The following is a 55,506-nucleotide window of genomic DNA, read 5'->3' as shown; positions in this document are numbered from 1 at the left end:
GAAGTGGATAAAACTGACAAGACACAAATACTGTCAGACACACACATTTGTTCTACCTCACCTTCTGGGTTTCAGTCTATTTCTATGTATGTATTTCTAACCACACAAGCACCCTCTCCCAGACAAGGACACACTTGAGGTGTTCCACTTTCCTTGTCCGTTCCCCTTGGCAGTAAGCTATCATAACGGCTTTGGAGGAGGGCAGCAGAGCGTTTAATTGGGTTACAGATTGGCATTTATGCTCCCAGGTCTACAAGATAGCTCTGCAGCTCTTAACTAGAAAATTTTTACATTTCTGAACAAATCACACTGTGCTCACACTGACCGATGCTGCCACCTTCCTTTCTGGTACCTGGCCCCGCGCTATCATCATGGAGCAGTCGGTTGGTCTTGCAAAGCACAGCAATACAGGAGTTGTTCACACATGGTGACATAAGACCCAGTGATGGCATGTTGAAATGACATGTGGGGTTTGCCTGAATCAGGACTTAATATGATATGGTAGATAAAACACCAAGAGCTGAGCAAGTGACAGAAAAAAGACAAAGAGATAATAAGACAGAGACAAACAGGCAAAAACAGGCAGAGAGAGGGGGACCACACATATGGAGAGAAGTGTAAAACTGAAGCTTGAATGTCCACTGACAGACTTATTTTTGAGGTCAAGTAATCAAGCCAATTTAAATCAGTTATTCAGTTAGTAGTGATGTCTTTACCATGATGTCACACCCTGTCTGTACTGCCTTCCAATTGCATTGAAGGTGACAGAGCAATTGTACTTGCATTGTAGAGTTAAATGTGTCATGTCTTCTTTTTAAACTGAGGTGAGGGTGTGTGTGTCTGTGCGTGACAGATACAGAGAGATGAGAAAGAGCAGTGCGCAGGTGTCACATATAGTCTGTTTGCTCCACAAGTACAAGATGCGATTCTTACTTGGACTTGTAGAGCGTAGTGCTACAGAATGCTACACTGCTGTACCCATCAGCTTCTGGGGTTGAAATTTTAAATTCACTAATTCACTACTCTTGTTCGGTAAAGGCCATATTTTACAGGCCACGGTGGTATATATGACAGCTTCCTATGTGATTTGTTTAGGTTGGCAACAATTTGTCATATTGTTATGGTGAGATTATGTCATGACCTACAAAGTGTGCAACGTCACAATTGATCTTGTCACTTCACAATTGATGTGTTCTGGTTGTTTTCAAACTATGTTAACCTGAGAAACTTGCTTTTGTGTTTGGATCCAAAAAAGTCCTTTCTTACATGTGAAATTTATGAATTAATCATCAGTCACACCACCAACCTACTTACCTCTCTGCTCTGCTGTTTATCTCTTGCAGAGTCCATACCATGCAGTGTTGACCTAAGTCAAGCCAAGCTGAAGTGATCTGTTTTGAAGACTGTCTTCCCCTTCACTCTGCCCTGCCTGACCCCAGATGGAGCTCAAAGTGTGGGTGGACGGAGTGGTGCGGGTGGTTTGCGGCCTGTCTGAAGAGACATCCTGCCAGGATGTGGTCATCGCTCTGGCACAAGCCATTGGTGAGTATCTCTAGCTCTGAAATCTTTGTGCTGTTATTTGCCACCTCCTTTGTCTCCTTGACAGATTACTGTATCTAAAGGCCTTAAGTGATAAAATACCAGCCCTGAAACATGAATTTGATGTGGAAAAACAAGAGCACTTGCACTCTCTGCTCATCCATATCAACCGCTCTGCTGGACGGTCAGAGGGTCAGTTTGGATTTGAAGTGGCTCTCTGTCCCTGTGTCCCCTGGCCTTATTCAAGCCATATGCTGCAAACAACATTGAAAAAAATAACTCCAGATTTAGAAATCTTCTTCCATGAGTGAGCTGCCTGCCAAGCCATTAGGGAGGGATTGCCCTAATTTCAAGGTCCTTATGGAAACTTTACTTTATTTGAACATTTTTACATGCTGTGCAAGTCGTACGCAGCAGCTTTTTATGCCAGTCATCAGAGGCAAAGATTTAAAGGTATCAGCATCATCATAATGCATATGATGTCATTTGTTCACTTAGCATTCCTTGTGGAAAACCAGTGGGAGGAATCAAACCCACTGCTTTGATTACACTCATATAAGGTTTCACAAGTAACTCATCAAGTAATCATGTAATATAATTATTGAGAACAACCAGGAGTGTCATGCAGCTTTGTCAGCTTAATAATAGGGTTGTGATCTTGTGTGGTACATACTGTTTGTTCACTTGTACTCACTCTGTGTTACTGTGTCTGTCCCCAGGTCAGACAGGTCGTTATGTTCTGATCCAGCGTCTGAGGGACACGGAGAGGCAGCTACTGGCCACAGAGAGGCCCCTGGAGTCTTTGGCTAAGTTGGGTCAACACAGCAGTGAAGTTCAGTTCTTTCTGCGGCGCACTGGCCCTAGCAGCAGTGACAGCCCTGGCTCAAAACAAGACAGACCAACTCCCTTGCCCAAGCATCCTGAGCCAGAGCCTTCAAAACATGGCCAGCCTAAGAAAGCCCTGACCTTTAATTTGGGGCCATCCACCTCTCCTAGAACCAAAGTTAAACAGTTAAAGAGGTCTCCTCAGGACTCACCAGAGCAGAGAGCCTCCCCCTCCCCTTCTCCCATCCCCATTCCCCCTCATGTGCCATCCCCCTCTCCCTCACCATCTATAGGCATGTCAAAAGATGAGGTCTTTAGGAAGGTTCTTCAACAACAGGAGAGACTGAGGGCCATTGAAGCCCAGCTAGAAGCTCTAGAGAGAGAGTCACATAATTGGGAGCATTCCTACCCATCTCCCTCTTCCTCACCGGTTTCTGACACCCATTTGCAAGAGGAGATAAACGCTCTGGAGCAAGCAGTACGTAGGAACCAAGCTGAGCTTGCCCACGAGCAGTACTGGGAGGTGGAGCTTCGAGCAGAGGTGGAGAAGGAGCGAGGAATGAAGAGGAAGCTAGGGGAGCTCCATGTGAACTTAGACGACTGTGGACGGCAGCTCCACGAGTTCTCAGTTCACTCTGCTCAGCTGGAGCAAGAGATCCAGCGGGAAAGCCAGGGGGAAGGGAAAGCCAACAGGCCTGAGGAGTCCCTCAGTGCTGTCAAGGGAGAGCTCCAGAGCCAGGAGAAGCAGGGGGTAGAGCTGGAGGAGCAGCTTTCTGAGACTGACAAGGCCCTGGGGAAGGCGGAGTTTCTGCTGCAGGTAAGGAGAGAGGTCATAGTTCTGGAGAAAGGGCTATAAATCCACATCAGCCCATTGTCATTTTAGGGGTGTAGCACTGACCCTCTTCTGCCTGCACTGTAAAACCGTATCCGTCTCCTACCTGCACACTGCAGAGACACTCAAAAAATGGAAAGTAATAATACTGAGTCAAACTGAAACATGATTTATTGTAGCAGTTTGTTATATAATATAAAAATTACAATGACATGAATGCTGTACGCTCATATCCTACCGTTTTTCAACCAATGGAGTTTTTATTGTCTAGCTGAGCTGGTTTGGCTGGTATCGTTTTCTATGATTGTTCTGATCACGTGGATACTAATGATTTTTATATAACATTGGTAGATAATTTTATATTTTGTAGTGTGGAAAAAATAGATTAGACAATTGATTTGTAGAACTAAAGCCCATTTTATTGGATCTACTCAGCCTCAGCTTATCGCCCTTTGCGGTGTCATAGTTTGTCATAAACGTGGCTGTATCAATAAAGATTTAACCCAGCTGGAAGTGAAACTTGGGTTTCCTCATAATCCACATGAAACCTGAGCCTTCCCACTTCATGGAGCTGATGCAGACTATTTCCAGCCAAAGGACTGAACAAAATTAAATTCTTTATTCATATTCTTCATTTGGTACATGGCATTTTAAAAGTTTCTGTCATGGAGCACACTGTAAAAACCCTTGTAGTGCAGTGCTTCAGTGTCTTTATAAGCAAAGATTATCCAAACTAAAAGTGTCCCTTTCTCAGTCCACTCAGATCCAAATGATGGCAAACTGGCTGTACAGCTGATTAAAACATAATGATATGCTCATTTGCTTTTCAGTCAGTCGTCCTCACGGGAACGTGTCTGACTTTGAGGGTGAACCCAGCAGATTTGGCATTTGATTCATGGGACAGAGAGGGACTGTGTGTTGTGATCAATTTGCCAGTTATACAGAAAGTAGCCTGCAGAACAGAGGTATTAGGCTTGTGTTTTTTTGACAGATACCGGCAACAATACTGCGAGTGCTTATAATCCAAAGGTGACCACATAGGCAGGTTGCCACCCACGCAGTCATTATCTGAAGGAAATAAGATGCTTGTATAGCCTGTGAATTACATGTTAATACTAGAAACCTGACTGGTAACAGTACAATAAAGCTCAGAACTGGAAACGGGAGTACGTCTGGCAGCATCAGTCATCAGTTAGCTGAGCCTGCCAGCCATGTGTTTAAGTGCTGGTGGGGCGAGCACAGCGTTCCTGTCATTAGGCTAATAGAGGCAGACCTGCAGGTGTGAACTGCCTCAGCAGGCTGCTTCAGTCCAGCATCAATACACATACAGTATATGCACACAGAGAGAGATGCAGGGGAAGGGGGCTGCTGTTTCCTGTGTAGTGTGCAGAACACATTGATTCGGACTGATTGACTGACTTGTTTGTGGGCATCAGAGTTTAATCTTGTGGCTGCAAAGCTGATGACCCTGTCTTAATGGAGGATCGCTGAACTCCATGTTTTCTGAGTAGATGAGTATCTTTACCCCTGGTATGTGGTCATTTAAGACAACTTTGAAATGGAGCAGGAAAATGATCATTGTTATATACCCATCTATACAGTACATATGACTCAGGCTGCAGGAATTTGATGGCACCTGAAAACTGCTGGTAGTTGTGCAACTTAGCTGAATGGTCTGATGAGACTGTCCACAAGTACCTTGAGACTAGACTTGTAGACTCTGCTGCCCCCTTGTGGTGAAAGGATATGGCAATTGCATGAACAGCAATGTGACCTAAAAGTAAGATAAAGTAGTCTTTCTTTATAAATACATTAACAGATTGTCAATGAAATCACACAGAATTGAATTCTGTGGGAATCACACAGTTTTCCTCACTGATCCATGCTTTCCCCATTTCAGGCCAAACAGGAAGAGCTGGAGGAGCTGAATAAGGAGCTGAGGCAGTGTAACCTGCAGCAGTTTATTCAACAGACAGGTGTCCTGCCAGCACACACCCATTCACGCACAGAGCTTCAGGAGCAACTAGAGCAGTTGGAACTCACACATCTTTTGCAAAATGGACACAGGAACGGAAGTATGAAAATAAAAATAGATGTTAAAGCTTTTCCCCAGCGTTGCATACTAGTCTTTTAAACAGTGATGACTTACCCTTTAAACGTATCTCTTTCTTCCCCTCAGGCCACAATGGAACTCCAGTGGAGTCACCGCCCCGACCCACTGCCAAACAGTTCCTGGGACATCCACGCAACCTGCAAAACCCTCTAGTGTCGAGACTCAACCCTGAGGGTGTGTATGTGTGAGATCCTGCTGCTTCCCAAGCCCATCCTGCTCTACTCCTCTCCTGCCCTGCCCACCCTCTGGCCCCAGAGCTCCCTTGCCTCAGTACTTTCTCCCCCAGCTTGATTGGGTTTAAGGCTACAGCTGCCATTTTTTGCTGTTGGGTACCAGAAGCATGTTTATGGTGGAGGTCCCTTCTACTTCCCAGCCCCGTCCCTATCTCTAACTTTTACAGGCTGACAGACTTCTCTTCTGTGCCTATTTCACAGTATTCTGCTGATTCCTAACTTTTTACAGTTGATTTCATTTTCCATTTTCCCTTGTGCTCACACATCCTTGTATGCTTTAATCCTGTGGGCCTATGTATCCTGTCATGGTGCCTCTACTCCCTGTCCTCCTCCTCTCACTGTTTGCATCTGGACTAACAGTAGCTGCTTTCATTATATTTTAATGAGAACTTCCTCCTAACTCTCCCCCTCTGTAATAGAGAGTGACCTTCCCACCCTCAATTCAACAATTGTCTGCCGACAACTGCTTTTCATGTAATGCATTGATCGCGCTGGGAATGATTGGAGCAGACATTCTGATTGTAGTGCTGTTTTTATATGGTGTCGTGGAAAGATATGAAACCAGTGTCATTTCAGTTTGCCTTTTATTTACTGTACAGTAGCTTCAGAAAGTATTCAGACCCCTTCACTTTTTGCACTCAGTAACCCAGAATGACAAAGCAAAAATGTTTTTAGAAATGCTTCCAAATGTATTAAAAACCAGAATCTCATTTAGAAAAGTATAGTTCCGTACTTTTTAGAAGCCACTTTGGCAGCAATTACAGCTTTGAGTTTTCTTTGGTAAGTCTCTACAAGCTTTGCACACCTGGATTCTTCCTGACAGATCCTCTCAAACTCTGTCAGATTAAATGGGAAGACATCTGTGAACTTTCTGAATGCTTTCTGACGCCACTGTATATGTGAGCGGGAGAATCTCTACAATGCCTTGTACTTTGGTGACGCCCGACTTCCAAAGACCATGAGCCTTTTCAAAGAGGGCTCTGCAAAATGTATTGCACTGTCCCGTTCTTTTCCTGTGTGAAGACTTGGCCCTTGTTTTCCTACACAGAAATGTATCTGTTCTCATTCTGCTCTGCTGGAATACAGTGCAACTTATTTTAGGAGCTTATATCTTTTTACCAGTCTATTTTTGTCAAGCGCCAGGCTAAAAGAAGGGGTACATTTCAAAAGTAGTGCCACAGGGCCATGGTCTGTTAGATATTTTTCTTTTATTTTTTCTTTGGGATGGATGCACTTGGTTTATTCGCTGTCATCACACATTAACATTTGACCTGTCACAACTTGTATTGTGCTTCAGTGAGCAGCATATTTAGGATGAGCTTACTTGTCTAAGTCATAATAATAAGGAAAAAAAAAAAAGGGCACAGTTGTTGTCAGTCTTTTGCCCTATTTAATTATGGTTATCCATAATTGACCACCTAATCCACCTAAACTAATTAGTGTATCACAGAGCTTAACATTATATTAGTCTGTATATTTCTGTATTATGCTGACAGGTCAAAGTGTGTTTGAGTGTGCACTCTCTCCTTGCTTTCTGCTGTGTGGTGTTTTCTTTATGGGATTATGCAGCCGTTCCCTGCTTTAAAGATTACAGATGTCTCAGTGCTTGTTATAGGTACATGCTTGAAACAAGTTCTGTCTCACAATAGCACTCTGACTACTAGACTTCAGTCATAGCCCACAACCTGTACGGGTAAAGAAATTAACTTGTGTCAGACTGTGTTTCTCTTAGCCATGTGTGGATATGTTGACTGAGTGTGATCTTTCCTGCTGTGTCTTAGCTGAGAAGTGTTTTGCAAACAAAGGGATCATCATCCCCACTTATTTTTGTGTGTCTTGCAGTCCTGACATCCCGAGAGTCATCATGGAGATAAAACATGGACCGCAGGGCCAAGGGACACTTGTTCTGTCACTGTCTCCTCTTATTTAATCCCTCTGTTTGTAACTCTAGGCATTATTCATTCTACCATGATATACATAATGTATATACATAAGACAAATATATTTACAGAGTTTTGCTACTGTAAATACTGCAAGTATCTGTATGTAATGTGAAATAACTTAGGAACATCTTATCTAGAGAGCTATGTATTTAAATATAATAAAAAATGTAAGTTGTGTTTTAGATAATCTGTGGTTGTTTTTTTTTATTTAATGACACAGCACATCTGGAAGACTCTGGAGTTAGAGTTAATTCACTTTAATTTAGTTAACAAAAATGTGACAAAATATATCAGTCTGGAACAACACTATCATTTACATCTGCAATATTACAGAATAAAACCAGCACCTGTCTGGCACAGTCCTGCAAAACGCAACATTATATCTGTAGGATTTATTGCAGGGCTGTTGAATTTGTAGGGTGTTCTCTGTTCTGGATACTTGGTGTTTGTGTTATCAAATAGAAGGTTTTAGCAATGACTGAGTCATTGAAAGAGTTTTATTGCATTGGGTTTGCTAATGTCATTGCATCATTCCAGACCTCATTGTTTTATCCTCGTTCATGTCTCTGTGTATTGCTTAAATTAGTAACATTAGATGAGATACCCGCTCTGCAAAGCTGCATTCTTCATCATACAGCTTGTCATTTTGTGGTTTATTTTCACATTTTTAGTTTCTTTTAGCCTAAAGTCAGTTTTATGACGTCTTATCTGAAAGTAATGTACTGATGTTTGACAGAAATGCTCATTTTTGGTCTTGATAAAATGTTCATGGCATTTTTGTCAAATAATCTTGATAACAAACTAAACTAAAACTAAAATTTCAAATATTTTTGTCAACTAAAACTAGACCTAAACGTTTTTTTTCACTAAATTTGGAATAAAATGTCCAGAGTTTCAGTTGACAGAAATACTTAAAAATAAAAAGGATGACTAAATAACAAGGACTTTTGTTTTCAGGACTAAGATCAATTCTAAAAATAGCAATAAATTAATACTACCTGATTGATGTAAATAATTAGCGCACATCAGTGTATATAGTATAAATATTACACAAAGGTCCTATGTGAAATGCATTATGAATATATTATAGGTACTGAAATATTCATGCTTTCTTTGTTGCTTGTTGTATGACAGGTCTTGTGATGCTGCAAGATCATTTCTGGCCATTTTTAAGCTATTTTTCACAGGTGGCCAAGTGAAAACTCACAAAGTGTATCCTTGAATGCAAACAGGGATGTGGCAGCATCTTGGCTTCACAGCTGCTGCTGTTATGAGTACTGTAACTCAGCACAGGACGTGTTACCATAAAGGCACAAGGGCACTGCAGACTTGTGAACATTTGAGAAACCTGTTCACAATCCATTCAGCTGCAAATATGCCTCATCCAAAGTCTAAGTTCCTTGAGTCCATGTATATTCTGGCTCTCTTTAAATTATTGACAACGAAACCACTAATCGTTTTATTACCTTCTGTCTGCAGTGATAAAAGTCACCATGATGTACAGTAGGATAACACACGCGATTGCACAACTACGGCTTTGTGCACAACACTTTTGATCTCCACCCCTTTCCTGTTTGTTCCCCCTGGAGAGTAAACATGCTGGCTGTCACACACAGAGCTTCCCTAGTGTTCCGGTTAACCCCAGACTAAAACCATATGGATTTCTATAAGTAAATAAATAAAGAAACAGCCCCTCATAAATACTCTTATTTGCTGACACTTGCCAGGTAGAATCCCAAGCAAAACACATTTTCTTTGTACATAAATCAATATTTAAAGCTTTTTCAAAACACCTGGAATATGAATTATTTAAGTAACCACTTTAAATAAATATTATAATTAATTTTATAGACCTGGATTATACTGGGAAGATTTAGAACTGCCTGGCTTGGCGAGGGTTAGGCCAGCTTCAAAGCCTTGTTTAGTTCTCACTGTCTGGACACAGCTCAGGCCCCGGTGCAACACTGGACATGGGGCGTACTACACACATGCACGCTCAAAATTAAACTACAGTCTTTCGCCACATTTCTCACTAATTGCTACATTCACCGTTGGCGTTAAAGGTATATTCTGAGCTTCAGACCTCAGGCATGCATGTTGTACGTGTATCTTCTCCAGTCATATGATATGCATCCAGCCCCACCCACTTCATAACTAAACCAGAAGACTCCAATCTCATAAACAGGACATTAACAGATTATAATGATGTTTCTGGACACCACGCTGAGGGACTTTTTTTTTTTTGCTTATACAAATGACACTGCAAATCTATTTTTGATTGTTTCGGATGAACATAAAAGCTTTCGCAAAGCTGAATAGTTAACCACTTAGAGCTGAAGACTGAGTGATACACATGTAAAACAGGCAGTGAGTGCTTGGGAAAGAACCTCCTGGATGTGTACCAGAGCATCTGCACGTCCACATCTCTGTATGATGATGAATGGGGCCACAAGTTAATGAGTCTGACATACTGCACTTATCTATTCCTCTGTGTCACCATGAGTCATTATAACCCGAAAGAAATAAAACATCCTTAGTGATACCAGGAAATGCATTACATAGTAAAACAAAGTAAGATACATGATGCCACAATTGATTCAAGTAGAAACTTTACTTCACACTTAAGGAATAGAGTTGACAAACAAATCACAGTATACAACATATGCATACAACTGATTGGGATTTTCTTACTTTGAGCTCAAATTAGTGCTACTACATGGTTTGGAAAATAAATAGAAAACTGCCTCTAAAGGGTTGTGAGACATTATCTCTAAACATTTTGTTCCAAAACCAAGTTCAGTGTCTTTATAGTAATATTCATGTTTTGTTGCTGGAACACTCCTGGAAAGCCCCTGACTACAGACTAGAACGTGATTATGAGGTTGATTCAATACGTAAATGAAACAAAAACTTAAAACACTCACCAAGAGGTCGGCTCCATAGGAGGCAATGCAAAAGCTACTGGCCCTACATAGGATACATGGACTTTTCTGTCCCAGAAATGTGCACAGGACATAATCAAGCATTGCTTGAAGACAGGTGTCTCCCAGGTCCGGCAGGGGCTGTTCTTGGACGAGCCAGAAAATGAGAGGCTTTCCCAAAACCAGGTTAGCCGCTGTCACACGCACAGTGGAACTGGCAGCAGGCACAATGTGCGTTAGTCAGTGGCTTACCTGCTTTTAGAGCTCAGACATTATAACGACAGCCTTAAATTGCGCACAGTCTGCAAATCAAACAAAAATAAAGGCTGTGTAATAAAAGAGGAATAACTAAATCAGATATGGTCAACATGGCTAGCGGAGGTTAGTGTATAGCTTCTATTCACATAACTTAGATAACAGCGTTATTTAAAATAATATACACAACACCATATTACAATTAAAATAAACCCACAAGTATAACACATCATCTATTACTCCATCGCTGTTACCTCAGAATTAGAAATCACATCTGGCTTCCAGCCCATGATGCATTAGCTACCAATATCACATTGCTTTCCATTTTAATTGTCATAACAAAGTTCCAAAATAATAAACGCTTATATGTGACAACTGAAAATAAAGTTACGCTATAGAAAGTGACATAATGTGGCACTGAATGTGCGCTGTTCATCCACAAAATATAGACAGAATAAAGAATAGTGGGAGAGAAAGAGAGCTACTTACAAGTTTTCTTTTAGGATAATTTCTAAGGGGAAATCTTTCGTTTTCGCTGATACCACCCACGCTGCCATCCATCCAAACATCCAAGCTGTTTTTTTTCTCTAAAAGAAATCACAGTGCATGATTAAAGTTTGCTGCATTTAAGAATATAGTATATCCTAAACCAAGGTATAAGTTGTGTGCACTTGCACTACCCCTACCCTGCCCACTCCCCTGCATCTGCAACCCGACATGGTTATGCAAATTAAAATAAAACTGGCATCCTGCGCAGTCAATGGTCTGCCGTGTTAGACTTAAACGACACGCCCATTATAAATTATTGACAAATAGAAGGCTCGGGGAGGCGGGCTTTATAAGGCCAGCAGGTTCAGTTGGTTGTTAGAGTTATAGTTGGTGTGCGGCGCGTTCAGTTTTGCACGTCGTACATTAGGAACGAACCATTCTCTTGTTAACTGTTTCCTTTCCTGACAGAGTGTTTATTGCAAAAATCATGCGTGATAAGTTTCTTTACCGTTAAATAGACGCCATGTGAGGCGACATCGGCCACTAGAGGTGGGATAAACGTGCTTTAAACCGCTTTAACAAAGAACACCCCTACACCTACAGTGCGAAGTGGTTGAACTCAGCTTGCTTGTGTACAGTGTTGCCATGAGCAGAGTGTGGTTGTGCACGTACCAGAGAAGAAGCATGACAGTGTGATTTGATGATGATGATGATGATGATGATGATGATGATGATGATGATGATGATGATGATGATGACGAGGAGGTGGAGGAGCAGGAGTTTGATGATAATGATAAACACTCTTATTTAAAGACCGGAAGTTTAGGAGTCTGTGATATCATTAACAAACTGTGTAAGCTCATAACAATTTGTTAAAGTGATTTAGATCTGGACCTATTTACCCTTTAAAGTTCAATAGGCTAACACATTACAAAACGTGCCTGCATTTAAAACATCTGTTCAAAACACCCATTGTACCCCATTACTTAATTAAACATAGGCGTCATCTTACAGCAGATAGGGATGGCCACAAGTTGTATAGGTTGTAATTATATTATCAACATGATATCAGGGTTAATTTGTTAAAGTGATTTAGATCTGGACCTGTTTACCCTTTACTTATAAGAAAACATTTCGTTTTCAACTTGCCATAGACCATGGTATGTCCTCTTTTTGGTTCAGATAAACCTATATTCTAGAGTTTTTTTTTTCTGACCTGTTTTGAAAGTCTCGGATTGTTGACAGTCTGGATACCCATAACCTCATGATATACGGTAGAGTACGGAATCCGGGTTACATTGTATTATGTAACAGCTGATTGTGTACAATTAGAATTACCACTGGGGGGCGACAATGGCTGATTGCTATATTGACAGCTTGCTGTCGTGGGAAAAGTAGCCTTTACAGAGCCTTTACATACTGTATGTAAACCCAATAACAACAAAGTAAAGCTGCTTCATTACAAGTGAAAGAGAACTAAGCTTAAGTATCAGCAAAATGTACTTAAAGTATTTAGAGAATTTACTATAGAATGACCACTTACTTTAATCCTGTTTCTTATTCTATTTTATTCTATTTTTTCTACAAATATTCTATTTAAGTTCCTAAATGGCATGGTACTCATTACTAGGAGAGAGAGAGAAACGGTATTTCAATCTTCTGTATGTCCTGCACAAATAGTAACTTTGCAATAACAATCTTTGAACCTTGAACTTTCATAGTGTTATATACAGTTTTGGTTGTTTTGTGGTCAAGTTGGAGATAACTTACTTTATGTGCTGAGCAGTTCAGTCTCTAATGGTGCACAACATTTCCACCCAAACAAACAAACAAATAAATACATGATACTGCATTTTGAGTATTTCAAAAGACACGGATATTGTAGGCTACTACAATTTGTAGCAGTATTCACCTGTTTATGGTCTCAATTAAATGGATACTTCCTCTTCAAGAGTCGCATTTGTCTGAGTGCACTCTGCCTGTATGAAAATTAGAATGGTAGGTTTGGGTAAGGAATTGAATATTAAGGGCCTGGTGGAGATAGGGGATAACCAACCATTGGTACAGAGATAAGTATTTAAATATCTAAAGGAGACGGATTATGTATAGAATACAATCCCCTCGTAGAGGAATGGTGTTATACGCTCCGGTGCAGCAGATGGCGGCAAATGTAGCCCGCTATTGAACTTAAGAAGAAGAAAAAGCGCACTCGGCCATTTCCGCGTCTGGCCAGCCGGTGGTGTCACTCAATAACCCCGAAGACTTCCAATTAATCTCAGCGTTCCTCAGACTGTTTAATAGGGTAGGTTTGGAATTTATGTTACATGCGCAAATGTGACGTTGCAGTTATGCTGACTGAATGGAAAATTTGTGTAAATGCGCAGACAATGAATATTTTAGTACTTAGTCCAAATGAGGTTGAAGTTTGCATTCACTAAATTTAGCTATTCTGAGGCTAGCTACTAGTTAGCGTCATTTGTTCAGCAAAAACTGTGTTACCTTTTAGCCCTGTATCCTTGTAAGGGTGCGTATGTATAATGCGGATATCAACTTTTACACTGCATCTGTATCTTATTTGAGAGATATAGCAAGCATCCTGTGTGGAGCCTAGTTCTGTTCTTTGTTTACAAATGTAGCCCTAGCACATTCTGCAGGTTGCTGCTGGCTAGCTAACTTTAACGTTAGCTAATGTTAGGTAACCGTTGTTTGCAAGCAGATCTAACGTTAGCTAAATTATAAACTTGGTCCATTCAGACTGCTGGTTTACAGTTTCTTAACTACCCACGTTCTCTCAAAATGTCACTCGTGGTTAGCTTGAAAATCTCTTGGAATTAATTGTCAGCTCACTGTTGTTATTAGCCTACTACAGCTTATAGCTCTAGAGCACATGCGTAGACGTACTTTTCCCCTTTCTGCTCAGGGAGACGGGCAAAAACAGAAACACCTTGTCATATATTTCCTTAGTTACCTGTCCTTTGAACAGTGAGTAGATTTCCTTACAGATTCCCAATGCACGTTTTTGTAATATTCAATTAAACTTCATTTTGTCATAATCCCCATCATTATCTGAAGTTGTACTATATATCTTCCAAATATCATTTTAGAGAAAAGCTGTCAGAGAAATTATTATGCTGTTCCAATGATCAGCCATGGATGAAGAGGACAGCCAAGATGATAAGTTCAACCGCAGTATGTCCCGCAGCAAAGGAAAAGGGGCTGTGTGGGCCATCTCAGGTAATATGTTTGACATGTTGGTCATGTATAAGATTATGAGCTGATCATGTAATCAAACTACATTTGCTATCACAAGAGTACACAACCAAAAGCATACAAAAAAACATGTTTTGTTGTTTTTCTTTTTAGATGACTCAGACAATATTGAAGAGGAATCTGAAGAGGGAGAATCTGACAGTGGTGAGGAAGAAGATGAGGATCACCTAGATGGAGAGGAGGAGGAGGAAGAAGGGAATGAAGAGGATGATGGTTGGAGTGGTAACTGTGCTGTTGATTATTGCTGTCAGATGTGGTGGTGGTGGTGGTGGTCTGCTTTTTTTAGTTGATTATCATATCAGTATTCTATAGTTTTTTTTATATGTAGCCATACACTAGTCTCTCAATTTATCTGCTTTGTAACTTAAAAAATAGGCTATGGTCCTCTGTGATAAACTACACACTTTAAGTATGAAATAAGTGCATGGTTATTTGCAACACTGTGTGTTATGCTGCTGTATGCTCTAGAATATAAATGCAGTTTGTATACTATATGCACAATACATTTTATCCATTTTTATTAGAAGAGAACAAGGAAGAAGGTACTAAGCCTGAGGATGGAGCTTATGGGGGGACCTCTGCTGACCATGCAGGGATGAGCTCAGATGAGGACTCAGAAAAGTGTCCCATCTGCCTTAACTCATTCAGCAGCCAACCTGTTGCAACACCAGAGAGCTGTGAGCACTACTTCTGTCTCGACTGCATCCTTGAATGGACCAAGGTGGGTCGGACTTAATTTTGCATGAGCCCAAGGAAAAAGTACTTTGTTACAGACCTTATTTTTGACCTTATTTAAGTTCTGTTTTTAAAAAGCATCATTGGTAGAGGTGGAATGGCTCAGTATTAGTTTTTTTTTGTTCTCAACTATTTAGAATGCAAACTCGTGTCCTGTAGACCGTATTGCCTTCAAGAGTATATACCTAAGGAAATGTTATGGAGGCAAAGTGAAGAAAATGGTGAGTGTTTTCATACTTTAATAGCATAACTTAGGGAAATTTTATTTCCTCGGTCAGTTTACTCTAAAAACAGTTGCTTCAGAAAGTATACAGATCCATTCAGTTTTTGCACAGTTTACATTTTACACTTTTGAGAGGCCGAAAGAAATAATATTCTTGATTACCTCAGTCAATTCAGTTTGCCACAGGTGGACTCTAGTCTAGACACATCTAAAATAAAATGAAAGCACATGACCTTAATTTGGAGTGCCACATCAAAGGGCCTGAAAATGAGATTTCAGTTTTTGTTTTTTAATAAAATTGCAAAACTTTCTAAGGCTGTGTTTTCACTTTGTCATTTGTGGTTATTGAGTCTAGAGTGATGGGACAAAATGAGATTTATTCATTTCAGATTAAATGTACAATGTAATAAAGTGTGTAAGGTCTGGGTAATTTCTGAAGCAACTGTACATTTATATTGTCTGGACTAAATCGCTTATATAGTCTTGTGATTTTTGTGATGACTGCTTCATTCAGATCACAGTACAAAAGCCTGAGAAAAAAGGTCAAGAGGAAACAATAGATTTGGAGCTGGAGCAGACCAGCTGTGAGGTGTGTGGGAGCAGTGACCGTGAAGACTGCCTTTTGCTCTGCGACAGCTGTGATGCTGGGTGAGATGGATGTTATCACACAAAATAATTATTTAGTAATTTCCTAGTGTGTTATAATCTACTTTGTGCCTGTTTTACACTCTTAAAACCTTTTGTCAGCTGTCTTATTGTCAGAAGACATTTTTGTTTCATAGGTATCACATGGAATGCCTCACACCACCTCTCGACTCTGTTCCTGTAGAGGAATGGTTCTGCCCCGAGTGTGAAGCCAACAACCATCGTTCAAGTAATCTTTTAAGTTATTTGACTTCTTAAATTTATACTTGATCAAAGTATGTTTTGGACATGGGCAACGATTTTACAGAACCAAAACCTTTATATAAAGCAAACATGCAGTTTTGTAATAAACAAGATTTTACATGCTTAATTTCTTTAAATTCATTGTTCTTATGCATTTAACTCTTAATAAAAATCTGTTGCCCAAAAACACAACACAAATGAATTAATATAATACTCGCTTTGTCTGCACTCTTAAACATCCTTTCACAAGTGAGACATGTAAATCTTCTGACTCAGGGGGTTCAGTGGAAGAACTTAGGGATCCAGAAAGCCTACCGTCTACTGCCCGTCCTACCACCAGTCGTACCCAGCCCCGTGCTGCAGGTCCCACCAGAGCCATTGCCCGGACTCAGCAGAGTGAGAGAGTGCGAGCTAATGTCAACCGACATCGCATCACACAGGCACGCACCTCACAGGTTTGGCATGATGCTTCTGTCTTGGCTTATTTTGTATTTCACTTCAACAACTTATGCGCAAAGTTGGATCTAACAGAAATGTATTGATGTTGAACAAAGCCTGTTGTTGTGCAGATTAGATTTACTGATAACACTTACAAATTATTGAGTAGGGATGCACCGATGCTGATCTGGTACCACCCTCTCGTACTCTACTCATACTCATAAAAGTTGTCCTGCCAATACCAATTAACGGAAGCATTACATTAACCTCGCTCTGGCTGAGCCGGTTGTTAGGCGGCAGAAAATAAATTTCAGCAGTTCAGAGATATTTTAAGATAAGTGACAGCAACAAAAGTAAGGTCGACTGCAAGCTCAATTTCTCTGTTTGTGTGTGTGTGTGTGTGTGTGTGTGTGTGTGTGTGTGTGAGCGCCCCTCCCTCCTCCCCTGTAGCAAGCTACAGACATTCAGTCAGTTACATGTTATTCAGTAGGAATGGTGGCAGTGCTGTGTGGGTTATCACAAAAGGTTTTCAGGTAATTTACCCTGTTACATAGGATATTCCTTTTAATCACCATCAGAAAGTAAATCTCATGAAATTAAACTGTCTTTAAAGTCATTGCACTTTTATGGTAAGTGTAGAGTGTGTTTTTTTTTTTTTTTTTTTTTTTAGTAGAAACAGTGCATCATTAAGTACTTGTACGTGGTCTGAAAAAGTGGTATTGGTGCATCCCTATTATTAAGTTTTTGTATTAGAGTGAAGCACTTCATTGTCAGCAGAAATGGCAGGCATGTGTTTTGGGAATTTGTTGTGTTTGACTGAAGATTGAAATGCTGGTGCTAAAGAGCAGTGCATGTGTTTGGCATTTTAAACAACAGTTGTTTGTGAAATTGAACTAGTGGAGTGATACAATTTGTTTTTCTTACTAGTTGGCTCCAACATATCTTATGCGGTCCACTTGGCTAGATGAGACTATCAATGCTGTTGTGGCTGGGCTCAACATGCATGTACGGAACTTCACATCTCGTGTCCCATCTAAGCGCAGGCGCAGGACTAGTAAGTAGGCACATATACAAATGCATAAGAAATTCCAAAATATAATTAGCATAAAGGTAGGAAAACATTTGAATGGATATTGTGGCCTAAGAAGTGGAATGTTTGACATGTAGGATGACTTTATGATTGATTGAATAGGAAAGCGCAGAAAGGTCAAAAGCAAGAAGACCTCTGCTGCTAAGGGTAAAACAGGTACAGCTGCAAGTACAGGAGTTAAAAAGAGAAAACGGAAAGCGAGGAAGAGTAAATCCAGAAAAAAGCTGGTGAGTGCATCATCGTCAGTCTTGAGATTTAAATGAACTTGTTTTAGACATTTCAGTAGACGTATCTGACATGGATTGTGAACAATGAATCATTCATTTTTCTTGTAGCAATAAGATTCTTTTCTCTCAAGATAAATGTTTTGGCCTTGTTTTCCCATTAGATGGAGAAAAAGGCAGCCACTCCTCGAAGCCGTATTGCTAATAATCTTGGAATTGTAAAGGACAAGAAGAGCTCTTCACTTCCTACTGTATACCGGCCTGCAGAGCACACAATAAGTAGCATGCGAGCGGACATAGGCGCGGCATCCCTCTCTATCTATGGAGATGCATTTGACCTGGATCCATTTGTGGATCAGTAAGAGGACTTGCTCATATTGTAGGGCTGACCTGAATACATCAGATAATGTTAAATGCTCTGCTGTTTGGTATTTTGACATATCTATCCAATAAACTCCTTTCATCCCAGTGTGTACTTTGCTACAAAACAGAGATGTGTGATGCAGATAGTTTTTTTGTGATCAAATAAACAAGTAAAATAGTTTGGGTCAGTCTTATCATAATCATTATCATGTGGTTGTCAGTATCATTCATATAGTACATATGTGGATAGTGTTAATTTGTGTCTCACTGTGTTTGTATTGTTGAGCAAATGTGAATTGTTTTTTTTGATTTGGTCAGTGATGAGGATGAGCAGCAGGCCCACATTACATCACTGTTGGAGGCCAAGAGACGAGGGATCTCTCGCTCTGCCCTTCGCTCTCACCAACCTGTAGCTCGACCAGTCACCGCAACCCTTTCCAGGTAACATCCCTGTTTGCCATGAGGTGTAGGGTTAGGTATTGAGAAAACTATGTGAGATGAAAATGGTTTCATACTGAATTTATAGCTAAGTGAATAGCAAGCTTTGCTTATCAATATGTATGAGCTGTCTTACCACATCTGCTGCTGCATGACTGCTTTTACATGAGTCAATGTGTGCAAGGAATATAAGCTATATAACATTACTAAGTATTTACTGCATCATGGTTTAAGAATGCTGGGTTTTGTCATAATATCATGGTGTTCCTGCTCTTTATATAATTGCTCTTTATAACAAATTGCTGTTCATGGCAGCTTAAATCTTCTGGAAATATTGTCTTTTGGTTTACACATTTCTTACTTTTCAAATAAATGGTAAAAATCTGTTTCTTAGACTTAAAACTGATGGTCAAATTCAGAATCATAGCCTACAGATGTGCATGAATGTTTCTGTATTTAATATTTTATTGCAATGCCGTTGCTGTCTCAGTTTTTCTGATCAGGTTATGGTATATAGCTTGATAATGAAAGGTACATTTAAAACATGTCCTATCCTCTACCAGAAGCGGTATGGATGTCTCCCAGTCTGGGGGTGTTGTAGACGCTGCTCCTGTGCCTGACTTGTTGGGTAGTATCCTATCGGGACAAAGCATCCTCTTGATGGACAGCTCTGATGTCATCATTAATCAGGATGGTTCCCTTAAAGCTCCAAAGCCAAGTAAGTGTGTGTCTCAAATTAAAAAAAAAAACATTCTAAACATTGAGATTTAAGTGCTGTCACTGCATCATTGGAAATTGATTGTCTTCTATTTCATGAAAATAATTGATGGAATCAGTATATGGCATTTATGCTGACCACTTCATGTAAAATCTACATCTAGTTGCAGAGAATCAAATTTTAATCTTTTCTTTGGTGACATAAAAGGCCAGCAATGCTGCTTGTTTTCTACCACATGGGCAGTGAGTTATTCCTCACTCATTCTCAGCTGACTGTGTCTGACTGCAGCATTTACTGTCACTAATTTCTGTTTTCTTTCCCCAGCACTGTGTGTTTCTCTGAATAAGTAGTGTAAACAGTGTACTAGTGTAATCATCTGGGTCAGGCAAAAGAACCTAATTATTCCATTCCTTATATGTACATATAATTTATTTCCTTATTTTACAGTGATGCCATCTGCATTAAAGCCAAGTACCCATGAAAACAGTAGCTCAGAAGATGCCAGTATCGAGGTCAACCAAGGGATGTTGTCCAACCTAGGAGACAGTTCTCTGTCTCTCCAGTACAATGGAGATCTACCAGGTTCCTCTCATAGCTCCACAAACAGAACTTTGCCTCAGAGCCCTTCTCATTTACCCCCCTTCATGCCCACCTCAGCTAGTCACACCCAACCACCTCCCCATCCCAGTTCACTACCCAGAGGTCATCCAGGTTTGCAGCCATCTTGCCCAAACCCAGACTCCAGCTGCAAGGGCAAGGGAATGGATTCATCACAGTCCCAACCTAAAAATCTACCTACAAAGCCCATGTGGGAAAATGTATCCATGCTTCCTAGGATACCAAAAATTAAAAGGGAGAATAGTTCTAGCACAAATGATGACACCATTCAAGGGGGCAGCAATATAATTAGTAGTAGTAGGAGAAGTAACAGTAATCCTACCACTAGTAGTAATGGTTATACCATGCCTGAAATGGGCATGAACAGCCTTGCTGGGGACAAGAGTAGGCAACAAAGTATAGACCAGCATAAGGGCGGGGCTGAAGGTCAGGCCCAGAGGCATAGGTCCGACGGAGCAAGCTCATCATCAGCCTTCTCCAACTCATTCTCCTCATCTTCCTCGTCCACTGACTCCCCTGCTAGCCAGCCATGTTATTCCTCATCTTCATCAGCGGTGAGCTTCCGCATTAATTCCAGTGGGAACTCCTGGCATTCAAGGCGGCTAAACATCCATTCATCTTCTTGTAGTGGAGGCAGCATGCAAGAGCACTGGAAAGAAAAGGAAGATGAAGCAAGAAAGAGACAGTTGCACAGGGATAAACAGAAGCTGCTGGCATCACGTACACTGCCCAAAAAGGAACAAGACAGTAATATCTATGATCCCTTTAATCCCACTCTGTCAGAATCAAGTAGCTCAGATGGTGAAGATGAGACCTCGAGTCTGGAAAGCAGCTCCCAGCATGTTACACTTGAGGAGAAGCCTCCTAGTTTAGGAAACAAGGATGGGTTAGTGCAAGGCAAGCAGGACCTGGTTTGTGTGAAAACTGAAGCACTGGAGATTGCGGTTTCGCAGGAGGAATCAAAGAGATCTAATGCTCAGGAAACTACATCACAAAATGTCAGGTGCTCAGAGGAACATATAAAGGTTGAAAAAGAATCAAGATTAACAGATACTAAGGTTGAGAAACAAACAGAATTACTTGTCACTAAAATTAAGAAAGAACCAGGATTAGATGATGCTGGGGAAGTTGTAGATGATGCTGGGGAAGTTGAAAGGGGTGTTCACAGCATAAAAAAATATCTGATTTCCAAGACGGCAGACACCACCCCACCTGCTCATCACAGCCTGGATCTTTTAAAGACTGATGAAGAGACACTAGATAGGGAGAGTTTACAGAGTGTTGGAGCTCCCAGCATTGCTCTGTCTGTTTGCAAGAATGACTCATCAGCGTCCAGCACTGCTCCCAGCAAAAAGAAACTAAAGACAGAAATTAACTTGGATCCGACATCCAAGTCCCCATCAGGAGATGTGGCCCTTAAGAAGAAAACCTCCAAAGCCTCAACGGAGCAACGTTCTAGCAGTTCAGAGACAGACAGAGGCTGGAGAGGAGACCGTCATGGGGGCCAGGGAAGGAGGCAGACAGAAAAGAAGGACAGAGGAAGGAATTCCAGACAGTCAAGGTCCAGAGAGAGGAGGAGGGCACATTCAACCTCAGAATGCTCTCAGTCCAATTCCCCTGACAGGACTGGGAGGAAGAGACAGCGGTCTCATTCACGATCCAAAGACAGAAGGCGATCCAGGTAAATATCTAATGACCATGTGACTTTTAGACCTTTAATTAAGGACCTAGTTGTTTTCTTTATTTAAAGGTTTTCTCTGTCACTGATAATGTTTTTTAAAGGTCTGGTTCCAGCTCCAGCAGCAGAGAGCATTCAAGGAAGAAGAAGCATAAACGGAGGAGCAAAGAGAGAAATGATGGCAGAGAGAGAGACCGTGAGAGAGGCAGAGTGCCCAAGGATAAGAGACGTGGTCGGTCTCGATCGAGATCCAGATCCAGATCTAGATCAAAGGACCATAAACGTGGTCGATCTTCTTCCAGGTCACGGTCCAGATCCAGGGAAAGGAGGAAAGAACACGTGCCTCCACAACAACCCTCTGTCCCCTCCAGAGACAAGGTTGATTCACAATCAAAAGATAAGAGGAAACACAGGTCGCGGTCGAGCTCAGGAGAAAGGAGAAAAAACAAAGGATTATCCAAAAATTCACAGAAAACTTCAAGGTCCTGTGCTTTATCATCTAAAGACACAAAACTGCTACAGGACAGGAAAAAAGAGAAGGATATCGTTCAAAGCTCTGTCAAAGAGGAAAAGATGGCCAAAGTGACTAAACAGTTGCCCTTGTGTTCCTCCTTCTCTAACATTGAAAAGGAAGACAAAGACAGCCAGTTCACAATAGCAGAAATGCCAAAAGAGGTGAAGGTTGTAAAAGATGTTAGGAAAGAAAAACAATCTTTTGATATGTTTGAAGATTCTCCTATTACTAAACCAATTAAGAAGGAAGTGGACACCCCTTCTTTGGCAGTAACCCAGGGCATGGATGTGGAGGGAATGGAAGAAGATTGTATCAAGACTGAGATGTATGAACTCAAGAATGAGAGTTCTGAAATCACCACAATTAAATCAGAACCTGGTTCCTTAGAATTGTGCCACTTATCCCCTGTGACCTCATTGTCTTCAGTAACCACACCTGACAGTCACCAGAACGCAGTCTCTCAGTCTCACCCTGTGTTACTGGCCTCAGCAGATCAACCTAATGCTGCAGGGCTGTCTATAAAGGAGGAAGTTCAGCAACCCTCAGACCCTGATGAAGACTTTAGTGTTGATGTGATGCTTGACAACCTGGACTACGTGAAATCTGAGCACACAGAGGGCAGTGACTCATCTGTCAAGCAAGAGAAGGAAGTGGAGACGGGAAAGAATGAAGGAGATCAGGTATCAACCACTGTGGGAGCTAAATCCAAGACTCAAGTGAAGAGGGTTACCTGGAATATACAGGAACCTGAGGGGCCTCAACCAGAGAAATCTGCAAGCAGTAAGTGTTGAGGTTTTGGTTTGCTGTTCATGTTGCATAAATAGATAGCGCTCACATTCAAATATGTTTTATACCTAGCTCTCAGCTGTTGGTTCTTCTTCTTTTTTTTTCTTACACAGAACTGGCTCTGTATAAATTAAAACTTAAGCAGGAAGGAGCTCACAGACCTTCAACAGCCCAGACATCCAGTAAGGTAGGACTGAGCCACTTTTCAGTGTTAACCTAGAACTCTTTGCATGTTTCTTGTAATGTGAATAATGACCAGAGGGTGGCAGGATTTGTTTAGGTGGCCAAATGTATTGTTTGGGCCAAGCCAGAAACTTAAACTGATACTGGAGTATCGCAGTGGGCAAAGTAAAACAAAACAAAGCCAGCTGGCTATATCATCTATAGCCCTGCAATACACAAGGGTTAGGGTGTGTATTTAACTGTATCATTACACTTATTCATGCATTATTATGTATGATAAAATACATCATGTATACATGTAAATCCAAATCATTTTTGAATGACAAAGCTACGATTAGTCAAATAATTTATTAGTCGGTAGCTATTCCTATAATTACCTCCACCAATGTGGGTATTATGTTTTTACTGGCAATCTGGTTGTTTGGTCTATTCACAGCATAACTCTGAAAGTAATAGATGTTTTGGAGACATAGAGTATGGCCCACAGAACAGTGACTTAGATTTTATTGCTGATCCAGGTCATCATCCAGATCCAGGATTTAAAAAAAAAAAGAATTCTTCACCATTGTGAAATAAGGCCAGTTTTGATATTTTTGTCTCTAACTCCATACATAATGCCTACAAAAATTGCATGACGACATCCACATAAAATCTACCCCACACCAAAATGTGATCTGGATCCAAGTAATGTTCCGAATTTGGTCATCCCAAATGTTCCCATTTATAGGGCTTATTGAACACTTGCTACTATGAGAAAACAAATAATGCACTGAAATGATACATTTGTAACAAGGATGGAATCAGTGGATAGCTGGAGGAATTACTGGTCTATGTTAGCAATGGTGGAAGAGCATGTTACACTTGTCTAGAATTAAGATAGATTCTGGATCTAAATTCTGGGGTTTAGTCATGAATCAAGAGAGGAGAAAACTGTCACTTTCTGTAGATTAGAGACTTTAAGTGACACTATGGTTTTCATGAGACATCAGTTTTCCTGGGTGCACTTAGATTTTAGCAGGGCTCATGTGGCCAGGGAAGTAGAAGTGCTGGGTTCAGTGCCTTTCTGGGCCAGAGTAGAGGTCTGTGGAGGCCTGAAGTTCCAAAATGCCGTTCGAGGCTGCGAGCTCCGAAGAGATTCTTCATCTTCGGAGTAGGATCTGCCTCGCTCTTATGAGGGGTGGACTTTCAGTCTGGCCGGATCTGTGTCCAGGGCAATGGCTTCACCAGGGTTGTTCTGTTGTTGTGGCATTTGACAATGTCTCATCGAAAAGCATGTTTAAATTAAACTGATCATCACAGGATCATTCTGATGGCACCTTCAGAACTTAACAAATGATATAACTTAAGTAAACTTGGCATTCGACTTTGCTACCAAAAATTTTCTTTGTCTACAAACTTCACTACAAAATCACACAAATTTTGGTGTGCATTTAACTTCAGGTCGGCTTGTCCGCTGTGTTAGACTATAAAAACTCAAAAATCACTATAATGTTGATAAATAATGGCATGGCATTATGGGTACCGTGAGCTGCCTTGGCAGAGGTTTGTGCTGGGAGTGCTGTCTGGTTGGTTGTTTGTTATTTTTCAGGTAAAACACTAAGGATTTGTTCTTGATTGTCTTTATTATCATGTGTGATAGTTACTATCTTTTAGCATTTTGTTAACATAATCTCCTGTGACTTTCACAGGATGTCACTGGAGCTGTCAGTGACCCATCCAAGAAAGGCGCTGTTGGCTCGCTCTGTACTTTCTCTAGTGTTGATGGCCTACTTCCTGAAGGCTTATCAGCCACTGGACAAGGAGAGGCAGAGGAAGGGGATCTGTCGAGGAAAGACAAGGTGAAAATGGCTTTTAAATGTTTATGTTTAAGCTTTGATCTAAATGTTTGGGGTAATCATACCATCTTTGGGTTTTCAACAAATATTTCATTAAAACTCCTGCCTTCTGTTTGAAATCTATGAAAATCATAAGTAATGTTTTACTCATGCCAACAGTATTTGAAAAAGCTGCACATGCAGGAGAGAGCTATAGAGGAAGTGAAGCTAGCTATCAAGCCTTTCTACCAGAAGAGAGACATCAATAAGGATGAATACAAAGAGATTCTGCGCAAGGCCGTCCAGAAGGTGGGTTAAAACTGACCAACAACTTAAAGCCCTAACAGGCTGTGAAACTAAAAATGAACTCAAAACAGGTTGAATTTTGTCTGAATTTATTTTGTGTTCATGGTCATCAGGTGTGCCACAGTAAGAGCGGTGAGATCAACCCAGTGAAGGTGGGCAATCTGGTCAAAGCATATGTGGACAAATACAAACATGCTAGGAAACATAAGAAAGGGGAGGACTTAGGGGAGCTACCAGAGGTACAGAAAACCTTTTGACAGCCCAGGAGGATGCGTGAAGTACAGGCAAGGACAGCTGAACCCACCCCAAACACTCATTCATGTTTTGTTTTGAGTCTTACCATGGGTGTGATCTCTGTGATATACCCAGTGTTACTGTTAACTAGGTTTGCTCGCCACTTCAAGTTGGAACATTTTCTATAATGACAAACTTTCTATTTCTATGGAATTTTGACAATAACGTTTTTCACTAATCACTTGATTTGCAACTGTCGGTGTCTTGTGCTTGGACTGTTACTGCCAGGCGCTGGTCTTTGTGTGTAGTACAGCTCAAACTTCATAGGATGCTTTGAGATTGTGCCTTAAAGAGGCAAATCTCAGACGTTCCCATGAAGTGATAAATCAGGTAGCTTTCTCCACAGGCACATCACCGGGAGGATGCAGCATGGGCTTTGAGCTTTTTATGACTTCTTTCTTTATGTGAGGGAAGGGGTATGTATCAGCGGTAAAGCTCATTTTGTGGATTAACAAGAGGTGTAAAAGTATGCAGAGTATGCATAATACGTTTGTCACATTAAGGAAAGACATTGTTATGCAATTTTTGTAGAAAATGTTTCAATAGGGAAATTAAACCGTTTTAGATTTGGTTGTAAATAATATAGATTTGATATATACACATACATATGCTCTGTTCATTTATGTTTCTTGTTTGAATTTGTTTTGCATTTGAAAGCCTCTAGGTCTTCCACATCTGTAATACCCATGTTTAATGAGATAAATCTAGTCCAGTGTCCAGGTGAAGTCCACATCGGCCCATTGAAATCAAAGTTGGAGTCACTGTCCTCAGTAACAGCCTCTCCTATTTAGGCATGCTTGTTTGTTTTTTACTTTCAGAAGTTCTTTGAATCTCAGCATTATCCTTTTTTTCAACCCATGACTGGAATGTAGAAAGCCACATTTTGGAGAACAAGGTAATCTTTTTGTTTTTGTGCCAAACAAGTAAAAAAAAATGCATAATTTCCCAGAATAAATGATTTAATTTATTTGTTTGAACTTTCAGTTTTTAAATAATGGAGATATAGATTTTACTTTGAAGTGAAAAGGATTATAAGAAGTATCTCAATGGCTGCCCCTCATTATCTCAGGTTTTCTTGATTTTGTCACTGTTTGACCAGGTGCTCTTTTGCATTTAATGTTAATAAAAAGTTTATTTTATTGGCATAATCCCATGGCTTTGAGAGATCAGTTTAGTCCATATATTAGAATAATAATGGGATATCGTGTAAAATGCAGCAATTTCCAATATAGGTGTGATAGAAGCAAACGCATTTAGTTGGGAACTTGAAGAAAACATTCAGTGTAAGCCTTGAAGTACTTGAATACAGCCTCATTATGGCTGCTTTGGCAATGGGTCCTTAGCCTAAATCTTCGCTACTCTGCAAAGCTTTCTTTAACAAAAACTCATTTCTGCTTATTCTCCATGCTGTAATAGCTGCCTACTGTAAAGATTCATCGGGTGGGTGGTTGTGTTTGCCTTGTCTTCTGTCATCACTTTTAATTTGGCTTCATAAACCCCTGGACTGGAAGAATCGAAAGATTCAGGTGCTCGTTATCTGAATGTATTTCACTTTTATCTGTGTTTACTTGATCAAACAGACCAGGTGTTTCTAAGAGGGAACACAATAAAGTATGATAATTAGGGTTTTGTCTCACTTTAATTCAAGTACTTACATTTTCTTGTCATATTTCTATTTTAAAGATTTGGTGCTTGGAGTCATAGTAGTTGCTACATGCACTTTGGTCGCCACTAACTGAAAGCTGCCTCTTCTTAGTTATTCAGGAATGATGTTTTATTTAAAAACGAATAAGATCTTTTTCTTTAATTTTTGTGGAATCATGAACAAACCTGAAGCCACAGAACAGTTCTCATGTTCAGAAAGGTACTATAGGGAATTAACATTTCTCAGCATTCATAAACCATACATAGAGACCTGAGATGTCATTCAACGTGAAACGGTTCATATGAAATCCAAACAATGCCACCTGAATTTATTCAGTTTCTTATCTTTATTTAAAAGGGACAGTGTCAGCACTTGATGCACCATACCAAACTTAAGCTCCATCTGTAGTCCATGTCAAGTGAGAACAAAAATAACACAATAAGAGTCCAAAATGATAAAAAAAAAGAACCTCTGAAACACAGAGTAGCACATAAAAAATGCACATTTGTATGAAAAGTGCAAGATGACTAGCAGAGTAAAAAGTATTAAATTTCTGACGTGCAAAATACACTTCTCCACAGACGTACACGTTTTTAGACTGCGGCTGTATGACACAAAACGTAGAACACAGAGTAACGTTATCAAATGTGCATTCTACACACTCGTATGTGATCAGAAAGCAAAATACTATACATGTTAGAATGTATGCAGCATCACTTTAGACATTCAGTTCCTACATACATCCTGTATAGAAGTAATTTGGCATTTACAGTAATCCGATAAAAGTTTCTTCTAAGGCAACATCATTGGTCTTTGAGGTGAATAACTGAACAAATAGTGGAGATGTCCATTTAAGTGAACACGAGTTGGTTAATAAATAATGGAGCAATTATTGTCAATAAAATTCTACAATACCAACGTTAATTACTAATTCTTGCTTGAGTTACTGGAACATTCAACAGCTCAGCAATTTGGCTACTTTGTTTTTAAGAAAAGCTTTCAATACGAGCAGGGCGTGGTGCATCATGTAGTCCCATTAGAGGAAAGAGAGATCAAATTTCAGATATGATGCAAGAAAGGCTCAGCAGCTCGTACCGGCTCTTCAGCTGTTGGCAGGCTAAAGGCGGAGTTAATGAGATCATAGAGGCTGTTGTGTGAGATCTGCAGGCTGATGTTGGCACTGTGAAGAGATGAAGCCCCCTCCATCTGTGCCATCTCATGAAAGTGTCGACAGATCAGAGGAACCACCTACACGAGCAAAAGGGAGATTTTAGGGGACTTATAAACAGCATAACTGAAGGGAGCTGAAGTCAAATACAGAAACGATGCTTAGGAAAAATAGAAAATAGTGTTACCTTAACTATGATAAGTTTCTTCTCCAGAGGTTTTCCATCAGGAAACTTCTCTCCAAAGCACATGTTGATGGTGTACTCGGGAGAGCCGCTGTTATTTTCCTTAAACTGTCTCAGTTCTGAAACAGATGAACCAGTCCCCCACCACCACAAGGTAGTTTTAATCCCATCTTCACATAAAATGCACTAACACTAGTACTAAAATGTTTTGTTCACATAAATGAGCAGTAAGAGATCCACACCTACCATGAACATAGTTCTCAAAGCTAAGGAGCTCCACCATGCTGTTTTGGGGGAGCTTTCTTGGGTCTGGATGAGCCACACTGGGATCACTGGTACTGGCAAACACATGGCATCTGTCCTGCCTCACAGCATAGATACCAGTATTCCGAACCTCCAGGAGCAGACCTCTCTGGATGTTACTGAGGATGCGGTTGGTGTATTCAATCTGGTGTGAAGAAGGGTGCAATTAGAAAAAAAAAAAAGATGTTAAAAAGGTTTTATCACATTAAGGATGCACAGCAGTATACCAAACATCTGTCCTTTTTCAGTGCATTCTAGGAATTATTAAAGGCAGGGTTGGCAATTCTTTTCAGAAGCATTTTTTTGTTATACATCTTGAAATTCTTTTTTCATCCTGATGGCAATGAATACATTAAATGCACTGACAACATAAAGAAACAAATTCGTCATCTCAGGCAGCAGCAGGGCTGAAAAAAGCCTGGCCAATAATTTTACTTGGCACGAGCAAAGCCACTGGATGGCCTACCTGTCTGTCTTACTTACGCACACCAAGAATCTCCCACAAGGCCAGGCAGGCAGGTGTGTTACTGGTCTGTTTTGATAGCTAAAGCTAGCAACCTATGGCAGGGAAAGTACCCACAGAAGCTTCCATTTGCAGTGGCCGCTGTTACAGGCTAGGCCTTCCCCTTAAAAACAAATAGCCTCAGAGATATCAACTGACTTCCTTCGACTCAGTTCTGACTTGGAGTAGGTTAATCTCTCACCAAGCAACATTCAAGAGCAGCTTTTACTTCAGCATTGAGGAAACAATGTTGTTGTGACTTGAATGCACTGTGAGCAGTGTGAGAGTGAGAAGACCACCACATGGAATAGATCCCTTTTACATACAGCTACAGGTGTATGTAAAATACCAACAGTCGTCTGCTCTGAGTGTATAGGTAGAATTGTAATGCAGTAAACTGCACATCAAAGGCCAAGTGCAGTGTTCATGTTACTAAGACCAGATAAAGCCTGTGTTGTGAGCCGAGTTCGCTGGCCTCCCTCTTCACATCTCCCCACCGGAAAAGCCCAGATTTCTAAGGCTAGTTACCGGCTACAAGCCAGGGCTAAAGCAGCTTAGCCATGAACCAGGGGTCCCCAACTATGGTTCGGGGCTCCAGATCTGGGCAGGTAATGTTGTATTCAACAACGTTACAACTAAAAAGAAGTTGGATGCTGCAAGAAGTAAAACCAGAATTAACATTGGTGTGGCTTTTGAACAACAGAGAGATAGGGCAGAAAAGTGATGCCATGGTGGCCGTTTTTCTGCTGGACAGGTAATTATCAGTTCTGTTTTGTTTGGGGGGCATTTGTTATTTTCCTGAAATCAGTAAGTAGTAGTTAGGCAGTGCACATTGTGTTTTGAAGGAGTGGCCTTGGAGAGAAATCAAAAGGGTGGGATTTCTTGTCTACTTTCCAGATCGAGTTTCCCCCTGAAATATTTTACAGCCCTCTTTTAAATGAACATGTCACATGGTGATGAGAGCATTTAGTAAAATTAAACATATAAAGATACCTGTGGAGTTTCCTTGTCAAAGCACACTGGTGATGTTATGAAGTAGGTTATGGAGAATTTTTCTTTGAATGATATAACAGTGTACCTGTTTGTGGTCCAGCAGGTCATCAGTGGAGGGGAAACAGAGACAATGGGCATTGAGCTCAGGTGCTTCGTGTTGGTAGTGGAGCTGAAGACGGGTAGTGCTGGAGATGTTCACTGTCATCTTTAGCATTTCTCTTTTCCTGTAGTGTATGGAGATCTCCAGGTCATATATGCTTAGCGGAGTTACTGTAAACGCAAACAATCGGAAAACATGCATTGAGGATCATAATTTTTTCTTATAGTATAGCGTTGCATTTTACTATAAGTTGGGTTTATTTGACTGAACGTACCCTCATAATAAGACGGCTGATGTGGTAAAACCTGTGGGTGGTTCTCGGCTGCAGCAGGATAGCTTCCTAGGAGTGCTGGATTGGGCTGGTTATACTCCCCTGCCCACAGTTGCTCCTCTGATGATAAAAATCAGATTAAACTCTGTTTAAGCTTCATTGTAAACCATGTAAAGAAATTAACCAGTGGAGAGCAAGTTATTAGCTCATGAATTATTTGTTTCAATTTGCATAAGACGCTGTACCTGTTCCATGGTTGTCAAGATCCAAGGCCATGAAGTTGTTAAGGAGATTGATCTGTTTGGACAGAAAACTGAGGCATTTAATTAAAGCATTTAAGTACTGAAAGGCAGCAAACAGCATGATGTAAATCTAGAAAACAATACAAAGCAAAATACCAGAAGTAATATGGCAGTAGTAGTACTAAACCAGAGAGAAGTGAAAGTAGACTCTAAGCAATACTACACCTCATTTCCTGAGGGGAAGTACTCTGTAGGAGAGCTGTAGATATCTGGAATCATGTCCAAATCGTCCTGGGGGTCTTGTGTTGGCAGACTTGGATGATTCTCTGCAGAAAAAAATAAATAAACAGACTTGCATAAATTTGCACTTAAAACTGTTCCATGTGTCAAGGCTTGGATTAAATGGCGTGGTCTTACGCTCAGTGTTGATAATCTCATAGATTTTATGAGGGTCGTCATTATTCTTAGAATTATCCTTTATCATCTTAAAGCGCTCTGAGAGGTTGTTGAGGGCACAGCGGAAGTTGGTTTTCCACCGGGCCTTGTCATTAGGGAACTCGTTGATTTTACCACTTGCTACTGCCCATGCCTGTGAACCAGACAGAGAAGTAAGATGAGTGACTGTATTAGCCAGAGGTAATACATAAATCATTTAGGTACTTCTACTATGCTTGACATTTTGTGAGACTAAATGTCTACTTCTCTACATGTCAGAAATACTGTACTTTGTACTCCACTACATACAGTGGGTACGGAAAGTATTCAGACCCCCTTAAATTTTTCACTCTTTGTTATATTGCAGCCATATGCTAAAATCATTTAAGTTCATTTTTTTCCTCATTAATGTACACACAGCACCCCATATTGACAGAAAAACACAGAATTTTTGACATTTTTGCAGATTTATTACAAAAGAAAAACTGAAATATCACATGGTCATAAGTATTCAGACCCTTTGCTCAGTATTTAGTATATTTAACTTAGGTGCTGTCCATTTCTTCTGATCATCCCTGAGATGGTTCTACACCTTCATTTGAGTCCAGCTGTGTTTGATTATACTGATTGGACGTGATTAGGAAAGCCACACACCTGTCTAAGACCCTACAGCTCACAGTGCATGTCAGAGCAAATGAGAATCATGAGGTCAAAGGAACTGCCTGAAGAGCTCAGAGACAGAATTGTGGCAAGGCACAGATCTGGCCAAGGTTACAAAAAAAAATTTCTGCTGCACTTAAGGTTCCTAAGAGCACAGTGGCCTCCATAATCCTTAAATGGAAGACGTTTGGGACGACCAGAACCCTTCCTAGAGCTGGCCATCCGGCCAAACTGAGCTATCGGGGGAGAAGAGCCTCGGTGAGAGAGGTACAGAAGAACCCAAAGATGACTGTGGCTGAGCTCCAGAGATGCAGTCGGGAGATGGGAGAAAGTTGTAGAAAGCCACCCATCACTGCAGCCCTCCCCCAGTCGAGGCTTTATGGCAGAGTGGCCAGACGGAAGCCTCTCCTCAGTGCAAGACACATGAAAGCCCGCATGGAGTTTGCTAAAAAACACCTGAAGGACTCCAAGATGGTGAGAAATAAGATTCTCTGGTCTGATGAGACCAAGATAGAACTTTTTGGCCTTAATTCTAAGCGGTATGTGTGGAGAAAACCAGGCACTGCTCATCACCTGTCCAATACAGTCCCAACAGTGAAGCATGGTGGTGGCAGCATCATGCTATGGGGGTGTTTTTCAGCTGCAGGGACAGGACGACTGGTTGCAATCGAGGGAAGGATGAATGCGGCCAAGTACGCAAACACAGCCGCCGACATCATTGTGACGTCTCCTCCTCCGTCGGAGTTACGAGGTTCTCGGTGGCGTTTCCGACGAATAGGTGCGTTTGATTCACGGACAAGCAGCACGTTGCCTCCTCAAACGGAGCATGAAATCCACGCCCGGGCTGCTCACGGTGGATGATTTAAAGGCACCATCTGCAGACAGAATGGGGAGGTGTTTTGTTCTTTCGGGAAAGTGGATTTTCTCCTCTCAGGAGAGAAAGTGAAAGTCATTTTGCCGACTGTTTTTTTTCCCCCTTACTTGCATCATCAAGCCTTCTCCATTTCATCATCCAGCCCAACATGTTGTCACCCATTAATACCTGGAGTCATTATATTGTGCCTCTAGCCATGATTCTAACTCACTGGCTGCTCCTTTCAAGGCAAATCCACTGGAATCTTAGGCTATACTTCCCGTGTTTGGTTTGTCTTAACATGTGAAATTCTTAGGCGAGTGTAGTCGAAACTGTGCTTCTGTTGTTAAACATTGGTTGAACCATGCTGTGTATTATTGGAACACGAACATAGAGGTTATTTGAACTTATACAATATGATGTGATGCCACAGTATTTTCATGCAGAAATAGCCCGCATACTGTATTGATCAATTTTAAGGGCCATCTAATTTTTTTTGTTTCAATTCAGATGACAACTGGGTGAGTCGAAGTGGCTCATACCTGATGAACTTTTACAAAGAGGCATTTCACACTAAAATAGCATCCCCGGAAAACACCCAGTTCCTGTGAACCTAGGCTCAAGGCTCCACCTGTCAATGTGCCATAGTTTGTAATAGATGTGCGGTGTATTTAAAGGTTTTGTGGGACTTTCAGAGTCACAATTCTGCAGGTGTGGACTTGTGTCATGTGTCTGAATAAGAAAGAATATTTATAGACAGTGGGTGAGAGTGCAGTGGGGATGCTCTCATCTGCATAGGGCTGGGTATCATTCCAAAACTTTTGGTACCGGCACCGATATGGATACCTTGGTTTCGATACCGGTTCCTTAAACGATAGTCTTTTCCATACCAAGTTAATTTATAAAATCAATTTTAATAATAAATAAATAAAATTACACATTTTGGTATACAGCTCATTAATTCCATGGCGTTTTGTGCACTCAAAGCAGTGTCATAACATAAAAAGTAAGCTTAAGTTTTTTTTTAACATTAATATCAAGAAATAAAAATGTAGAAAATCATTTGATGCCATAAAAGTGTCAAAGTTCAATACCCAGCACTACGTCTGCATGACATAGATTTTAGCATATTTTACTAAAAACCACTACTTTGCTCCGGACAAGGCATGACTTCCTTTTCCCACTTTTCTAGCATTTTAGAACTTCACAGCATGACAAATCTCATTTGGGAATTAGTTTCTTCTCTTCTTCTGGGGCCTTATCTGACCATTTACTGATATAAAACCTGTGGGTGGTTCTCGGCTGCAGCAGGATAGCTTCCTAGGAGTGCTGGATTGGGCTGGTTATACTCCCCTGCCCACAGTTGCTCCTCTGATGATAAAAATCAGATTAAACTCTGTTTAAGCTTCATTGTAAACCATGTAAAGAAATTAACCAGTGGAGAGCAAGTTATTAGCTCATGAATTATTTGTTTCAATTTGCATAAGACGCTGTACCTGTTCCATGGTTGTCAAGATCCAAGGCCATGAAGTTGTTAAGGAGATTGATCTGTTTGGACAGAAAACTGAGGCATTTAATTAAAGCATTTAAGTACTGAAAGGCAGCAAACAGCATGATGTAAATCTAGAAAACAATACAAAGCAAAATACCAGAAGTAATATGGCAGTAGTAGTACTAAACCAGAGAGAAGTGAAAGTAGACTCTAAGCAATACTACACCTCATTTCCTGAGGGGAAGTACTCTGTAGGAGAGCTGTAGATATCTGGAATCATGTCCAAATCGTCCTGGGGGTCTTGTGTTGGCAGACTTGGATGATTCTCTGCAGAAAAAAATAAATAAACAGACTTGCATAAATTTGCACTTAAAACTGTTCCATGTGTCAAGGCTTGGATTAAATGGCGTGGTCTTACGCTCAGTGTTGATAATCTCATAGATTTTATGAGGGTCGTCATTATTCTTAGAATTATCCTTTATCATCTTAAAGCGCTCTGAGAGGTTGTTGAGGGCACAGCGGAAGTTGGTTTTCCACCGGGCCTTGTCATTAGGGAACTCGTTGATTTTACCACTTGCTACTGCCCATGCCTGTGAACCAGACAGAGAAGTAAGATGAGTGACTGTATTAGCCAGAGGTAATACATAAATCATTTAGGTACTTCTACTATGCTTGACATTTTGTGAGACTAAATGTCTACTTCTCTACATGTCAGAAATACTGTACTTTGTACTCCACTACATATATATATATATGTAATAGATGATATTACTAGTTATCTTGCAGTTCAGGATTTTACACACATTGTCTGCTTCAGCTTCATCTGGATCAGCTACAACAAGACACTGCTTATTTTTATTGTTTACATACAGCTTACCTCCAAACAAATGAGGTTGCCCTACCCTGTAAGAAGACATTGTACTGGATGTCAGAATCACTGAATGGCCTTTCCTTACAGGGACTGACACTGGTTTATAATTTCACCTATTTGACAAATACAAACTATGATGTTGCATCACAAAAGTAATATGAGTTTTTTTCCAAATGACATGTTCAAACAAAATGACTAAGGGGCCATTCTTCATTATACTAATATATTATACTCAGATTCATAAAACAAAATACACTATCAAGTTACTCAGCAGCACTTCAGTTTATAAGTATATAAAGTTAACATTAGCTCTGCCTTTAGTATTAAATGGGATGGACACAATAATGAATCAGTTAAAATACAGTATGTTATACATTAATGTGAAATACGTCATTCTATGTAAGTAATTTTATTTTATGTTGATGCTAATACCTTTGTGCTTTGGTATGCAGGACATGTACTTATAACTTATACTTTTACACTGTGACATTGCTGCTTTTACTCGAGTAAACTCTTAATACTTATTCCACCACTGACTGCGGTCACCTGTGTCACTGTCACTTTTACAGAGACTCCCACAAGAAGTGTTTGTGACACAATACTTAAAGGTTTTACCTCAAGCTATTGTAAATTCAAAGACATTACTGCAGTTTTGTCCAACAAAGTCCACAATATGTTATATAATCGTGCTGCCAGATAACACAAGAACTGCAAATGGTGAGTTCAACACAGGTTAGTAACCATACCCGGAATATTTTATTGTCCTCGTCGTTGCAGTCCTTCCGGGAGTTGTGCTTCCAAGGCACTCTGAACTTGTTTTGGCCCACATAGGAAAGACCTGCGTACTGGCCCGTCTCCACCTGCTCTATGAGCCAGCTGGCAAACTGAGGCTTTGGGGGGCTGACAGGAGACATAACACATCAAACATATCTCACAAGTATTTCGGCATAAATTAGAAACACACACACACACGGGATCAGCTTGTACAGCACTGAGGTTTTGTTTTGCACATATCCAGAGAGAGAGAGAGAGAGAATACGCATGCAACACCGTGTTAATCCTCAACATAACTTGGACAAACAAGAGTCATCAACACCTACATTACACAAACACAGCTGATTAAGTCTATACACACCAGGTCGGAACTACTTCACCATATATGTGATCAACTGAAACATTTAAGGGGGTCTGAATACTTTCCATACCCACTGTATATATAATAGATGATATTACTAGTTACTAGTTGCCTTTCCTTTCCTTACAGGGACTGACACTGGTTTAAAATTGGACCTACTTGACAAATACAAGCTATGATGTTGCATCACAACACATATTTTGATTTCATGACAATGTAAAATGTCAGGTACTTTGTGCTGCATTAATGTGCGTGGTGAAAGTCTATAAGCCTGTTTGACTTTACACGTATCTTGGAGACAAGTGTTTTCTGTGGTCAAACCATGTCCTACATTAGTGATGACCCAAGGCATCATAATGTGTATACTCTTTTAAAAAATGCCTCTCACACACATGCCCAGCTTAGCATATGTGTCAGGAATAGAGAAGTGATACATGTTCTATTGCAGAGCTTCCCTTTTACACACACATTGGAAGTACTGCTTAGATATACATATTGGACTTCCCCTGTAGAACGCGCAGGCTTCATAGCTGTGACTGAGGAGGGATGCAGTCTGGTTACTGAAAGACCGCATAAAAGGTTCACATCCTATTTCACAATTTTATTCACAGTACAAATGCAATATTAGTAATAAGTTTGTGTGTAAAGCCAAATAGTACAATAGAATTTAATGGCAGAACATGGCCATTCATATGTGACACAGAAAACTAAACTGTTTTGCTTTGAAAACAGGTTCTAATCTCCTAGTGTGACGTCACAGTGGCCTGTAAAATGAACCTGAGTGGGACAAAAGGGACTCTGATTGCCAATGTAAACACACCTATTAAAATAATACCCTGGAGGACAAGCCTATAGTGATTAGCCACAGTTAAAGTTTAACATGTTTGCTTTTGAGAGGTGATTGCTAGCTACATTTTCCTTCATCGTTCACATCTCTCTCCTTATCTCTCTGTCTGTCCTGGACACCCACACACTTACTCATCCTTCTCTCATTCTCACCCTTGTATGTGTCACATGAGGCTTTGCTGAGTTGTGACATGAATTAGAAAGCTTCTTTAAAAAAGTGGTGGGTGTTGTGAGTTTCAGTGTTTCCATGAGCCTGGATCTCATAAACAGCCACACCTTTACCTGTGTATGTTTCAGACTTGTCAGGTTTCACCTTATTTATGACTGAGAGATAAATACTATTTGTTTATCTGAGATGTGATCATTTTAGTCATAAAAATGTTATGTAATATCAAAGTCTATTGCATTAAATACATAGTTCCAACTAATTCAATCCACCATTGCCTTGTAAGTTTTATTGTACGAAGTTTCTGAGATAAGTGAAACTTGCTTGATTTTCCATTTATTTTAGCGCTTACAAGTGTTTGTTCACACTGTTCCAGATTTGCATAACCAACCACAGAGTGGCTGGTTAAACAAAATTTCCTAACCTATACAGCTAATCTCTGTACTTGTTGCGACACTGAGAGCTTTATCTATTGCTGGCTCAGCTATGGGTCCGGCTGTGTTTTCACACAGCGCCATCTGCTGTTGAGAGGAGCAGATAGACGTAGGAATGAAAGCGGAAACCAGGAAGATGAAAGTGGGGATTTCCATTCAACGCACTGCCATTCAGAGAGGTACTCTGACATACTCTGGTGTACAGGCCATCAAAAATGGGAATGATTGCATAAGCTTGCTAAGTTTGTCTCAAACAACCAGAAAAGGAGGCAAGTTGTATTAATAAATGTATTAATATTGTATTGTATTGTATTTGTGGATGTTGAGGTATGAATTCTATTGTATTATACTGACAAGTGTTTCTAATATTTTGTCCACCCTATTTACATCAACATGAATAGGCTAAATAATCTGTATGATGCAGTTCAGTTCAACAGCAGCCTCCAAAATAACCATAGAGTTGAATCAGCACCTCATGAAGAGGGTTTTATTACAGAGCTGTTGGATTAGACTGCAGGAGGTTTTGCTTGGGGTACCCAATCAATCTGCCAGCTGTGTGTATACTACCTTTTTTTTTTTTTTTATCTATGTTGGTACATTAACTTATTATGTGGACATATGGGCAGGTCACATTTACAAAGGCAGCTTAATTTAAAACACAGAGTTAGTTGCTTTACATAGGTAAAGAAAGCAAAGACAATATTAAAACAAGCAATAAAGGCCAGAATAAAACCAATTAAGATAAAGATAAAGGCTTGTTAACATAAAGATTTATTCATTCATATGTTTGCCCATATACCATCCTATTGTAAGTGTTATGCATATACAATACAAGCCCACGTGTATCATAGATAGAGACTGGTGTAAGTATTTTAATATAGGCTATAATCTGGGGTTTTTGCCACCAGAGGGCGCACATTTCCCGTCTCTAGTATATGGCCATCGGCCGTCAGCCTTTCAACGCGCTCACTGCCAGGCTTTGCTGGTAAGGGGAGTTTTCCATAAACAAAGCGTAGTTCGAAGGTGTTTTTGACAAAACGGAATACATGTAAACTACAAAGTGCAAACCGTGTTTGCACTAATGCAAAATGAGAAGATTGCGATACTGTGTTTAACTGTCCAGTCAGATGTGGTGCTGAAATGCTGCATTCGTGCATCTGCACTTTGAGTTGGGTTTGGCTTTCAGAGTTTGGTCCCCAGGAGCGTGAAACGAATAGAAATGTAAAACACTAGAGACGATTAGTACTCCGATAGGACACAAAACGCTATAGTCTACATGACTGAACAAGACCTTCATTGGATAACAGCGAGTACCGAGTGGATCTGCGGCCACACAGTTGTAATATGCTCTTTCGGACGCCACCCTGTCATAAAGATGATGTTTACTCTTACATTAATAGCGAGCCTAAGCGAACTTTATAATTGCCAATTACTGTGCTCAGAGACACGCTTGGGATTTAGTTAACTCTTTAAAGCTGTAGCCTGGATACAGGAGAGAGCGTCCTTGGTATTTGTGGAGGAGAAGGACGGCTGAGGGGGGTGAGACTGATAATTTGAAGACTTGCCCGGGGTACATTGTCAAATTCAAAAGGCATTTCAAAGAACGAAACCATTCACTTTTTCATTCTCTCTTTTTCTGTCTTTTCCCCCCTAATTTCTTTCTTTTCGCACGGTTGCAGGCCGTTTGAATTGACCAATGGGCCTTCAAGTTAGAGACATTGGAATGTAAATGAGCTCAGCGCGTGCTCCCGGCGCAGTGAAAGCTCGGGATTGTTTATTGAGCTCCCGGAGCCACGCGCCTGGCGGAGTCGGTGTGCAGAAGAATCACACAGCGGGGGCGGGGCCTCGCGACGAAGCGTGCGTCTCCAAAAAGGGGTGGGTGGGGTGTGTGTCGGGACGCGTGTTGAAAAAGAGGAGTGCTGCCAAAGTTTGGGTCAGATCGGCTCGTGGAGTGAGCAGTCAAGAGAGACTTGGACTAGAGTTAGCCACACGGTCCCCACGCGAAGGACACGAGAGCTGTACACTGCCAACCCTTTCCGTTCTTCCTCCTCTTCCTGTCCCAGCGTTTGAGGCTGCAGTCGCCCTCTCCATCCATCATTTCACAGGAACTATCAGCAAGATGGAAACTACAACCATCACCAACACGCAGACTGCATTCACCTTTGGACTTACTGAAAGACGCGCCAGCATAACCCTGAGCGCCCCGGCCCAGGACTGCACAGTCCCCGCAATGCACGCCAGCACCGGCGCTGTCGGCTACCAAAGCAAAACCAAGGTGCTGAAGAGACAGCGCTCCAACTCTCCGGAGCTTCTGCGCTGCAAGCGGCGCCTGAGCTTCAACGGCCTCGGCTACTCCATTCCTCAGCAGCAGCCCGTCGCCGTGGCTCGACGGAACGAAAGAGAGAGGAACCGGGTCAAACAGGTCAACATGGGTTTCCAGACGCTGCGTCAGCATGTCCCCAGCGGCGCCGCCAACAAGAAGATGAGCAAAGTGGAGACCCTGAGATCTGCGGTGGAGTACATCAGGGCTTTACAGCAGCTTCTGGACGAACATGATGCTGTGTCAGCAGCTTTCCAGTGCGGGCTGCCATCCCCGACACTTTCCAACAGCTACTCCGCCGATCCGGAGTCGCCTCACTCCACCTACTCATCAGATGAAGGCAGCTATGAGCCTCTCAGCTCTGAGGAACAGGAGCTGTTGGACTTTACAACCTGGTTCGACAGGTACTGAGGCTGACAGCATCAAACCCACGCAGCAGCGTTTGTGCTTAAAATGCTGACAGACTTGATCAAGGCATCAGATCAGTCTCTCCCTCTGTGGTTGGAAGTGATCTGTTGCCTCCCTCCCTCAACCGGGCTGCTTCTCCAGAAGCAAAGCAATAGTGAGAAAGAGAGAGAGAGTGTGTGTGTTAGAGAGGGAGCTACTTGTTGCATAGAGCATAAATAGTCAACCCGAAGTCCCCACAAGAAGGAGGAAGTTGGGCCCGGTGTCAGGCTCACGCGTGGAAGTAAAGAACTGTTGATGTATGTTTGAATAAGTGCAATTAATACGCGACACAGCAGCAGGCTCTGCATGGACGGTGCTTGGACTTGCACTTGTTGGATGAGCGTTTCATCAGAGCAGGACTTCCTTCCTCAGCTGCCACGTCTGTTGGAAGAGCCAACAAAGATAATGCGTCAACAGACTTTCTCGTGATGTACATTTTGCCCCTTTCATAACAAAACTGTATCACTGTTTTAACATGAAGACATATTTTTGTACTTTGAGTCAGACAAACAATGTTCTTGAACAACATAAACTGCCACATTTCCTGACTGTTTTCACAACAGGTTGTCAGTGGAACAGTGTGAGTTGTGTGACTGGACAGCAATATCAAGACTTCTACCTGTGACAGATTGTAGTTGTGTTTTTTAATAGGTGGTAAGGAGACCTTTATTAATGTATGCACTTGTTCTCCACTTCCCGTAGCCTAAAATGTAAATATTCGATTTTAACAGATATATTTTGTGTAAAACAAGTTTTATAAATAAAGATGATTCTATTTATATTATATGCTTTTGCAGTGGTTTGGTTCTTCAGGTGATATTGCATACATTTATACTCAGACATGTGTGTTAAAGAGGGGTGTGTGTTAGTGGCGGCGGTAATTGAGCAAACTAGGGAGCTTCTCATCCATTCAAAGCCCCTGCATGACCTTTTCCCGACTTGGTTGGGCACACGGGGGAAAATTACGCAGCTGGGTGAACACTCAATAACCATTATAGACGTGCACCTTCTACAGCGCTTTGTCTGCATTCAGGACGGGGAGATTAATATTACGTTTCATGCATTGCATTGTTTCTTTTGCATACTCTGCCTTTACCCAATAGCCCAGAGGGCCTGGGGCGGGGGGAGGAGGGGTCCAATTCACCCCACTCAAAGGGTATAGACACTTTGAAATACGGCCTGGGGAAAGTCAGGAAGACAATGAGTGGGGTCAAAATTCGTATTACCCGATTGAGATCAATCTAAATAAAACCTGGGGTTGTAGACTCGTTGCATCCCCAACTGTGTTTTTCATGGCGCACACAGCCCAATCAAAAAGCTCATCTCCTGCGAAATGGGGAGCACAACACCCCATTGTGAGCACTATTGTGTGCGCCTTTGCGCCTCATTATGCGAATTATGGAGGATCCTCTATTGTAAATAAACACTGATGCCAAATTCAGTGAGGCAGAGAAGAAATAACGAGTTTAATTTCACCTGGTGCTCTCTGTGGGAGTGGAAAATTGGGAACAAGAGAGGCTGATTGAAGCCACTCTTATAGTCCTAGTGTTTTATAATACATAAAAAAAGAAAACTGAAAGACATTGTATATGAACCAGGATCAAGCCAAATAAAGAAAAGAATACGCGAGATAGTAGCGGGACAAACAGCATAACTTTCACAAGGGGGCCTTTGAATTTCTGTCAAAAGTAACAAACTGGAAGATGTGTGGGAAACGCAGTTTGCACCCGCGTGTGCATAACGTAAATTTACTCTGCATCTCTCTTTCTCTCTCTCTCTCACACACACACACATACACACACACACACACACCCACCCTGCAGCCTGCAGGTGTAAGCCACGTGCCTGTACTCGGTGACAAAGGCTCTGCTGCTCCCACTAGTTAATGGCATGTGCGCTCTGTCGATCAAGGCAGTGACAAAATCAAACAAGTGATAAATGACGCTCTGCTTTATAACGTCCTACGTCACACGGACTCAAAAAGACAATCAGTGTAGGGCGCAAAATACCCCGCTGGTCCATTATCATAGGGGTGAAATGGTGTTTCTGATGTCCTTCAGTGTCAGGCAGAGGCCAGGCCACATGTCCTCCCAGGTCTCATGTCCTCCCAAGATGGATATGCACTTTCCCCCTCAGCCACATAGGGAGGACCAGGGGAGAAATAGATTCATTCATGCCATTTTGTTCATGGGTCATTTTCACTTTGACAATAAGTGCGATGTTAATTTTGGCGTTATCCTGTGCTGAATAATCAGTCTCATGGAGTTCATTTATGCATGCGTTTTCGTGCGCAAAGACATGCGTAAAACATGGGTGAGGGATAAACTGACCAAGAGTTTTGTCTTGTTAAACTCATTTTGCATGTATAGGAGTCCATCCATCTTTTCAGTGCGCAATACTGAACTAGTTTTAGTGTCTACCTTCGTGGTTTGTATGTTTTGAGCCCGTCGGCAAAATCGTTTGCCAGGCAATATTTACACAACAGTCTAACTGCCACTATTTACAAAACTTTTTCTCTCTCACTGCCTTCCACTTTAATCAAAATACTGTAAGCATCTCAGTGTGACTCGTTTAGAATTACAGGCTCAGAATGATCATTTAGCAAAAAAGTTTATTCTAAAAACATTAGCTTTTTCAACATATAAAAACCAGACAAGATATATGATGCCCAACTGCCCAAACATGAGATAACTGACCCAGTGCTGACTGATTGTTTGTTCTTCATTTGTTTTGATGTTTGTTGTTACTGAGTTAACTGATATGAACTGAGAAAAGTGCCTGGATTCAATTTGCTTTCCAGCAATGTTGTTTCTTTCCAAAGGGAAGGAGTAGTAGTTTATCTTGGACAACACAACACAACACATCTGGGTATCAAAGTTGCAGCTGTGATGAGTTCCGTTTTCTGTGGGGATAGGATTTAAAGTGGATTCCAGTCTTCATGCTTGCTCTGTTGTCATTTTTGTCCAAGAAAAAAGACTTATCAGACATGCAGTATATGAATGAAAGGGAGCCACCTGTCACAGTCATCGCAGGCTTCTGATGGTAAACTAACAATAGGTTTTAAGCATATTCTAACTGTATATATTAAGTGAACTTGACTTGAAATCAAAAAAGTTGGTTTTATGAAATCATATTTGAATGTGCTGAGATGAAAGGGGGAGGTGCAATTGCTTGAAGTTATTCTAGCCTATGAAGATGCTAACACTTGGCTTGTCACAGCTCAGAGCCACATCTACCTGTAGAGCAACAGGTGCATCAGAAACCAGAGACTATCTGTCACTGGACTTACAATATGGGGAAACCCCATTCTGCCTCATTATGCATGACTTTATTCTATAATAATCAAACTTGTTTATATCTCAGATTCTTTAATAATTCACAATTACTGCAAATTAAATACATATTCAAGATCTTTTTACTATGCTTAAGAGAAACAACATGAGTACTTTATGTTTTCCACAGAAGTAAACTTCAGTGAAACCACTGACATTATTTTCACAGGTTTTCTACTGATTCAGACAAACTACACAACGCACAAAGCCATAACTGTTCTGTGAAATGCTGCTCAGCTCCATAACCAGAGAGGTGAAAATACAATAAATACAGCTGAATAAAGGAGGGATAGCAAGAGACAGAGCAGTGATGTAGCTGGATGAAGAGATGGTGACCAACCTTGGGTGATGCTTGCAGAGGAGTTCATGTTTAAGCAGAGTCACAGGCATGTTTACATTTATTATAGGAATCATGCTGAACTGCTTTGGAGCAGACTCACGTATATATACAGGGCTGTGCAGCTGGTTCACACTTCACACCCAAATCTGTTGACCTTTTGGCTGTTGATTGAGTAAGGTCGTGCTTAGTGCAAGTACTATTGAAACAATAGTGTTTGCAGTAATCACTGCTGCCACTACTCTTTGTTTGGTCTGATAGAACTTTTGGTCAGTACAGTATTTAACTAGTGTGGATGCTAACATCTGCTGTAAGCTGAAGGTTCCTGGAAATTTGGTTCTTGGATTCAAATTCAGACTTCAGTGTTACAATTTCCCATTCCAGAGTGGGAGATGTGCATGTACTTCAGAGGGTTGTCCATTGCACTGAATATGATGACCTACTGTTACTGAGTCTTCATATATGAATTTAAGGAATGAATTTGTAGCTCAGTCCTTCTTTGTGCCAAAATGGGTCCATCACATCATCATTCTGATCATTTCTGTCAGTGCAGAGAAACAGTGGGCCCCTCCAGTAGCCTGGAAGACCTCTTTTCTGCACCAGGAGTTTTACTAAATAGAAGTTTTGCTTACAGCCCCCAAGTCGCTCTTACTTTCTGACAAAAAAGTCAGTCATTCGATTCATGTTTTTCCTCTGTCTTTCTAAAACCAGAAACCTTTCTCTTTTCAAATGAACGCAAAAAGCAGTTTGAATGTGTGCAGCTCAGCACTTTTAACTGACACCTCTGTACATGTGTGAATAGGCCCTAAACCTCAGACAACCCAGCAGAGGAGGAACCAAGCTCAGGCCTGAAGAGTGGAGAGATGGAAGAGGTGGGGATGTGTGGTAGGGTGGAGGTGGCGGGGGCTGTAATTTGCATGGGCCATTGTGCTGCACAAGTTTGGGTGCTTTTTTTTTTTGGCCTGGGCCCTTTTGGCCATTTACTTCCACTCTGGCTGGCTGTGGCGGGCTCTGAATAGTCTCTGCTCGGAGGAGACACAAAGGTGCTTTTGTGCTACACCCGCACCATATTCATCATGTAATGCCTGTAAGACAAATCTGATTGGATGTCTCTGTCACTTTGATGTGGGTCCAGAGTGCGAGTGGCCCCGAGATTGCTAACTTTACTCTCTATTCCCTATTCTGCACCATTGATATGGGGGTGGAGGCAGGAGGGGTGGCTCCTGGATAGAAGGAGGAGGGAAAAGGGAGAGCAGGCAGGGGGTAGTCCTCATTATTTGGAGGAGCAAATTCATAATAAATTTCCCCATTCTACAAAACAGGGTCGAGATGATTGACACTACTTTATGCCAGACTGAACAAAAGCCCTGATTTGAGCAGAATACCAAATGAATGGGGTGAGTGTGGACTCAATTCAAACAATTTTAATCTCCCCCTGTCCTCCCGTATTCCTTCTCTCCTCCTCTCTCCCCCTTTCCCTCCCACTTGCCCTCTTTTTTCAACTCCTACTCTCCTGCCTCTTTTGTCCACAGCATTCTCATTTTACAGGGTAATTCTACTCCAACGGATGTGCTAATTGTGCTGAGTTAAACTGGATGCTGGTGGACTCCTGTGATACGGAGCTTATTCTTGCCTAATGACTGTAATGATGGCTCAGAGAGACTGCAGCCTGCAGTGTGGAGTGGACTGCTTGCACAAAGCTTAAGAAGATGTTTTTTTTTAATAACTCATGGGGGTGGGTTGGGAAAGAACAGCAGAGCTCAGGCTGAGGCCTATGGTTAAGTGAAGGAAAGAAGATTGGTGGACCTGTTGATGGGACCATAAATTGGAGTTGCCACTGAAATAATGGCATGGAAGATGCCTTTAAATACAGGAAATGTACTGGAACTGCAGGCGGATGTCATCTTGAGTCACAAGCTGAGACTGAAGCTGGTGATGGAGATAAACCTTGATGTGACTGGCAAAAGGAGAAACATACGTGGCATACAAATAAGAATAGAGCCAAAGATCAGCTGTGGTGATACAGAATAATTTAGGACCAAGATCAAAGCTGGACCTGGTGCATTCAAGTGCAGTGTGAAGGATGCCTTTCTTCCATAGTATCATTCACATTATACTGATTATTATACCATTAATATTGAAGACTGAGTATATTCAGGTTTGAACTGAGAATTCAAGCCAAACAATAGATATATTTTTTACTCATACTCAGAACACTGAAGTTCAGTTTCATTTACAGATATGGAAGTCATAAAATTCAAATATGGGCAGCCTCGGTTGGGCTGTAGGGGGATAAGCAAGAAGCAACCGTCGCAGCTGAAATGTGATAGACCTGTCACATATTCCCAAAACATGCATCTTTAAGCCTTATTAGCCCTTTAACTGAACAAAACACTCATCCAAGTTGTCTTCATCATCTAGTGGCCAGTAGAGGAAAAACAGTGCTAAACACTGGGGCCTTGGCCTCAGCACTCAGCTGTGGTAACTGCTACTTGATTCAAACTCAACAAAAACTCATTTCATCTTTAAACTGTGACCAAAACAAAACAGCCTTTAATATAATATATAAGATATAATAGCATTGTTTGCTGAAAGATATTTTTTCATACTGTCAATTAAGCACATTGTGTTGAATTAGATGATTTCAGTATCACCATCAGCATGCTCGCTGCTGTACAAGGCTCCTGACAGCTCAGCACGACCTCACCCTCACTGTCATGTCCTACGCTCACGTGTGGGATGATGACATAAGAATAAAAAAGTTAGATTCTTTTAAATGTCTTTCTAAAAACATGTTATGTGTGAGCTTGCAGTGTGTGTACACACACACAGACACACACATGCACACAGTCATGTCCCAGGGTCTTCAGCAGGTCGGAGCCTGTCCCTGGAGAACGTGTTCACAGTAACACGCCAGCCTCTGACACGCATGGCCCTCAGCTACAAATCACATGCTTCATTCTTCTATTGTTCAAGTCAGGCAGACAGTTGGACACTTAGATATTTTCTTTTTTATGTCTTGTGAATATCTGCATGGCACAATAGCGGTGCTTTCTTTATGCTATCAAAGCCTAGTGTACGCTTGGTTCTGGCCATGAAAGGGTTGTGTGAAAGAACCCTGAATGGAAACATGAAAGCACACGCAGGATTAGAATTTTAAAAAAAGGATTTTAAGTGGAGGTGGTTTAATCATAGTTGAGTTTTGTCTGATTTGATTGGTTTCACTGCCACATTTTATTCATGGACGTGTATATATGTATTTGGATATGATCTAGCCACACAATATTTCTCCTACTCTCATAGTTTTATTTTTATTCCCCACATGCATTGGAGGAACAATTTTAAAATGTAGGGCTTTTGCTTGTAATGGAGCAATTTTAGAGGTTTAACATTTCCCTTTCTTCTCTTCTTATTAAAGAAACATTTGTTGATATTTTGAAACAAGAGGACTGCTTCACTGCACTTTACTAATAAAGGAGACGTTTCCATGAAGCTGATTTGCATTGGAGCAACTTGAAGAAATTGCACTGTCATGTCATTGTCACTTATCTTTAGAGAAATTGTATTTTAAGACTCGGAGTCTGACCAGATGAGAGAACTTATTTTTCCTCCACCCCCCTCCTGCCCCCTCCCTAAAACAAGGTAAAGGGAGGATTAGTGAGCACCATTTAGGGGCTCCTTTCAGCCCTCCATTTCATTTCATTAGCTTGTGACCTCTCCAGCTAATTATTTTGATCTGGCCAAAGGTTTGGCCTGCTTTTAATGATCCTCACTAACTCGCCGCCCCCATCAAAACGGACAATGCTTAACACACTCATAGAGGACAAGGAATAGGATTGAAAAGCGAAAAGTGAGAAAAGCACTACTGGAAGTGGCATTTACCAGACACTGTCAGAGGCTAATGGCAGGATGGCATAACTCCCTCAGCCTGTTTATCAGAATATGCTACTGTCCCTAGCGGATGGAGTGGCTCTCCTTTGTAGAGGCAAAATCACTGCAGAGCTTTAAGCTCATTTCATAGGAAATAGGGAGAGAATAAAAAAGAATCCATGGCACCTCTTTCTTAAAAATAACAGTTATGAAAAAAAATCATTTATCTGAAGTGTCATTCCACAAATAGTTCAGTTGTTATTGGGACATTCAGAAGTTAGAGATACAGCTTTGTGCTCATGATGATGACATCCAAGCATTTTGTAATATTTCATGTAACAGAGAGCACACACACACACACACAATAGATAACAGAGATAATATGACACATATAAGTGAACACATCTACCCATGTGTTGACTTTCTGACAACTTCAAAGTAAAGCTCCATATATAAAACAATACTGTTATTTGTTTAGCTGCTTTTATGAATCAGCTTAGTTGTCTCTTCTCTCCTCCTTGTCTCTCCCATGTCTCACTATTGCACTTCTCAACTGCCTGTATTTCTTCATCCTGTGGGTGTTTGCAAAAGGATAGCGTCCATTTACCCATGGCCACACAGTTCCATAGCGAATGCAAGGACAGTAAAACCTTATGTTATTTGATACCTTATAAGCATGCCACCCAGTACATTTCTCATTTTATCCAAAGATGAAGGATGAAGAGTTTGAGGTGGAGCAAGCTGATGGTTCAGTTAGTCTGATATGTTTTTCTCTCCCTTCTTTTAGTTCTCTCTAAGTCTGTTTTTGTGCCTTGTATTGGCTGGCAGTGCTGCTGGCCAGTTTACTCTGTCTGGCTATGCATGTCAAGAGTGTCCCCTCTTTGTTCCAGCCTTGGGCTCACAGCCAAGCTCCCCCTTCAAAACTTAATACACACACACACCCACACCCACACACACACACTTTACTCTCTCTAACAACTCTCCCTCTCTCTCCCCTGTGTTGCCCTCAAATTGCAAGTAGCTAAAAAAAGAGGACAGAACCGCAGAGACAAGTGTCACTTTAAAAAGCAGGTGTCCAGAACTTTTCAGTGCTCGTCAGTTTCAAATGCAGACCCTTTAACCCCTACGCTTTTCTAGCTGGTGGCTGAGGTAGCCAGTCAGAAGCCTAATCAGTCTCGTCTGACAATATGGGGAGGTTGAGGGCTGTCAGTCCTTCTTTCAGACACGGCCTCCAATGAAGCCATAGCAGGGGAACCCCTGATTGATTACTGCCTCTTTATTGAAGTGTGTGCATGTATGTGTGTGAGCAAGAGAGTGTGTGTCTATAGGGGCCCAGTCAGGAAGCTTTATTTAAATCTAGCCAAAGAGAGTACTATAATTATGACTTTGTCTTTCTACTGGCTGGTTGAAATTGACAGAGGGGGTTCTTATGGCTCACTTCACCCTCTCAGCCTCCTAAAGAGAGATTATTATGGACCCAAAGAGCTCAGGCTAGTCAGGCTCATCAGCTTTATAGACCTGAGAGAAGGCCCAAAGCGGGACTCAGAAAAAAAAACAGAAAAAGGTCGGAGGACAGAGATGGAAACAAGTCACTGTGTAATCCCATTTCAGCCTTATTCATTGGTTCCAGGGGACTGAACAATTTGTGTACCCAGTATTTCAAATTAATGAAACCAGGCAAACTTTGTTCAGAGAACAGAGAGCCAGTTCACTGCTATCACTGGCATTTACACTAGGTGTACTACCATCCCCAAAAAACAAACAAACAAACACAAACAGAAGCAAACTGGGGGTCAAATAAATTAGTAAAAGGTAGATAATCCTGTGTGGCCTTGTGGGTAGGGGGTCTTTCTTCTCTTCCCATCTCTTTCTCTTAGCTTTTATCAGGTCCTCCACTATCAGTATGTGTCTGTGCCCCCTCTGCTGTCCCCTCTGTGAATCCCTGCAATTGCAGCACTGGATGGGCCTCAGCGCTGCTTCCATTGTTCACTGACAGCTCCTATCTGCTGTTTATTTCGAGATGTGTGTGTGTGTGTGTGTGTGTGTGTGTGTGCTCACCTGCTCTGTAGGTGGGCTGCCTCATAATTGATACATTTTACTTCACTTTCATTTGTAGATTTATTGCCGATAACCAAGTGAACACCTGGTATAGTCAATAAGCAGAGGGGTCACATGAGGGAAAGGAGACTAAAGCTGTGATTTGTGCCAGACTACTGAAAAAGTAAGTGAACACGTTTTTGCAGACCTGTAATAAAATTTATGATGGAGTGGGAGAACAGTAATAATCTGCATATACAGATAAATAGCAAGAAGTGCTGTATGCAATATGTGACCACAACCAAACAACCTAACCCATGTGTCTTTTGACTGTGGGAGGAAACCGGAGTACCCAGAGAAATCCCATGCAGGCAGGGAAAGAACATGCACACTCCACACAGAAAGGCCCCAGAACCTCCTCACTATGAAACAACAATGCTAACCACTGCCCTAATGTGTCGCCTCTATAAAAGCAATGACAATATAAACATATGTATCAAGTTAAAGTTCTGCATTCAGTAGCTATCTTAGGTATTATCAGCAACTGAATTTAAAGTTTCAAATATAAATGTACAACCTGCAGAAAAATGCCCTCTGAGATGCATAATATATATTACTACTCGATTATTAATCATGTGCATAAGTACCATTTTACTGATGTAGTTAGTTATAACATTTTAATATTTTATTTGCTGTTGGTTAATATATTCTGTAACAATGCATCATATTATGAAAACATCATGGTTCTACTGTTGTAAGTACAGCTGTCAAGGTACATTGTTACCTTTTACTACCTGACCAGGACTTTTCAGTTTACCTTTTCAGACAGCAGGTCACTGATTGTGTATCCATATGTGTGTGTGTGTGTGTGTTTTATTGTGTGCACAGAGTCTGTTCACATTGTATTTGGCCCATTATAAAATGTACTTCAGGGCATGGTAAGACTTTAGTTCTACTGACAGTGTCTTTGTTTACATGCTCAAACCTATGACACAGCCGAGCACATACTCACACTAGACCTTCAGGTTATCCTGGAATCCTTGAACTACACTGACTTGCCAAGCTCCTGTGGTACTGAAATAACCCATCATGATTAGTGTCATTCCTCTAATTTATTGTCTGGACTTGCACACGGAGACGCACATCTGCGAAGATCCTCTGGGTGATGATTGTTTTGATGACACTGTATTCATCAGTGAATACAGAATTCACAGATTCAACAGCTTCTTGTTTGTGCTTTTATAAAGGCTCCCCTTAAAGTGCATCACTTTCATCTCGACTCATCGTCTTCTTGTGTGAACAGCAGTCAAGCAAAACTGGATGCAGTGACAGACCTCAAAGTTAATATTTACTGTAGGTTCAGGTAGCGAGTGCTTTCTGCTCTCTGTGTTTTTGTTGCCGGCGGTAACACTTTTTGGCCCATGCTGTTATTGTCAGCAAACAGGACAGGCAGCGCTCGTCATTTAACTCCTGGGATTAACAGAAGCAAAGACTGTAATCCTAACACTTTGAAGTGTGTAAAATCTTAGCATCACACATCACACGGATCACCTGAAAAGATCTATCGCTGTTATTGAGCCGAAGGAGCCGTCGGCCTTTGAGCATTGAACATCACTTGATTTTCTTTTCTGCTTTTTAACTCATTTAGAAGAATGTCAGAAGCATTTCTTGAAGAGTAACAAAGAAGGAAAAAGAAAGAAGTGACTCACCACATTCATTCAGTTTAATTATCTGCCTCAGAAAAAGCATAAACAGCATATCTCTCTTTGACTTTTTTTGTGCATGTGTGCTCGGTTTTCAGTTCATTTCAATGGCATGTGTCAGCAGGTTTGCTCTGTTCGCCATTAATCACCCTTTGTTAGATAACAACTTTATTCTTGCTCTTTCCTCTGTATGTCCTATCCAGGTTCATGATCTCCTCGGGTATAGAGAGTCCTCTGGTAAGCACACACACACACACACACACACACACACACACACACACCTACACCTGCTTAAGTATTAACCATGTCAACCATAAGTGAATGAATGCACAGGTCCTTACATATCTTCTCTATCTGTCAAACACACACGCACACCTGTGTTTAGCATGTCTTTTAGTTAGAGGGGGAAAATTCCAACATGAGCCCATTTATCAGAGGGGAGAAGGTGAATGATTAGATATTGGTGATAAAGATTTTAAGTCAACATCCCTGCAGGTGTCGAATGTCTTTTTACTGCACATGAGCAATAAAGGATAAAGCTCTTCTTCTCTTGATCCCTCCATCCAACCCCAGCTGTCCTCTGTGGGAAGAGTACACCAACCAGTGGTCCTTAGACTAAATAGCCTGTTCAAATCTGCATCAAAAACATAACCGTCTTTGTTTTGGCAGAATTCTGTCTTACATGACCTGCCATGCCACTTAGCTGTGCCTTATGTGTAACTTTCTATTACCAATGACATATCCTTGCCTTTTGAAAGGTCAGTCAGTAGACTAGTACTACATACTCCACAAAAAATACTATAAGTAAATTTAAATTCCCTTAATTGCATCCATGCTTCTCTCACTTATTTTCCTTGCGTCTCAGTCCCAGCCACGTAAAATACAAGGTAAAGCTGCAATGAGTGAGAGCCCAAGGAAACATGGTTATACAGGGTACATCTTATAAGCATTTCATTTCTTTCACTTGCATTTTTTCCTTGTGTCTAAGTCCTGCCTACGTAAGATGTGATGAGAAAGTACTCGAGGAAACGTGTGCCCGCTACTGTGGCACTCGTTGGCAACAACACAGCTAGCAAATATAATAGTAATGAGGTGGCTTTGTTACTGAAGGATGCTAGGAAGATCACTATAACACACTATAACAAGCCACTATATCATATTCTTAAAGTTAAGAGTCAGTCTTCTGGCTCCTTTTCATTTGTGTATGGGCTAAACTTGTTAGTCAACATCCTCGGTACCTTCAGTGTAATCGATTTCTAGATCCTAAACATAAATTTGTTGCTCATTTATTTCATGTAGCTCTTCCATACCTACTCAGCAAATATTTAATCGGTACACCGTATGTACAATATAATTACATCCATTTAAAAACAACTTGTATTCTACATTTACTTACCTGAGAAACAGCAGCAGTAACATTCGAATTCCCCTCTGTGATTAGTCCATCCGAAGCCACAGGCCACAGAAATGAAGTAAGCCGTTCAGATTCAGGTCTGTGCAGACAAAAACAGGCAGCGAGAATCTGGTCCATTTGTTTCCTAATCAATCAAAGTCCATTCCTGGCCTTGTTTTTGGTTTAGGGTCAGAGAATTAGGTTTGATTGTCTTACTAGTGATCTGTTTCAGTTTCATTTCATCATAATAGACAACAGAAGAATGCCAATTGGTTTTCCTGCTGGGATTCTTTACTGTATTGGACAAATACAATGGACTGGGAGCTATTGTTACATAGTGGGGAGTTTCTCCTGCATCTGCTGCCCATTGCTACCAGTTACTCTAGCAGCAGTCCAAAAAACATCCAGGTGCTCACATTTGTACATGTTGCTCCTTGTTATGACATAAATAGACACCTTCTATTCTCCAATTTGAGAATTTGAATGTAAAATATTTTACTTCATATTGGAATTCAACTAATTTTTGACCATTTTTATGACAATATTTATGTGTGAAAGGAGTCTTTCATCCCACTTTTCTCTTTTTCATCAGTTCCTCCTGACCTCATTTGGGTAAGAGTACTCTAGCACACAGACACACACGGACACACACATTCCATCTTGACACATCTTTAATTGCTCCTGTTCAAGAGAGCAGAAGGGAAGAAGAATAAATACATACATGATAAAACATAGAGGAACAGGTGGGGGTCTGGTGTGCTGCCACAGTTTGCTTAATGTTAAACTAATAAGATAATGCTTGGACCATGTTGTCAGGACTCCCTCCATTCAGAGACAGAGCTTGAACTGGGTGCTGCTTGGCGTGTGGTCTCAGTTCCGGTATCAGTGGCTCTGATTTTCAGTTAGATAGTGGGGCCAATGTGTGTGTGTGTGTGTGTGGGCACTAAGGTAAAAGATTACAGCACCCACTCACTGGCAGGTGAGTAACTTTAAAGCAGAGCGTCCAGCCCTGTGAACCCCTTAGACTACAAGTGCTTTTCCAGTTTTTGGCTTTTTTGGTTTCAAAGGGTAGATGTAGAAGGAGGCTGAGGATAATTTGCACAAGTGCGAGACATTGATGATGATAATAAAGAAGATGCTTGATAAAATGTGGAGAATGTGAACACTACAAAGATCTGAAAGAGACCTTGCAACTCACCGCCACCCTGCTTCTTCACACCTCTCCACCCCACTGCTAAGCCTCGTTGGCTCGTGCACCCTTTCGCCACCACATTTGTGCCCTTCAGGGCTGCTACTGTGTGGCAGCGTGTGCAGTGGCTTGTTAATTTATGGCTCATGTGGAAGAGAGGGGATAACAGTCGGATTTAGTGAGGAATTGGGTTTGAGCCTGGAGGGAGCTGAGACTTGCTCAAGCAGTGGGCCTTCACATAATGTGACACTCACCCATAGGCTCAGGACTTTGGGGCCTGAGAATAAGAATCAAAAGACAAATGGGCGAGAAGTAGTTCCGATTTTTATTCTCAGCTGAGCTAAATATTTAATATGATTCTTGGCATACATCCTGTTTGGTTTAGCAAATTTGTTTGCATGCATAATAAAGGAAAGCACTTGCTCAAACTTTGCACTTCATCTGCATGTATTTGTCATGAGCTGAACACCAATTGAGCTACACAGTGATAATAGGAGTGTGTAACCTGCTGCTTCCCTAAGGCATCAGCACGCAAGTGCACGCACACACACACACACACACACACACACACACACACACATTTCTGTTTCCCCCCAGGCATCTTGGGCTTTGTGTTGTTTGCTGGCAAATCAAAATTCCCAAGTACCAAAACAATTTTCCATTTAGAAACTGGAACACAGGTCTTTGTTTATTCCCTGCTTCATTCAATTACCCCCTCTTTGGTTTGTTTAACATTTCATACTCATGATCTAATTTTTTGTTTGGTTGCTCTTCAGATCTGTAAATTAATGTCTCAGCTGAGCGCAATAAGCTGCATGTGGTGTAGAATTCATTAAGACTACTTGTCC

General features: G+C 41.2%; 4 protein-coding genes across 8 annotated transcripts in view; 3 read left to right on the top strand and 1 right to left on the bottom strand.

Annotated features, from left to right (window-relative positions):
• Positions 1-7,656, top strand: part of rassf7a (Ras association domain family member 7a) — a 35,845-nt gene extending 28,189 nt beyond the window's left edge. For all 3 annotated transcript variants that reach the window (XM_020618570.1, XM_020618572.1, XM_020618571.1), the window contains 5 exons: positions 1,344-1,542; positions 2,259-3,181; positions 5,097-5,271; positions 5,376-5,483; positions 7,385-7,656. In XM_020618570.1, coding sequence (XP_020474226.1) covers positions 1,440-1,542; positions 2,259-3,181; positions 5,097-5,271; positions 5,376-5,483; positions 7,385-7,416 — 1,341 coding nt within the window. In that variant the 5' untranslated portion in view covers positions 1,344-1,439 and the 3' untranslated portion in view covers positions 7,417-7,656. The remainder of the gene's footprint in view (positions 1-1,343; positions 1,543-2,258; positions 3,182-5,096; positions 5,272-5,375; positions 5,484-7,384) is intronic.
• A 5,694-nt stretch (positions 7,657-13,350) lies between these two features.
• On the top strand, positions 13,351-27,355 carry phrf1 (PHD and ring finger domains 1). 2 transcript variants are annotated; one of them, XM_020618549.1, is made up of 20 exons: positions 13,356-13,452; positions 14,071-14,132; positions 14,255-14,384; positions 14,514-14,642; positions 14,945-15,141; positions 15,293-15,376; positions 15,893-16,026; positions 16,161-16,252; positions 16,543-16,721; positions 17,632-17,758; positions 17,897-18,021; positions 18,183-18,376; positions 18,700-18,822; positions 19,383-19,537; positions 19,985-21,836; positions 21,938-23,127; positions 23,247-23,320; positions 25,005-25,154; positions 25,311-25,439; positions 25,550-27,355. In XM_020618549.1, exons 3-20 carry the CDS (start codon positions 14,300-14,302, stop codon positions 25,691-25,693), a joined length of 5,163 nt encoding a protein of 1,720 aa, XP_020474205.1. In that variant the 5' UTR covers positions 13,356-13,452; positions 14,071-14,132; positions 14,255-14,299; the 3' UTR covers positions 25,694-27,355. The 2 variants fall into 2 exon arrangements, with proteins under 2 accessions (XP_020474206.1, XP_020474205.1); XM_020618550.1 differs by lacking the exon at positions 14,071-14,132 and having other exon boundaries at positions 13,351-13,452.
• Positions 27,356-27,705: 350 nt separating this feature from the next.
• Positions 27,706-36,378, bottom strand: irf7 (interferon regulatory factor 7). Of its 2 annotated transcripts, XM_020618575.1 has the most exons (10): positions 36,196-36,378; positions 34,997-35,168; positions 34,805-34,905; positions 34,583-34,634; positions 34,372-34,457; positions 30,900-30,930; positions 30,611-30,795; positions 28,974-29,175; positions 28,731-28,846; positions 27,706-28,623 (listed from the first exon to the last, which is right to left on the bottom strand). In XM_020618575.1, exons 1-10 carry the CDS (start codon positions 36,361-36,363, stop codon positions 28,435-28,437), a joined length of 1,302 nt encoding a protein of 433 aa, XP_020474231.1. In that variant the 5' UTR covers positions 36,364-36,378; the 3' UTR covers positions 27,706-28,434. The 2 variants fall into 2 exon arrangements, with proteins under 2 accessions (XP_020474231.1, XP_020474232.1); XM_020618576.1 differs by lacking the exons at positions 34,372-34,457; positions 34,583-34,634; positions 34,805-34,905; positions 34,997-35,168; positions 36,196-36,378 and adding exons at positions 31,142-31,193; positions 31,364-31,464; positions 31,556-31,818 and having other exon boundaries at positions 30,900-31,016.
• Positions 36,379-39,874: 3,496 nt separating this feature from the next.
• On the top strand, positions 39,875-41,511 carry LOC109970776 (achaete-scute homolog 1b-like). The gene has a single exon (XM_020618578.1). It carries the CDS (start codon positions 40,150-40,152, stop codon positions 40,759-40,761), a length of 612 nt encoding a protein of 203 aa, XP_020474234.1. The 5' UTR covers positions 39,875-40,149; the 3' UTR covers positions 40,762-41,511.
• The last annotated feature ends 13,995 nt before the right edge of the window (positions 41,512-55,506 follow it).

The sequence above is a fragment of the Monopterus albus genome, unplaced genomic scaffold (assembly GCF_001952655.1).
Source record: "Monopterus albus unplaced genomic scaffold, M_albus_1.0 scaffold207.1, whole genome shotgun sequence".
Taxonomy (NCBI): Eukaryota; Metazoa; Chordata; class Actinopteri; order Synbranchiformes; family Synbranchidae; genus Monopterus; species Monopterus albus.
Note: the sequence above shows the minus strand (reverse complement) of the source record. Positions and strands in the feature narration are given on the sequence as shown.

Coding starts and splice junctions, on each gene's coding strand:
- phrf1 (XM_020618550.1), top strand. CDS start 14,300: ATGGATGAAGAGGACAGCCAAGATGATAAGTTCAACCGCAGTATGTCC. Junction 14,385..14,513: donor GGCTGTGTGGGCCATCTCAG/GTAATATGTTTG, acceptor TTTTCTTTTTAG/ATGACTCAGACAATATTGAA. Junction 16,722..17,631: donor CACAGGCACGCACCTCACAG/GTTTGGCATGAT, acceptor TTTTCTTACTAG/TTGGCTCCAACATATCTTAT.
- irf7 (XM_020618575.1), bottom strand. CDS start 36,363: ATGTCTCCTGTCAGCCCCCCAAAGCCTCAGTTTGCCAGCTGGCTCATA. Junction 34,906..34,996: donor TGAGATTATCAACACTGAGC/GTAAGACCACGC, acceptor TTTTTTCTGCAG/AGAATCATCCAAGTCTGCCA. Junction 28,624..28,730: donor AGAAACTTATCATAGTTAAG/GTAACACTATTT, acceptor TTGCTCGTGTAG/GTGGTTCCTCTGATCTGTCG.
- LOC109970776 (XM_020618578.1), top strand. CDS start 40,150: ATGGAAACTACAACCATCACCAACACGCAGACTGCATTCACCTTTGGA.